The 72,089-nt window shown below is 46.3% G+C and overlaps 1 protein-coding gene across 1 annotated transcript; it reads left to right on the top strand.

The window, feature by feature from the left end:
• Nucleotides 1–36,661: 36,661 nt before the first annotated feature.
• Nucleotides 36,662–57,715, top strand: LOC115322157. Its single transcript, XM_040212086.3, has 8 exons — nt 36,662–36,776; nt 38,535–38,627; nt 38,727–38,789; nt 42,765–42,848; nt 50,484–50,570; nt 52,205–52,449; nt 54,466–54,625; nt 57,428–57,715. The coding sequence occupies exons 4-8, from the start codon at nt 42,839–42,841 to the stop codon at nt 57,457–57,459; spliced, it is 534 nt and encodes a 177-aa protein (XP_040068020.3). The 5' UTR covers nt 36,662–36,776; nt 38,535–38,627; nt 38,727–38,789; nt 42,765–42,838; the 3' UTR covers nt 57,460–57,715.
• Nucleotides 57,716–72,089: the final 14,374 nt, after the last annotated feature.

Below are 72,089 nucleotides of genomic sequence, written 5' to 3'. Positions count from 1 at the left end.
AAATCTTCCTTTGTTTTGTTTGTAGTAATGAAGGAACCGCAGGCCTCGGGTACGGGCCAATGGCCTTTTTGTGGTGTCGCAGCCCTTTAGGCTGAATAAAGATTATTATTATTATTTCAAACCAAAATAAAAGCATATTTAGCTACCTGACTGAGCTGTAAGCAGTGAGAGAGTGCAGGCGAGCTGGTAATTAATAGACATCTTGTAAACCCTGAGATGAGGAACGATAAAACGAGATTTTGTTGTGTTCGTCCGTTTTTTTATTGTTCCCCGTCTCGGGGTTTACAAAATGTCTCACTGAGCCCCTGAGAATGCGATTTAGGAAAGCTGGAGTGCAAAGACCACTGTGGAAACTTCACTGCCCAACTGCTAAGCTTCCTTGTTGTAACGCGAATGCTCTTCTGTGCGAGACACCAATCGAAAATTAGAGCTGACTGAGAAGGTGGGAGTAGAAAACAAAACTAGGGTCTTGTGATCACCAACTACATGTATTTTCAGCCTTTGTGCTTTGCATTCAGGTAGCGATTTTTTTCATAAAAAAATTAATTAACTTTGCACAGTACTCGTCTACAGTAACTTAGACTGCCCGAAGATTTGTTGTGGCAACGTGTAAAAAGTAGAAAACATATTTTGTTTGTTGTCCTGTGACAAATATGTGGGAGCATTTATCGAGAACTGGATACAGTGCTAACAGCGCATGCGAGGCCTTGCTTGTGGATGCTGGTCATAGACGAATATGAGAGACATCGACTATGACATAAATCCCATCTTACTTTAATATCGCACGAGCAAAATATCGCACTCGGAAGCTCATCCCAAAGCAAGGCGCCTACGCTCCTATCCGTCGCATTCTACGGTCTACAAAGCAAAGAAATCGTAAGCGTGCATACTTACAATCATGTGACTGCAGCAGAATCTATTTGCAGTCCATCACTGGACGTTACAGGAGTTTCTGACGAGCATGTTCGCTTCTGGACTGAATCATAAACTCTGTCAGCACCCCATATTAGTTAAAAGTTTCTGCTTTAACTGCTTGAACTGCACTGATTACTGGGGGCTGGGCCGGAGGGCATCTAACAGCACTTTAAATATTATTGTCAGGAGCTCACAGGGCCCTCTACTGGTGACCTCCTGTGGAGTAGTTCTTTAATAAAATTGATGCATTCAGAGTTTATATAAACACCCAGATCCATTTTTTAAGCTTGTTATTGACTGTTTCTAATACATAACATGCAGCACCATTTCAAGCTGAATAATCGAGTGGTACTAGTATGCAGCGTATCTCATTGCGGGTTATGATGTTCAACTGCTGTGCACTGGTAACAGCGGGTCCATTAACAGGTGCAATCAGATCCAGTAGTAATAACTAGTGATGTAACGAATCACCGGAGATTCGGATTCGGACAGAGTCGGAAATTTCCGAACTCCCTGCGACGAATATTCGGCAGATTCGGAGATTCGTCAGGTTCGTCGGCGATTCCAGACGGCAGCGGGAACCTTGTCGTAAACCTCGGGAACGCGGTCAGTTGTGTGTTTTTTAGGTATTACTGCGTATAATTAGATTTCGTTTTGTTTATTTCAACGTATAGTATGTACTGTACTGTCATTCTAAACCCTGGCACTCGCCCAGGTCGAGCTGAGCTGATCGGTGTGGTTGTCGTAGGCCCAACCAATGCATGGTCTGGGTTTCTATGCGGTTTCGTGGTGATCGGTATGATCGGTAAAATGTAGCGAATTGCTGTGCATAATGTGGCACAACGCACAATAAATATATTCCGGCAAGGAAATGATTCGTCTCCTTCTCTAGAGCTGCGTATGTCTGTACCTGTAAGGCGCGAGAGGGAGATGAGTGTTGCTCGTCACAACTTCGACCCGGCACCGGTGGCGAAGAAAAACTTCGCACTGTCGTTTCTCCGTTCTTGGCAGAAAGTTGTGTTCGTGAACTTTATTTGGTGAAAAAGAAACTCAACACAGGGGTGTCCAGCGCAACTTTATTGTTCAGAAACAAACATTAACTAAACCGGGTATCATTAACCAGAAAGGTACAAATGCAGTACAGGAGACCAATAGTTTAAGGAGTTCAAGATCGTTTCTCGTGTTCTGAAAACAATACCTCAGTGGACACACAATGAAGATAATCGAATTGAACATACTCACTTGGGCGGTGTGTGCCACCATGACCGTAATTATGGGCACGAAATGTGTCTGTACCGAACAGCCCGTATGGTATTGATTTCTTTTGGCGATGAAAACATGCGCTTGTATTTCCACGCGCACCAAGCATGCCTATTTTGGTCGTAATCCGGAACCGAAACCAATTTTCCCGTAATGTCTGGCTACCATTCTCGACAAACATCCAATAACATAAACAAAGCGGAAGATTTTATTTATTACTATGATATTGTATTAGAATATTTTTTGTGCACTTTCTAGAATTTAGTGAATTTAATACCAAAATAAGCTGAAACTCCCATCAACTGATCTGGCCAACCATGGCAACGCTCCGAATCTTTTCGAACTTTTCCAAATCGCTTGAGATTCGGCTACTATTCCAAATCTTTCCGAATCTTCGGATTCGGCTCCGAATCTCGATTGGGATAAATATTCGTCCCAACACTAGTAATAACCAAGTAAAAGGTTACTCGCAAGGCTGTCATTGTAGTTTCTGCTGAGTTGACGAGACAGAAAAAACTTTGAACTAATATAAAAAAAACAAAAAACGACGATGATTGAAAAGATGTCTTCTCCAAAATCGAGGTGAAGCCCGGAGCAGGATGCTTAGACAAGGGAATGTCGCACTGTTAGTTCTGCAAACGACACTGCATGTGTTCAAGCTCTATTACGAAGTTGCAGTGTTTGGACAGGTTGGATGGATAGTAATGGCTATATATCCTTTGTAACGGGCGGTAGCTTGCACCACCTAGCCTAAGTCTAAAAAGACGAACACATTATTCCTTCCAACCTTCTAAGCAAATTTTTGCCCCTTAGCTATCACCAGGAAGTATGGGATATCCCCAGGATCACCTTAGAGGGATCGGGTAAAATATAAAAACATCACACCTGCCTTTTTCCCCCAGCAAAGGAGTCACCAATTTTCCTCTGGAGAAACCTTGTTGGCGTTGCCCCAGCACCAGACCCACTGGGGGACAGGGCTGAGACTTTGGGCCGGAGCCACGCGGGAGGGAGTCCCAATTTGTCTCTATCCCACCTGACTCCGGCTGTGCTAGTTAGTTGTGCATCATCCAATATTCCCTAGATAATTTCCACCAGTCTTCTAATCGCCTCTTTGTGAGTGTAATCCTTTTCCTCCTCCGTCCTTCCATTGTCGCCAGCTGTGACAAAGTTGCCAACAGACTACTACCCTTTGGCATGAAGACATGCGAGTTCAGGCAAAAGTGCTGGACGATGATGAAGTCTTCGGGCAATAATAATTCCCAAAAGTAGAAAGAACTTTCTGCAGCGACGTATCTCGAGTGTTGGCAGATTCGACCTTGTTTAAAAGAAAGGACTTTGGAGCAACTGCAGGAAATGGCTCGCTAGTTGTCCGAAAAAACTATTTTTGAAAGCACTCAACTTGGAAATGAGAAAAACTTTTAACAGTAACTGTTTACTTCACACTGTGAGAAGTATATGAACCGAGTCGGTGTGGTTGAGAATGGCCCACATGATGAAGAAAAGGAAGTCTAACAGTCTTGATCAGAAAGAGGAGGCATGAGTTGTCCGGTGCCGTTACCAAAACAAAATGAAAACACCATTTCAACATCACAACTCCTATCACAAATGCAAATCATGCAATCACCGATAGGCCTCCTGCGCTGAAGCTTTGAACAAACTGTGGTGCCCTCATTTTGGGTAGTACAAGCTCATCTGATTGCACCTAGCATTACTTATGGAACGTTGGCTGAGCTTTTTTCTTTCTGTGTGGTGTTGAAAAACAGAAAAATACTTTGGGACGTCCGAAATCGGATAGATTCAACGTCGCAAGATAGTCGAAAGTGTCAGATTCATGCCACCACTGCTTGGGTACGGGTTTCGTATCTGGGTTGCGACGTTGCCCATCTGGCGTCACAACAGTTTTATTACTCTTTTTGTTTTCATTTATACTTTGGTACGCATAAAACGCGTGTCTTGGCTCACGCTTCAATCATCTTAGCTTTGACCCGTGCTTCAACGGCATTCAAACTTTTTTGTTTGTTCGTATTTTCCTCGTGACCTCGCATTTTGCAACAGAGCAGACACACTTTACGTGCCCAACAGTTGGAGACGGTCAAGTTTATTGTACTACACAAAGCAAATACTAATCAGGTCCCTTTTCGCAGTGTCCCCTGGGCAACGTAGGAAGCCTATACGTGCTTCCCTGACACCACAGGATGGCCGAGCAATGTAGCAATTTAACAATGCCCATGAAAAGACGCACAAAATTCCAGAGAAGGAAAGTTCAGCTCCCACACAGATCTACAAATATCCAGGCAAAATATATGACATGCAAAGGATTCCTGTGGGCCACTTGAATCACTTCAAAGGGGCTAACAGGAAGATAAGCATGCTGCAGTAGGAAGGGCTAAGGCAGTGTAACAGTAAGTGTAACAGTGGGAAGCATGAGGTTCGAGCATAATGTGTCCACGAAAACATGCAGAAGGAATGTTCGACTGCAGAACAGACCTACAAATATCAAAATAAAGGATATAGCATGCAAAGGATTTCTCGGGGCCACTTACTATCATTTCAAGGGGGCAGACGGGAAGATGAGTGTGCTGCAGCAGGCAGAAGAAGGAACAATTGGGCAGTGTTTGTTGCAGCCGGCAGTTACCACCGTGTGCCTGGTTGGACTCTAGGGGGCACATCAATCGCCTTTCCTATATAAAGCAGTGAGGTGCTGCTGGTCACTGACTTTTAGGTTGCAGGTCAAACCAACCCGCATGTTAAGTTTTATTAAACATGTTTTCTTAATCGCAACACCTCCACGATGACAAAGACAAACATAAGTAACCAACTTGGTGTTTTTTTCGTCAAGCAAGCGGCGACTTAGAAGCACCGCCATGCCGAAATTGGAAGCATTAGCGGGCAAGGACGGCGATGAATGGGAGGAACTTGTCGAGGCCCTAGAAAAACACCTCATCGCTCACGACGTATCGGCAGCCAAACAATGTGCGGTGTTCTTGAGCTCCTATGGAAGGCCAACTTACTCGCTGCTTCGGAGACTGCTGGCTCCAAAAGGCCAAGAGAAGCCCTGCTCGGCGAAAGTTTGCAGCAGCTCACAGGCCACTACTCCCCAAGACTGTTCTTGATTGTGCAGCGCTACCATTTCTACTGCCGGGCACAAAAAGACGAAGCGATGAAGGATTTAGTCATGCGGAAGCTGACTGCGGAAACTGACTGTGGAAGCCGGCTGACCCTTGTGCCTTCCAGACAAGAATTGTACAACAATCTTAGAGACCGACTTGTCCAAGGTCTTCGAGACTATGTAATGCGAAAGCATCCGCTTGAAGATCCAGAACTGATGTTGGACCGTGCTGTCAAGATCGTTGCCAGTATGGAGGCTGCTGCCGAGGGGGCAAGGCAGATGACTGGCCAGAAGTAGAAAAGAGCCATACACCAGGTATCAAAGTCCGACGTGACAGTCGGCGACTGTAATCGGTGCAGTGGGTGGCACCCCAAGTCGTCGTGCAGCTTCCGCAATTAGCGTTATTTCTCATGCCAGAATTCGGCAAGATGTCCACCTAAGCAAGGTAGGGATGGGAGTCCGAAAGACCCATCGCACAAGATAGAATGGGTCTTCCAAAACAGATCACACTAAGATTTTGCTGTCCACTGTGTTTCCACACGTTATTGCTATTCTCAGTAGCATGAATGGCCACAAAGATCTTGCTTACGCTTCAAAACAGATTACTGGCCCTGGGATTTTGACTCCATTGTACTTCCACACATTATTGCTATTCTTAGTAGCGTGAATGGCCACAAAGGTCTTGCTCATGCTTCAAAACAGATTACTGGCACTGGAATTTGAACTCCACTGTGCTAACACACTTTATTGTTGTTCTCAGAGTGGCCTCAGTCGTGAATTTGGCCACAGGCGCCCCCTTTATGCTTCGAAACAGAGCATTGGCACCAAGATTATGGTCTCCACTGTGCTAACACACGTTACTGTTATTCCCAGAGTGGCCTCAGTCATGAACTTGGCCACTTATGCTCTAAAGCAGAGCACTGGCAGTCCTGACACACATTCTTGTTATTGTCATTTTGCTGCCCTCTGTGCTTGCACACGTTGCAGCTATTCTCAGAGTTGCCTCAACCATGTGAATAGCTACAGAAGGCTGTTTATACTTCAAAACAGATCACTGGCAGTGAGAGGTCGCTGCCTACAGTGCTGGCACACGTTATTGCGCTTCTCAGCGTGACCTCGGTTGTGTGAACGGCAAGACATCCCATTTATGCTTCGAAACAGATCCCTGGCAGTGAAAGCTTGCTGCCAACAGTGCTGATACACGTTAATGTTATTATCAGAGTGGCCTCGGTCGTGTGAATGGCCACAGGTGCCCCGTTTATTATGCCCGTGTCCCACTAGAGAGACAGACAGAAACAAACGGCAGCGACAAGCCTCAAACCAGAGCCTTTGGCGATTTGAGAGGCTTTGTAGAATAAAGGATGCTATGCTTAAACACGAGTATCTTGCACGCGAGGGTATCTTTGGCAGACTTGCAATCGCTCGTGCTTGCTTCACGAGCACCGAACGACTAAACGCCTGCCAAAGGTACCATCGCGAGCATGCTCAATGGATTTGAGGCTTGTCGCTGTCTTTTGTTGCTGTCTGTCGCTCTAGTGGGACACGAGCATTATACTTCGAAACAGAGCACTGGCACTGGGATTATGTTCTCCACTGTGCTAACACACGTTACTGTTATTCCCAGAGTGGCCTCAGTCGTGAACTTGGCCACTTACTCTCTAAAGCAGAGCACTGGCAATGATCTGTTGTGGCATTTCCCTCAGCCAGAAAAGAGCTTGTTTGCAATCAAAATCTGATTGGTTGCATAGCGAAGATGTTTGGAGAGCTCGAAGCCACTATGGCATCTGATGTCTCTGCTATACATGGGCTGCTAACTTTTGTTTTGGCAAGCTTGATTTTTGATTCTGCTGATTCATGGCACAATGGAATATATGGATTAGCTTAGACATTATTGCAACAAAAAGAAAAGCTTGTTTGGTGGCTGGCATATCGAAAAGTCATGAACAATGCTATAAGGCAGGCGTGGCCAGGCTGACCCGGCCTAAGAGCCACAAACAAAACCACAAAACTTCCGAGAGCCGTAGGGGGGGGGGGGGCGGAAGTGGGAAGGGGAGGGGGGGGGGGCACAGCTACAAACTTTTATTTAGAGCAATAAACGAAACTTAAAGTACTTTCAATCTATCCCAGTCAAAAGCAGTCCAAAGTGTATGTTAGGTAGCAGTAGCACAAGACTACCAAACCGCAACCTGTCTTTCGATTTAAAACGCTTTCTATTTCTCTTTTTGGGGAAGTGCTCGTGTGACCGGGAGGGAGGGGGGGGGGGGTGGAGGAGTAGGGAAGGGAGCCGCAGGCCGCACTTTAACACACAAAGAGCTGCATGCGGCTCTTAGAGCCGCAGCTTGGCCACCCCTGCTATAGGGTAACGAGGCAGAGAAGCATGACAACATGAGACACGGGAGGTCAGTCGTGAACAAAAACGACAACCCGATTTTACAGCATATGAGTGGTCCTTAAAAGGACCGTTTTGTGTTCCGAGATGTTGCACGCTCTTTCTTTAACGTTGGCGTTACTCTTCGTGAAGGGGCTCAACACCAGACAGGTCACTCTCGGATGGGATGTCCTCTCCATCCAGCTGGATGACGAAGGGCTGGATATGAGCACTTGTGGCACCGCGTCGTCTGAACATTTTCTCAACGTCAATAACATGCATCACAGCATTATTGCAGTTGTCATTGGTGACCTTGCCAACTTCTTTGTTGAGGAGTGTCCCCACGTCGACAATCTCGAACGTCATGTTTCAGGTAGCAACGCCGTTCTTGATCTGGGCCCATATCACTTCAGTGGGATTGAACTCGCCGTGGTGAGGCGGAAGCCTGACCACACTGGAGTTAGTCGTCTCGGCAGCAGTGACCAAACAATACTTTAGGTATCGTGGCTTCACCAATGCCACAATGTCGACGAGCTGCTTCTTCAGCATCTTGGGGTCTTAAAACATTATTTTAGATGTTAGCCACTGTTGGATGTCGTCCTCGTGGGTACTCATCGTCGGCACCGATTCCAACCACGGGGAATAGTAGAAGCATTGGCCACGACCATAACACTTCCCGTCGGCAATTTGTCGAGGACACTGTCAAACAACTTCTCGAAGTGGGTGCCGTCCATTTCCTCATGGTAATCGTCGGTCTTTTGGCCATGGAACACGTCCAGACAGTTGTCGAGGAAGCCGTCCTCACGGCCAATGGCCGACAAAAAGGCGTTGGCGCATTCCCGATGGCTGCTTGAAGCCCGTTGAGAGACCACGAATGAAGTCGTTGTGAGACGAGGCCGCCGTCGTGTCTACCCACACCCTTGAGACAGCGTGTTTTGCGGTCACCCACGTCTCGTCCAGGTAGAAAATCTTCCGACCATCTTGTTGGTGACGTGTGATCTCATGCAGGTACCTCTGCTGCCAGGCGACGATGTCCTCTCGTTCAATGAGCTGCGAGTTTCGTTCCCTCTTGTCACGCTCGAATCCGATGACGCAGAGAAAAAGAAAGCGACGCACAGTCCAAGCCTTCGTTGAGAGGCGTTCAGTGCTCGCGCAGAATACGGTCTTTATCTTTCTGACTGTGGGGCCGTTGTTCCGTTGAAAAAAATGGTGAACGCACAATCTCAGCACACACAGCGTGAAGTCACCATACTTGAGTTTGCGCCGCCTCTTGCCTTCACTTGCTGGGCACTTCTGAGAGAGTGTCACAATTGTTCCTCGGTTGCTTTCACCTCCTTCCTAATCTCAAGGATAGTCTGTACAACACCGCCAAACAGTTTGCTGACTTCAAATGCAGGACTCTTCCACAGCCCATTGAGGCCGGCCTTGGGGGCAGTATCTGTCGCTCCTGAACAATGTGTTCATTATCAGCTGCTGTGCAACTCCATTGAGGACATCGCTGCTCTTACATTTCCTGTAGAGGCCCCTTGGTGTAGACGGCGAGGCTGCACCAGACTCTCTTGATGACGAAGAGGAATCGCATTCTGCTGTCACCACGTTGGAATTCATAACGGAAAACAAAGGCCACCTTCGGATTTGTCAAAACCCCAAACGCAGGGATTTTTTATCTCTTTAGTAACAAACAATTTTCGTTGCCTCTAAAGCCTTCTTTTTACTTCAGCCTTGCGGAGCGAGTCTAAAATACATCATTTGCCTTGGCTATGTGGAGGAAGCCGCCGGCCGCGACAAGGTCTGTAGCTAATAGTAGAACCTCGTTGATACGTTTTTCAGGGGACCGCATAAACAAAAAAAAGAAGTATTATACGGGACCCGATAACGCCGTTGGTGGGGCTACAAATGTGACGGGAAGCAACGCTCACACTGTGATTTACTCCAGAATGACTTTTGGGGGTTTGGAGAACTACCATGTTAGTTACCATATAGCTGGGCATTCTTTTTCGGAACCGTTGTTTATAACTAGCCGTCCACCTATACCGTATCTACCCGATTAAAGCGCGACCACGATCGCTACCTCGAGGGGCAACTTTTCATACTGCTCAGTGGGTAAAATAGGACCACTAATGTCGCGTGAGGCTAATAGAGAAATAAAACGGTACCTTTAGTTTGCTAGAAATCGTTTTTAGCACGAGATCTGACAACTGCACTGATTCACGTCGAGCAGCGACCAAGTTTTCTCAGCTCCTGCTCCACTCCCGAAGTCGAAACGGGTGTCGCACTGAGCCTGTCGCGTTGCCATCAGTTCCATCAAAACGTCCGACAGGAACGGAATTCGTTAAGATCCAATAATTAAAACACGCGCTAGAGACTGGCCCGTTAAAACTTTGAAATCTTTGAGCTGGTTTAACTATCATATCCTTTACGGACTCCGATCGTGCCATTGGCCATTGCTCGCTCAACTCGCACGCAAGCGGCAATGGATTCGAACGGATAGGGATTTGGAATCGACTAGATAGTTTGAAGAATCTAGCTGAGAGGCCGAGAGGCATAGAGAGGCATACGTTGCCAACAGAAGAGTGAAAATCCGCCGCGCGCAGCGCAGGAGCGCGGGTTTGGTAGCGCCGAGGGACAGGTTTTGGACGTAACAACCGGGAAATCAAACGTAACAGACGGAAAACTAATACATGTATCTCTATGGGAGTTAAACGGAACCGGCGCTCGTGAACAAAAGAGCCGGGAAAACGTATCAACGAGGTTCCACTTGCCTATCTATTGTAGCAGATGAAGTACGTTATCAGCTAACTATTTTCTTGACTACGAAGGAGTTTGAAGTGGGCGGCATCATGCTTGTGGGAGGAGCCTTTACTATCTTCTTGACTTGTAACCAACTATAGTCAACCCCGTCCAGGACGTCAAAATGAACGATATCACCACTGGTGCAGAAGAGGGGTTACAACGAATCCCATCTTGTAAGGCAGCATGACACACTGGACAGCATTCTCGAAAGCTGCAAGTGGCCACCCTTGCGTGGCGGACTGCACCGAATCAGCCCTTAGTGTTCCGACTGAGGATGACGGCACAGGCAACCGAAAAAAGTCTCTTGTGTGCTGCAGAGCGGCTGTTTCGCAGGTATCTGCAGTGACTTTAACAATCATCACTGGGGAGTCGTTCAAAAGAAAACAGTCTCCTTCTTTCGGCATGCGTCGAGCGGAGCACAACTCGCTAGTGGGAACAACATGCTCCGAAAGCCTCCTGCTGATCTGAGCAAGTGGATTGTTTGGAGACCTCACCATACCCTTAATCTTGCCGAGGTAACTTTCAAAACCAAATGCGCTGAACGCATCTAAGGGGCCATGAATAAGGCACTCTTCTGCCAAGTGGCTCACTGTATGGATGTTGTAGGACAGCTGCTCAGCTCCATAGACCCTCCCAAACTCTCGCACAAAGTACTGAAGAAGTTCATTTGGATAGCTATTGTAAAGAATATGCAAAGTTGGTGATATAAGAATTTTCATAGCCACATGAAGAACGAGGAAATGCTTGTAAAGCTCCTTCGGAAGGATTCCCTTAAGGACAACTGGCCCGACATAAAGGAGAAAAGCTCTGAATTCTGTGGCCTTCCATCGGTCCAGCTCCTCGACACCCCGAGGCTTCCGCTGGAAGTGCTGCGGAAAGTGTGGTGCACAGCTGCGAAGCCTACTGCTCAGCTCCTGCTTCTGAGCTCGTGTCAAACGTCCGCAACCACAAATCCAATTCCTCAGCATACGGCGCATGATGCCAAGGCAAACTAAATGCATGTAGTCCAAAGGAAAGAGGCTCACCATGTCTAAATTGAGGGAGGTAAATGGTGTTGTGCCGGTGTGGTGCGCCTGGTCGTCTTGCGATCGAAATGACCCGTCAGTCCGCAGTGGTGCATCCAGCTCGGGGAAGGTCACTCTTCGCTCTACGAAGAGGCCCTTTGTTGAGCACCGCTCACAACCGTTGTATCCGTTGTGCGACTTGATTCTTTTTACAAAGCTGCGTGCTGGAGCGTCGCACACCACAGCCGTCAGTCGCACGTCACTGTGTCTTCCCTTGTGAAAGAGACCATCCTGGATGAGCTCCTGCATCTCCAAGAGGAACGGTCCCAGAAATGCCTCAAGGTCGGGCGGCTTTCCACTGCCACAGAAGAGGCTCACGATGAATGGCGTCGAGTCAGCACTGTTCGTCACCCTGCAAAGGATGGGCCAAAAGCCCACACTCGAACTCTTGAAAAGAGGCAAGCCGTCGACGTTTGCTTGGAGGGTTATCTCTGACGGGGCAGCTTCTTGACTGAGTGCCTCGATGATGCCCTTCTTCAGTCCGAAGTGAACGAACGTGTTGTCCTGCTGGAGGAGTGCTCTCCGCTCGGTACCTAAAATCGTCCGCGCATCTTTCGGCACATCATGCCCTAGCTTCCGGAGTACGGCGGCGAAAGCGTTTACAGTACCGTGGGACAATCCACGCTGTCGTGCAACCGCCGCTAGCTCCTCGGTGGCCGAGGGCACAGGTTCCGGCAGGAACGCAGCCGCAACGCCGGCACCTGACGTACTTGGCACGCTTCCCGTGTGGTCGAAATGCTGCTCGCAATCGTCACCACTGTAGCTGTCGCTTTCCTCCGTGCTGCTGACGTCTGAAGCGGTGACATCGCTGATGCTCGCGACGCTACTGCTGGCGTCGGAGCTGGAAGATGTTCCACGGGAACAAGCAAAAACTGGGGGCTTCGAAACCGACTCAGGAGCGATCGAAGCGGAGACGATTTCTTCAACAATCTCTTCGTATTCTTTTCTGAGAGTTCGCGCTCTCTTCCACCTGGAAGCCATCGAAAAACTCGAAACGTGAAAGAAAGCTAAGCGTTCACGAAACGTTACTCCGATTAAATCGAGGATCTGAGTCGAGCACGACTCAAGGAAAGACTGACCAAAAAAAGCAAAATGTTTATTCTTATTTTCAGTGACCCACCAACAGCTTGACGCCTCCTTAGTGGTGCACTTATTCCTTCAGAAATACAACGCTAAATAGGATAAAAGCAAAACGTTAGGAAAGAGCAATAGCCTCAACACACTGTCGAAATTTACGCTTTTCATCAAATATATCAAGGCTAGCATTCGCACAAATCTGTTCTAAATGGTTATAAGTCAATTGTAGGCGTGTTATGGGTGCAGCATGATAAAAGTCTATAGGATAAAACAAAGTATGAAGTCTACAAGACTGACGAGGAACGTGCAAATAGATGTGGCCGAGTAGCTCTGGGGAGTCATTTATACCATTTACAATCTTATACAAGTATGTCAGTTCACGAATTGTTCTCCTGTTGTGCAACGAGTCTAACTTCACGAGTTCACAAATCCTCTCATAACTATAGAAATAATTCGGTTGAAAATAACGATCAAACAAAACACGAACAAACCTACGTTGAACACTCTCAATTAAACCTGAATTTGTCACTCCAATACAGTTCCAGACAACTGAGGCAATGTAGGCAGAGCGAGGCTCACGGGCTCACGAAAGAGCGTGTCGGACAGGAACCCCCTTGCCACTCTCGTCGCCAACCTCAAGTCCCCTTCCCCCTTTTTTTTTTTAAGCAAACATTCCTGTAGTTATTCTCCCTGTTTCTTCCTCACCCCCTCCTCTTTCTCTCATCCTCCTCTCCTTCCTTCTTTCCTCCTCTCGAATCCTCTTCTCACTCCTTGTTTTCCCCTCCTCCTCGAGCGTGGTACAATGCCAGATGAATCTTTACCCCGAGGCTCTAGCTGTTCCAAAAGTGACTCGATCATACCCCAGACTAATAGCCGCATAGATGACTAGCTTCTACCCCTGGCAGATGCCGAGCGCTTGGCCCAGTTGTACCCCGTGAGCGATCGGTAACGGTGGCATGCACTGAAGAACAAATCAAACGTAAAGCTCCCAGCGCCACTGCTTTCGGAGCCTCTGCCCTCAATTTTTAGTCATTTAGAAAGTGAAGACGCATAAGGGACGATACAGACAGGACCACCTTTCAACTTCAACAACATTTATTAGAAAGGGCAAAAAGAACTCAAACGCATAAACAAGACGGGCAACGAGTTCGCCCCAGACAGCCTGAGCTACTCCCCGGCTCCAACACTATCGCAAAGGGAGCCGACCACCCGAACAACAAAAACCCGAAGGTCAACAGACAAGGCGACTTCCAAAACGCTAAAACCTAATCTCCATTTCCTACTTCCAGGCAAACGGTTCACGGTTTTCTCCCCCCACCCCCTCCAAATTTACAAAGCCCCCCTCACACTAGCAAAAACTCTTTCATCCGATCACTGATAAACAAGGACGGCTGGCTCACACAATCCCCCCGCTCGCGAATGCACAAAGTGACCGACGTAGAGTTCGCGCTTTTCACTTTTTCGTGTTTCCTCCTCTCCTGCCCTCCTTTCATCCCTTTACTGCTTTCCGCCACCTGTTTGCCGCCTTCCTCCAAGGGGCCAACAAGGAGAATGGATTAGGAGACGCCTTCGTTAATCCGGCTTAACCCACCGAAGAGGGGGCCTGTGCTTGACTAAAAATTATTTCGCTAATCGAAAAAAAAAAGAAAAAAAAAGAAAAAACGCCGCGGGCAGCGATTGAATGTGCTTTGCCGGATGCGCAACGCTACGTACACCTTGAACAAGCTTGTATGCATTGGGCTAGCATTTTTCGAAGCACGGCAGGTTTAGTGTATATAATATTTATAAGAACGCCGTTGTCTTCACTGCTTGGCTTTCAAATTTTTAGCGCTGCAAACAATCGTAATCAAAATCTTTTTATGATTGAAGACCCCTCGTCGTGCGACGAACCCAAGATTATGCTTACGTGAAACATAATTCCGCGCAGGAGCGACTCAAATCACCGTAAACTTTTTTTTTTTTTTTTTTTTTTTTGCAACGCGGATTTTGTTTTACTGTTTAGCTGAGGTACCACTGGCAGTACACGAATCGCATACATAGAAGGTATATACCGTTCTATATTCCATCTGAAAAGTCATATAGCTGGTTGAGTGAATTCAATTCTATCGCATTAGTTGAGGCTCAATTTGTTGAATCGAACTTTAACAAAGCCACACGCACCCATTCTCCCTATTCCTGTTTACCCAGCCATAGTCGTTCCCTCACGATGCAATACGAGTACAAGTAACGGCAGTTTATGCAATGTTGACGTTACACAGCCGTGATCGTACGGTTTTTAAAAGCGCTATAGAACGAGCACAAGCGTCGCTACAATTTCCGTACACTGATTGATTTCTGTTTCCCCGCCGTGACGTCACACAAGAAAAGGGATTTTGTTCTGCCTGTGAAATTAGAAACACAGAAATCAAAATTTCAATCACGGCTATAAAACAAAGCGAAACAGATCTCTGCAGCCAATGCTCAACCGTTCGCGAGGTGACCAGGCAAAAGCATATTCGCGACTCCAGCAAAACGGATGCCACCAAGCGGGAAAACTGGGAACCAGCCGGACCAGGTCGCTCCGCGCCCCTCGGCCTCTCTGCTGGCTTTCGCGGACACGCGTTGTCGGCGCGGTGGCGAACAATGTAATTTGACGAAGGTGCGAATATAACTTAAGTTTGCCACAGTTTTCAATAGTGTGGTGAAGCCTCAGTAGATTGCTCCCTTCCATAACATTTGAAAGCTCGTTTACTCCGCAACACACGGTCGCGTGCTTTATATTTTTTGGATAGGGAGGAATCCCGAAAAAACGTTTTGATTTCTTGTCTGTCTTGAATCACAATCAAAGTGACGACTGCTTGGTAACTCACAAGTGTTTTCTTTATAAGGATGTAGAGCAGTAGACTGAGGACGACAGATCAGATGTTTCACCGGAGGGAACACAAATGTTGCAGTCAAGTGAAGGTTCGATAGCTGTTTTTCTCGAGTTTGGTTGTGTTCGATTAGCTTCAAGTTTGAGCCACCCACGCCGGTCGGTACGTTGGCTATTCATCTTGGATTCTTTTCATCGAAAAAGCCTTTGGACCACATTGAAGGAGTTAGACTGATTTAGCAATTACTTGATTCAGGAAAACCTGCTCTCTGATTAATGAGGAAAATTATCTGCTTTCATAAGGTTTGGGAGGCGTCTCGCAAACTTAGAAGCTATCACGGCATTATGATCTATCGCGCCTCCAATATTTATATCCCCGTCGAAGCCAGCAGCAATATACGTCTGCATTGCTCAGGTTGACCGGCCACAAAAAAATACTAATTTTCTCCGTTCAGGATTCGAAGTCAAGTTCAATGCAGTGAGGTTCTGCGTGAATCTCCGATGAAGACTCCCTTCAGTTTGTCTGCATTCGTCTCCGTGCTACCGCCTAGAACCATTTGTCTAAGTTTAAATAGTATCTCTCTGTCTGTCAAATATACTTTATTCAGCAGTTCACCTAATAGCTAGTCAACTAAGCTCATATTTCAACCCGAAGAATATACTAATATCGCTTTAGTTACGTAATACAATACATAACCCGCTCGTCAAAATGACTCCTCGATTGCTACTAAACCCTGAATTCGAATACGAGTATCAGCTGCTTAGTGGGGCGCCAACGGGTTAACATGCTTCTTGGCTCAAGAAGCGATTGCTTAATTTTCGTAATTTTCCAGCAGCCTGTGTTGTTGACCGAGCAGACGACTGGAAAACGCGGATACGCACAAAAGCTCGATTTCGGACAGATAAGTCGCATGGTCGAAGCATGCGAGTTAGCTGAAAATGACTCTCGGTGGAAGAATTCTGTAGTCATCGCCGCTTTCCTTAGATGATCAAAACTGATTAGAGTCTATTACCGTCTCTCCAGAGGCCATAGTTTCGGTTTATAACGAAATCTCCGAAGCGAAAGTTTGACATGAAAAGAACAAAAAGCACCGGGAAAGCAAAACCATGCTCTGCAAGTTTATGCGCACCGGCTACACTTAACCGTCTCAGTTCAAATACCTATAAAATTCGGATTAAACAAAAGAAAATCTGTTAAATTGAATGTGCCACCCGTTCAGGCGGCTCGGACGCGAGCCGACGCGACCTGGACCCAGCCGCCATGTTTGCTTGGTGGTGGCGTCCCCTATAGGTCGCTGGAGTCGCGAATATTACCTCCGTGACTTCACTCTCCGCACGCTGCCAGAAAGAGTCATACAAACTCCTTGGCGCTATTATCAACAGGATTGCGTTTGTAAGCCGGTTGTTTGACTCGGCTGGGATTCGTCTCTTCTGGCTTTCATAGCCATGTATGAAACCAGAAAGGTAGATACTTTTCTACATTGGGCGGGTTTGCCCGGGGCCTCCAGTCATTTACGGCCAAAATCACACTGGAGGCGCTTCAGCAATGTTCACTTTGGTCGACACGGCGTGCTCTCTAAAAATGCCTGTCGTCTACTTTCCCAAAGCATACTTGAAGAGCCAATCATAGAGGCCAACGGATAATGAGGTCGAGACTATGCTTAGACCTATAAAAAATTATAACAAAAATTTGGCCGCGTCATTCCCAGACTGTTTGCCGGACAAAATGGTCTGTGCGAATTGCAAGCTAGGGTTCGTAACAGTAATATAAGATACGTATACGGCAGAATTCCCCGCCATAAAAAAAAATATGATTTGGCTAAAGCAATGTAACGCAAAGTAGGTGCAAAGAGTGTTGCGAAAGGGAGTGTAAACCGAAAAAAAGGGAAAAAAAAGACAGAAAAAAGGAAAAATAAGAAAAAATATCTGTTCAGATTTTTCTGGTCACGTGACCAAACAAAAAAAAGGAAAAAAAACACGAGAAAAACAAACAACCTGCATGTTTCAAACATGTTGTGTTATTTTTGTTTGCGGCCAGAATTCACGTTCAAGAATGCTTTTAGAATTTTGGTGCAAAACAACTCGTTTTGCCCACCTAGTGCGCCAGTAGACCGCACTAGGTCGTCCAGCTAATCAAGCAGCACGCGACCACAACCGGGAAGGCCATTTTCAAATTCCCTGACGTGCCTGTCCTCGCATCCGAGGTCGCCGTTTGACAAGCTTATCTTTCCTCCACCTGGTTGCTGGAACACCCACGGCAGCTTTGTTCCGTCCCCCACTCCCTCTCGAGAGGATAGCTCACCCCGAGGCAAATCCCATTCCGTTGACCTCTTTTCATCCTTCGCCGGCCCTTTCCCTCCCTGTCCCCCAGCTTTGGGAGAGAAGGTTCTTCACTGCAGAACGTCCCGTTTGTACGGCGGCATTTAATTAGCCTTCTAAACAATTCTTTTTCGTCACACAGAACGGAAGTTTCATTTCAAAGAGGGGAACGAAAATTACAACAGGATTTGCCAACTCAGAACTCTGCGCCCTATTCTTTACACACCTTTTATGTTCCGTACGACGGTCATTTAAACGACGCCCCGTCTGACCAACATAACACAATCCGCAGTCGAAGGGGATCTTGTAGACCACCTCTGCGACACAGGACACTGAGGGATCTCTGTGTTTTTTCCCGCAATATCCCTCACGGCTGAAGGTAAACGGGGTGAGCTTGTCTAAACGAAAGTCCGTCTTAAAAACCACATGAACGTTAAATTTTGCACCCAAGGCTTTTAGGCTATGAGAAGAACCATGAAAATAAGGAATCGCAGCAGAGGTTCCACCTTGAACCCTCTCGGCGGTCACCGATGCGCGTACAAGCAGACTACGTGGACTAGAAACGATAAAATCTAAACTAGAACCCGCCGACAGTAAACGTTTCATTTGAACGCCGAAAGCGCTATCAACACAATGAAAACAAGATTTCTTCAGTGCACTGCCAATTAATGATCTCACCACCCCCCCTTTAACAAGTTTAGAATGAGCACTCCATCTAGAAAGAACCCTCCTCGCGGTTTCCTTCCCAATGGACCAGCAAAGCCCCTTTTTATTAAATAGTTGCAAGTCCAAAAACTGCAACTTGCCATCTTTCGCTGACTCAGAGGTGAATTTCAATTCCGGTGCACCAACCACCGAGACTTCACCCGTCACCAGAAGATTAGCCTGTATTACATACATACACACATCTCACAGCCTAAAAGCTCTTGCCTCAAAATACGACGCAAAAGTGCTTTTGACGAGCAAATCGAGACTCGGCGACATGTGTAGGGCTGCCAACAGAGAGGGACCCCCACAACCCGGCTGCACCAAAAAACACGCAAGCAGGTTCACCGCCTGCATGACGGAGAAAGTGTAAGCGATTCCCCCCTGCGGGGCCAGGTACATCGGATAAACGGGGCGATGTTTCAACGACTGACTCCGAGAACATCAAATAGACGCCAAAAAAGCTGCTTTGGATTCTCAGCACCCAATCGTAATTCACGGGAGAAAATGTCCCGGCTGCGCTCCTAATTTCGCTGGCACGACAGCCATGGGAGGCCACTGCGAGCGAGTCGGGAGAGAGCCCGCAAAACATAAGCATCCCTTCCATTTCGCTCCCAAGTAAGGAGATTATCTTTCTGAGGCCCACAATAGGAAGTCGAACGCTGAAAGACTAGGCAAGGCGACAAGGTCACCGGCAGAAGCGGCCTTTCCTTTCATTCCATTATCCCGCACCTTCGTTCGAGCCGTCCTTCCCTCCCCTCCCTTCCTTGTTTGGCAACCTCCTTACTCCCTCCGCTTCCCCTCCTTCCCCCAAGAATTTCTTTTCCCGTACTCCCACGGAGCGGGCGGGCTTTGAGCTTGAAGTAGACATGGAGGTCATCCGCACTGTTGTACGGAACGGCGTTCCTGGAACGCGTTCTTTTTACGAGGAACGAAGGAACGCCGCCGTTCCATTTTTCATCGCTGGAAGTGGAACGGGAACGCGTTACATTTTTACTGGAACGGAAAGAGTAACGGCGCTCCTTTTTTTCGGCCAGTGGGGTAATTTTTATTTTGTTTCGAACAGGGAAATTTGAAAGCACAAAAACAATATTTTTACGAAGTGCAGGATCTCGTTACCTTTTTGGCTACTAAACTTGTGGATTATTTTGTGTGGTCCTCGCTTGCTAACAGTTTCGGGTGCAGGAGAGCTGATGGACTTTGATTCTTTTTTGAGTGTCCGATACTGCGGTACAAAAAGCAAGGCTTTTAGTCGTAGGAAAGGCAAAGAAAGAGGGTTGTTTCAAGCTCAGCTACTTTCTTTGGTTCCACGAATCCTCATACACCCAGAAATCTAAGGTCGACTACAGCCACTTGTGAACTTCCGTAACGAGACCTACAGTTACAAGATCACAGACTGCCAGACATCGAACGCACTCTTGTATTCCGAACATTGGTCACTTAAACAATACAAAAAAAATATATATATACATATTTCTTTTCTTGTCCCCCCCCCCCCCCCCCCCCCACCTTCAAAATGAACAACAAAGCCAGCCTTACAAAGAAGCATTTTTAGTTTTCAAGACTGACCTTCCAAAAGCCCTACCCTCTTGTCTACTTGCTCGTCTTGCGGACAGCAACATCGAGAAGCAACTGTTGGTAAGTTCGAACAAGGGACTTTGCTCAATTAAAACGTGTGAGGTTGTTGTGAAACGCTCGTACAATGTTGGGTAAAAGTACATTCGGCTCGTCTGAATCGTCCACTACAAACATGAACATGGTTAAAAGCTGAGGTTTTTAACTTGAATATATCAAGAAATGAAACCCTGCTTCCGCTTGTTTTCTTCCCGTGGTGCCCTTCCATAACGAGATACAAACTCGTATGTTGACTACTAATGGAAAAGATTTAAAAAGAAAAAAAAACGCTGTTTGACTAAACTAAATATAGTAATTAGCAAAATACAAATGTAACGTATATGTAACGATACGCTCCATTTTTTAAACTGTAGCGGGAACGAGTTCCTTTTTCACATATGGAACTTGTAACGGGAACGCGTTCCAAAAATCAGAAAGGAACGAGGAACGAACTTTCGTTCCTTTTTTTTTTTTTGAGAAACAGGTACAACACTGGTTATCCGTTACAAGTAACGAGATTACTTGTAATACGTTACATGTTTTGTAATTTAGTAATTAATTATTTACTTTTTGGAAAATGTAATGTCTAAAGTAACTCCCTTTCTTCCTGAGTAACGAATTACTCACAATTACTCGTTACATTTTTACCATCGGCGGAAAAAAAAAGATGTGGTGGAAGAAGGGCGATGCAGTTTTATCCGCGCTTCTAACACGGTCACACTAGATGCGAGTTCGCGGCGGAGTGAGTGCTAGCCAGGGAAAGAAAAGGAATTCCTGGAAAACACGACAGCGCAGTGTTCCTAGCAAAACAGGGGGGGAGGGGAGTGCACTCTCCAGCGGCCGTGCTTTGACGCAGAGACGCAGTTTGGGTGTTTTATTGCCCAGTGCTTGCGACCACTTCGGGACAAACAAACGCGCGGGTTCTGACCTTCGCTGCACGTTCCAGGAGCAGAACGGACGTATTCCAGGAACTGTTAGCGATACCGGGGGACCAAAGCGCGTGTGCAGGTGTATGTGAGCGCATGCGTGTAGGCCAGTTGGGAGGAGGAAAGGACGGGCTCAAAGAAACTTCTTCGGGCATATGCGGTGACCAAGCCATGACACCGCCACCTCCAAGTGTCCCCATTTTATTTATTTTCTTCTTGGAGGATGAAACGCAGAGGATGTAACGAGAAAGGACCGAAGGCGGCAAGCCCAAGCGAGAAAGCCGCTTTGAAAAAGGACCTTGTGAGAAACTCGAAACAAGGACCGGATCAAATGATAACCAGCTGTCTGCGTTTTGTTTTTGTGCTTGATCGTTTATTGATGTTTCCGCCTAAGCGCGTCCACCCCGCAAACACACAAAGAACAGCGTGGTGCCTGGCCCCATGTTCACGCCTGAACGTTGTAAAAGATAAATATTCCAGTCTAACCGGCTATGCGCTTTGTGCCACGTGACTTCCCACCGGCGGGTTCGTGTAAACAGAAGATGAGTCGGTGTTCTGACACCGGCAGCCTATTGTAACAGCAAAATTGTCAGTTTAAACGGAGATCGGCCAAAAACCCTCGTCACTTTCGACGTCAAACAATGGGCAGGCAGGGGAGACTTACAAGCTGCATTCTTAAAAACGAGAATGTTGGAGGAAGTTCCAGTTGGGGCCGGGAGGGATTCTCGTAAGCGGACTGTGCATGCGGGAAGTTGGATGGAAACTTTGGGAAAAGGGAAACAAAGAATAAGCAGTGGCTGACACCTGACATGGACACTCGAGTTGACGCAAGAGCAGGCTGACAGGTCACTTGCGTGCGGGATTTCATCTTTCTGTCCAGCCTTGCACGCCGCCCAGGATGTCGTTTTTATGTGCAAATAACTATTATTATTAATATTATCTTTAAACATGTGAGAGACGTGGACGCGTGCTGATTACTGATTATGTTACTTCTTAACTCCATACTCAATTCAGCTGTGACTTTGTGCAATAATATGATTTGGTGAACAAGAAAAAATAAGTCATTCAGTCGGATAGCAGGGAACGCGACAGAACAGCACGCGACAAAACAGCATCAAAACAGCACGCGTCAAAACAGCACAGCGTCAAAACAGCACGGCGACGAAACAGCAGGCGTCAAAATAGCACGCAACAAAACAGCACAACGTCAAAACGGCACAGCGACAGAAGAGCACGTGCCAAAACAGCGCGGCGGCAAAACAGCACAGCGACAAAACAGCACGCAAGTAGCAACTTCGAGCGCGCTCTTCACCTCTCTCTGCGCAAATAATTTCGAACCTCCTTAACACATTCATATATTGTCGCTAGGTTATAAAGCAATTTATTGCCCATTTCATTGCTGAGTCGGTGTCCCGACTGGTGCTGCTGTGCTATTGCTAAAAACAAACGAAGTTAGCAGTATAGTTACTACTTAACTACGCTGATCACTGAAGAGATTGGGTAGTTAGAGGTGATATCTTCACGTCGATGTCGGGCGCATTGTCTAGTCTTTTTTTTTTTTTTTTTTTTTAGAATTAACGAAAGATGAAAACTTATTGGGAAAAAGAAATCCATAAGTTGAAGTTATGAACCGTCTGGTTTACGGCGGTCCGATGAGGTTCCGTAGTACTCGTCGTTTCGTAATTACCACCCAAGCGTAGAACGTCTCCCCAAAAAAGCAGGAGATGCGCCGATTACAGATGCCTTGATAGAACCGGGAAGGTAAGGTAACTTTAATGTCGAGCGAATACAAGGTGTACAATGGGCAACGATTCTGCGGGGTTCATTCGCCGTGAATAAAATGTCCCAGAAACACGTGGCTGCAGCTTGCAGGCGAGAAGTTGTTTTGAGTTAAATTCACAGATTATTTCCGACGAAGGCTTCGATCGAGTGGAAACCGGTGAAGCAAAACATGCCATAACATCAGTGTTGTTGCCGTACAGCGTGGGATAAGTACACCGTTGCCGCACACACTTTCTGTTTTATTTTTAACAACTAACAACAGCACACTGTCGTGCGATTGATTCATTTATTGTAGACGACATCACCTGCAAACTTGAGCGTCAATATTAGTAGAACTTCTCGAGAAATAGCCAGAATGCGCAACAGCGGGGGCTTCGGTACTGCCCAGGGAGCCTTCATGCGCGCATCGAGTATACTCCCCACTCCCAAGTTGCTCCCATGAGAACGGATTCGACAAATTGGCCGTCGACGAGATTACTCTCGAGGAATTGGCCTAGACCCTCCATTCTTTTACAGTGCTTACTGTGAAACATGCATTTTTTGACTCCATCGCTATATTTAGGGTTCAGCGTTTTCGGTAGAAACCAATAAAGCGAGTAAAAGTACGACAAAATCTTTTTTTAAAAATTCGGTTTTAACTGAAAAAGGTCAGTATTTTCGAGGGCGTTTGGAGGTGTGGGCGGGGGAATAAAACAATAAATTAAGGTAAGTTCTACATTTAGGGTGCTGTAGAATTTATTTTTAAATCACCATCATAATTTACCTCAGGAATTAACCCATTTACGAGTGATAAATTTAAATTCGAATAAAAGTACGACAAAATCTTTTTTTAAAAATTCGGTTTTAACTGAAAAAGGTCAGTATTTTCGAGGGCGTTTGGAGGTGTGAGTGGGGGAATGTGCTTCATTACTAACCGTATGACCACTCCCTTCTGCAGTTTTTAGCCTGTCTCCGAGATCGGTTCAACTTTCAAGAAAAGTTGAACTGACGCAATGGTCTTCTGGACGAAATTTGGGTTTTTCACCTGATAGGGATTTGTGTGTCGAATTCTTTGTTCAGAGAAAGGAGTTTAATCGTGAACTGAACAATAAAATTAAAGGGCATCCGTAAATGCCGCACATTTCTTTAACACTCCGCGTCCGTTGGTCGCGACGACCAACGGACGTTTATTTTTGTACGTGCTCTTCTCACGCGTCCCGACTACAATCAACAAGAAAAAAAGTAAAAAGTGCTTGAAATAAGCCACAACGAACAAGAACGCTGGATCTACCAACACCCGGGAAATGCTCCAACGGCCACAATTCCACTGACCCCGACCAAGCGAGCTCGGCAGATAAGCCTAGCAGGCACTCCGACCACGACCGGCTGGCGTGCTGAATGGAATATGCCCGCGCGACCCTTGTGAACCCTTCCCGTGTTATACTTTGATCGCTGACCTCAATTTTAGATTAAGAGGTCAATCTCTTTCTCTTGTCATCTCCTTGTTTTCCGAGGCAGCGGTGACCCTGGCCGGTGAAAAAGCGGTGAATCTCCGACAGACGCAGGAAAGGTAAAGCAGCCATCGCTTTGACTAGCAGACTTAAAGCAGACGACGTCCCGCCGACGCCGCTAAAGAGTGAGGAGTCTCGCCGCACGCGAAAGAAGGGAAAAAGTATATTAGGATGGAACTTGCGGACGCTCACTCTCGGTTCTTAGCAAACAAACCTCGGCGCCTCGGGACACCTCGCCAGTTAGTCCTTTGACTTCTCTCCTTGATGCGCGTCTGCTAGTTGTTAGACAAAAACAACGTACCGCTCGAGTTATTTCGTTTGCCCTCTCTGAAAGGCGAAGAAGTCAAGCTCGCTCGTAAAGACCTGCACTTCCGAAAGTCGCAGGAAAGGTAAGACAGACGCATACGACGTTGCAAAGGAGCAGACGACGCTAAGATAGGGGGTCGCGATCAGCTAATCAGGGCTCGGCGGTAGGTTGGGGACGGTCGTGTCTGTACCCGTGAATCGTACAGTACATCAAATACTGCGCGCAAAAATGAAATTAAAGCGCCCCCCCCCCCCCCCAACCTCCGGTCATGGAAAACTCAACCGCCTTGCCCTCCCCCGAAGATAATTCCTGGCTACGCCACTGCATGGCGACGTCCGCTAACGGAGTTTCCTAATAATAATGGAAATTACCAGAAACTGTAGCATAGGAAAAGGATAGTCTGAATAGCCGAGAGAATGAGGGTACGTTTTGTGGGACACCTCCTGCCCATTATAACCTTCTTGTTTCTGTCAGATGATCAACATCCGAGATTCTGACCCCATTGAGTCCCGATCTATTGTTCTTTATTTACTAAGGCGCCACCACTTTTACTTTGTGGCATATTGCCGCAACATTGGGCGCGTTAAGTCCGTGCTCCGGAGCGCGAGAGCAGCGAGAGTTTGGCGCTCCTTTCACTAAACGGTCAGGAGTGCCACCGGAGACTGACACTCGAGCGCGCTCTTCGTGCACCGAGAATTTTTCGGAGCGCGAGTGACTTCTTCGCGCTCCGTGACGTCACGTAAACAAACAAGATGGCTGCGCTGCTCTTGCGACCGTCGAGGCGAAAATGCGTAGGCGGACCGCTGCCCCTTTTCAGTTGATTAGTGCTTAATCCAGCGGATAAAAAGGATTTGATTTGAAAGCCAAGACAGAAATTAGTGTTCCGAAAAAGGTTTGTTCGTTCATCTCGCCTGAAAAAAAAAATTGATCTATCAAAAGGCACCGTGCCGATAGCACTGCGACAGAAAAGTTGTCAAGATGAGGAGATATTCGGACCGCTCTGTCTCTTTTATAATACTTAGTCCAGCGAATAAAGATACTTTGATTTGAAAGCCGAAACATCAGCGAGCGTCGATGAAAAGGTTTGTTCGTGCGTCTTGCCTAAAAACGAATTGTTCTATCGAACGAGCGTGCCGATAGCTCGGCGACATAAAAGTTATGAAAAGACAGTCAGACGGCTGCCCGCTGCCCTGCTTAGAATGCTTAGCCCGGCCCACGGCCCGGCCGCAGCGAATAAAGATACTTAGTTTGGAAAGCCAATGTTTGTTCATGCATACCGCCTAAAAACGAATTGACGTGCAATCGAACGACGGTGTGCCGGTATCGGCGTAACTTCCGCCTCGCTGCGAGGCGGAACCGACGGAACCAGGGAATCTCTGACAAATTTGAGGGTTTTCCTGCGTCGACAAGCGGGTGCAAGAATGTTGTCTTTAAAGGGATACTACAACAAAATTTCGGCGCTCATTTTTTGGTCTATATGTGTTCAAAAAAGCAACATCACATCGAACATACCAATATATTGCTAAAAAAGTCACGAAAAGAAATTTTAAAACAAATTAAACGATTAGCAAAGAGCACCTGGCGGATGTCGCTAACGCCTCGCTTGTAATGCCCGTCTAGGAACCTTGAAAGCTAGTGACGGAGGTTGTCTCGTCTCCGGCCACGACGAGATAAGATTGGCAGGAGGAACTCCCCTCTTCCCGGGAATGCCTTTTGTGTGTCGCAGAAGTCGCTATTGTCCCCCTACAAGATTATAGAAGATTAACCCGTCACTCAAAATTCGTACAAAAGCAGCCGCTTCGGTGGCTGGAACGACTAGCCCATCCTCTCGACGTCAGCCTCGCCGTAGCTTTGCTCGTCTTGAGACGACCTACGTCACGATAGCGTTGGATGTCACGTGGTCTCCGCTGGGCCTTCTCCGAGCGCTTGCCAGAGTGGGCCGTTTATAACGAAAAATACAGCCACCAGGCTCAAAATACAAACGTACGATTGTCATTTACGGACATTGTGGATCATATTCAACCTATTTTTGAGCACGACTGGAATATTTCAAATTTCGTTGAAGTATCCCTTTAATTTAAACCGGAACAGCATGCACGGTCAATAAATAGATCAACTGAGGCAACTTTCCACCACCGTGCTACACTGTAACCGTGCCTTCCACATTTGTGCACGAAGCGAGTCTTCAAACCTTTCAGGAATATTAAAACGTTCGTACAAACTTCATAACATTGCCGTCTCTTTTGCTTTAGACTCTGCCGCTCCACCCGGGCCTAATTATTTATCTTCGAAATATTTTCGGCTTCTGCCACCCATATCCACGGTTGGAAGGTGCTCGTGTGGGCCGTGGCCCGTCGATAGTTTCTGGCCGTGTTGCAAGATCTCATCTCTATGGTTCCAAACTTACTCAATCTAACTCTAGGGTAAAAGTGGTTATCAAAGACCTACCCCCGTCCAGCGTTTCTCTATTTTTGTTGTCACGTGACATAAAACGCCAGGGTAACTCGGATCCGTTCGAGTAGGTTTGGAACGCAGCCTCGGTGGGTCGCTCTCCTGTACGATATGCGCCGTTTAGTTGCTGCGCTCGGAGTATGAAACTCGGAGCGTCGGAGTAGGAGTAAAGGAGGGCCGACTTAACGCGCCCATTAGTTCGGACGGAGTACTCGGAGACATGTCGCAGGACCACCAACACCCGCAGATGGTCCCCATAAGAAGGGTGAGCCGAAGTCGGTGAAACAGACAAATTCCTTGCCGCCCCTACCACCGCAGGCGCCGGCCTCCTTCACCTCCCGGTTTCGTGCTGACACGTCCGCCGTCCATTCTCGGTCGTGGGCTAAACCAGGCAATTTTCTGCTACTTTCAAGCGTGGCCACGCTTTCTCTCTTTTTTTTTCTTTCTTTCTTTTTTGTCAGCGAGGAGTATTGAGAAAAATACTTCAAGATGGCGATTTCACCATGTCCACGGCAACGGGGTCCAATTTATTTAGTAAAAAGAAGTAACTGACGGCCTAAACAGTTAGTCATCCAATAAAAAAGTAACAGTGTTACAGTTACAAGTTACCAGCATTAAAGAGTGACACGTAACGGGTAAAAGTTACTGAAAATAAGTAACTAGTTACCGGTAACGCGTTACTAGTAACTAGTTACTGGCCAAGACTGGTTTGAGCCGACCAGACCCGAGCGACGGGAGCATCTACGACTGAGTCAAGAAAGATTGGGTATGCCATGGGTGTGGCGGGCTGCACTGTTCAAACGTGAGCTATTACTCTGCTGGCGCCGCTTACCAGTGGCGCAGCCAGGGTTCAAGGGTTAAAACACACCCCGAAATTTCATGGTTTTCCTCTTTCTCCCTTTCCGCTTTCCAATGTCAGTTCTTTTTTTCTTTTCCTTTTGTTAAGGATTTAAAAATCCCATGTGTTTCTCTTTCTGTTCGATAACTACGGCGAAGGGCCGGGCCCACAACATTCCCAAGCAAAACGAAGGTGACGACACTGTCCGTGGACAGCGTGAGAAATACGGCTCTCTGAAGAACTCTCGCCAAGCTTAGCCGTGTTAGTAAGCGAAGGTCTCGCAAGTGCCAATGGCTGGAAGTAGAAAATGGAGCTTAGGCTTTAGCGGTTTGGAGGTCGCCTTGTGTGTTGACCTTGGGGTTGTTGTTGTTCAAGTGGTCGGCTTCCTCTTCGGAAGTGTGGGAGGGGGGGGGGGGGTAGCTTATGCTGTCTGGAGCGAACTCGTGGATCGTCTTGTTTATGCCCGTTTGAGTTCGTTCTTTCCCTTTCTCCATGTGCTCGAAAGTCTATTTATTGGTGTGCTCATATCGATAAATTTCAGCTGCGTTTGAGATTTTGTTGTCTTCATCCATATTTTTTTTTATCATTCTCCATTTCAGGGTCCACAAGATGTTGATTAATTACCAGTTCGCCTGCACTCTATCACTGCTTACAATCGCATTTTTCTTTTCTTCCCTCCCGTCTTTTTTTCTTCTCCTTTTATCTGCACTCCTTTATTTTCAGTAATAAAACAACCAAAATATTAAAAAAAAGCGCGAGAGAAAAACGACAGCATATGTACCGTGGAAGCAACTTTGAAGTGCTCATAGTCACTTAGTTTCAAAGCGTACCAGTGATTTCCCTACACACCCCCTAGGGGGCTGTACACCCCCCTTGTTATTCTGAAGGCACCTCCTCAAAGGGCCTATGAAACGAATTTCGGGCTGGAGTAAATCAATTTATATTGGGATTTTACTAATAGCACATCGTTCAGTGGGCCAAAAGAAAAAAAAGTAGAAAGCTAAAAGCCTGACTTTCGGTACGAAAATTTTGAAAACACATCGAACTATTTTGTACCTCCTTCCCTTCGTAAGTTCTCTGCCTTTTCACTGTAATACATCCGCGGACCCCGCAGCGCGTCACCGGGCACCCGCAGCGCTTCATCGGGCCCAAACGCACGTCACACGGCACCGGACCTCACTCAATCCCTTCACCCCTAAGCTGACATTGTGGTGGAAGCTACGCGCTTGCCGAACCAATCAGCCACCTCCCTCTCATCACCTGACTTTATTCTCTGCGCGTCGTTATGCGCGAGAGACCGCGATCACGTGGAAAATGTGTGGCTGGCCCAACGAGGACGTAGCTTCCACCGGACTGTCAGCTTCGGGGTGAACCGGGTGGGGAAAGCAACTTTTGTCTGAATTTCGAGCGACGGGATGATCTTCTAGGGGGGCAATGGCTGTGTCCGGCTGCAGAAACGAGATTCCGTTGCAGAAACGAGACCCCCTTTTCCGTCTTCTTGAACTGTTTGGTAGAATGCGCGATTTATGAGTTGAGGAGGAAAGCGAAACTGGAAAAAGTTGGAAAAGCGTTTCATGACTCCTTTAATTCGCAACGACTCCTCTATTCTCAATGGCTCCCTCCCCTCCCCCTCCCCCCCCCCCCCCCCGCGCAAATTTCATTCCTGGGGAAACCCCTTAAGCGTACTTAGTTGACTTCCTTAATCGCTGCAGTGAGTAATGTTGATATTATTGCGTTCAGCACATGAGTCTAAAAGTTGCTTTACGTATATAGACTGTCAAAAATTAGTTCAATAGCCAAGCTGTCGCGTGACGCTTTTATCAAGAATGATAATTGACCTACACCTTCAAGTGTGCCATCAAGGCATCCAAAAGAGTCGGCACATTCACACCAGGCAAGCATCGTCCGCCCTAGGCGAGAGCGATGTTGTGGCCAACGACGCCGGTCTCTATGTCGCAAGCCTCAACTTCGAGCAAATGTGCAGCCTGTGCGGTGCATTCGTTTCGTTAAATAAACTGCCTGGGGAAGCGGATTTAGAAGGACCGCAACGCTTAGCGCGTCTCAGCGGTGCGGAGGCCTTGTATCCTAATGAGCCGCCTGCTAATGCTACAGCAGAGAGAGTGTATCCCGACCTGCTCACGAAGAGGGAAAGGAGGAACGGCGGAGTCCACATCACTTTTCTCCCGTTTCTCCTCTTGAACAGGTTGGCATACGCGCTCTCTTCCCAGTAGCTTGACTATACGGAGTATAGCGTCCTCTAGAGATTTCTTGCAGTATGCCACCCAAGCGGTTGCAGCCTGAAGAGTAAGTACCCAAAGTGATTTTTGTTTCATCCCATAGCGAAAGCGACAATTGAGAACGAGTATAGCATGTGCCTCATGTTTTGAAATATGTTTTTCATTACCATTTTGCATCGTAAGTGTGACCGGCGCCGATGCTACCAGCCCGAGCATGTTGTTTTGCACGACGCTGTCACTTCACCATTGTGCGTCAAGTTCATAGCAGTCAATTGCAAAGCGTTGCGCTCGTTTTTTGTTTACTCTTATTCGCTCGTAGTTCTGGTATGTGATGAGACGAAGATAGTGCTAGCACAGCGACTTGTGTCCGACGACACCGTAAAGTAATAATAAAAATAATGATAATGATAATAATAATAATATTATAAATAGCTTTATTTACCATGTATAAGCTAAAAACATCAACACGGCGTCAGTTCTGGATCGGTATCCATGCGCGCAAAGGCACAGAGACGCAGCAGTTCGGCGTGCCAAGAAGGCTTTGATCACGCCGCGGACCGGGGGAACTTGCTTTCGACGAGTTGTGTCTTTCACCTACTCCACTGCGCTTTCGTAGAAATTTCTGTGTTCTCAATGCCAAGTCTCACCGCTAGAGTTTTAGAAAAACTTCTTCGGCGAATGACGGCGAACGAGTAGTGTCTTCACGACGCAGCCGCAAGCCTCTGCAACGCTAGCGAGAATGCGATTTTGTTGCATGCAAGAGGGCCGCCCGGTGGCCGCACTCGCGCTCATAGTGCTCGCGCTGCAGCGCCTGCAGCAGAGTTGGTCGTGCCTGCAGCGACCAAGCGGGGAAGCACGATCCACCAAACATGTCCTCCGAGTTCCCGAAGTGAGCGAATGCGCGCGCGCTTCGGGATCTCGGGAGGAGATCAGTGATCGTCCATCTTGAAGTGCGGCGAATGGTCCCAACATGGGTCCCAACAAGAAACATCTCTCGGAGACGAATTTATCCTCCTTGCCAGCTCGTTTCCTCTGCTGTACTCTTTCCTTTCCTTTCTACTCCTCCTTTCGGTCTTCCAAGTTCTTCCCGCGCCTCGCTCGGCCGTTCGGCCTTGATGGTCGGCTCTTTGTGCTCCTGGCTGCTTGCTCCGTGGCGGTCGTGACGCAAAAGAACTTGTCGCTGGCAGCTGTCCTGGCTGTCGAGCTAAGCAGGCGGGTTTGCGGCAGCTCTTCCGAAGGCGTGCGAAGCTAAGTGTATTTGGTGTTTCCTTTGTAGATTTTGTTCTAGCGTGCATGAAATAGTTTGCATAGGTTTAGGAAACACTAGCATATGAACTTCGACTAGTTTAGGCCGCCGGGAGACCACTGGCAAGGCTAAAGTAAAGCTTCATTGTCATTTTTGGCAGTTTTCTTTTTCTTGTTGTGTTTAGACTGTTGTTCACTCCACTCGCGCCTTCCAGTGCCGTCCGAAAGTGTGAAGCACAAATCACGCTTATTCTGACATATGTTCCATCAGCCGCTCGCCGACAATAGACCGATCTCACCAGCCAGTTTGACTACGCCACCGCTGCCGCAATGCATCGGGGGAACTTTAGTCTTTCTGTGCGTGCGAGCACCTCGCTGGAGCTCTGTGCGTGCAGGCTGTGCAGGCCACGAACAGTCTCGTGCACTACCGATTGCCTCCTGTGAACTAAAGTTATGGCTGCCTCCCGCATGCGTCGAATGCTTGGTGAGATCGGTCTTTTCGTTTCAACATGAACCGCGAGCGAGACAAACAATACCAGGAGTGAGCAGCATGTTTTTTTTCCGGGAGGCACTCACTTGATCGAATGACGTTTTAGCGAACGCCCACGTTTCACCGAATGACACTTTAGCGAATAGTAGGACGCCGCGAAGCGGCGTTTTCGGGTGGGCCAAATGGGTTCACATTTTTGTAATGAGCCGCCGCAGACTGTCGCCGCTGGCGGAGCGGCGTAAAGCGCAGCGCGGCGGATGGATTAACGCGCGCCCCCGTTATTCGCTAAAACGTCGATTCGCTCAAATGTCGCTGTTCGCTAAAATGTCATTCGCTCATGTGATATGAACCACTGATGGGCACGTTAAAGGGACACTGACAAGGTATTTATGCTCGCCGAGGTTTTTAGTTGTGCGTGACATATGAGAGCTGAACTACCCAGAACAGAATTTGCGGCTCAAAATTCGGTTTCTTTCCGCCCGAAAACCGCCGATCAAGAACTGGCCGGTTCGAGTCTCGCTCACTCTCTTTTCCGCGGTCACGGGCCGTTTTCTAAGGTATCGAAGCAAACACCAAATTTAATCAAAGTCGTGGGTCACTGAAGGCACACACTCAGCATTAAAAATAGAAAAAATACTAAACCCCTTTTTTGTGGCTTCTAAAAAGCTGCAAATACGTTGATTGCAAAAAAAAAGTTCCACAGACAACCGGAAGCATTCTGTGCGTTCGTCGTTCGGCGATGGCAGCGGACGACCGGCGTGGGACCTCTATTTCAGAACTGTTGTTCGCGGTACCGGCGAATTCTGTCTACCTTTAAAAGAGAAATTCGGGACTGATCAAAAGAAGTGGTATTCATACCGTACGACACGCCCGACCACCAAGCCGATTTGCACGAAGACGTCGCCGAGCCGTCGCTCCCTTCTCGTGGCTGAAGACATCGCTCGCGCAAACGTCAAGCACGACGTGTCTACTTCGAGTTGAACATGCACGCGTACGATTTCTTTACTAGGTGTGAATGTCGCCAATACGTGGTGCTTCCCGACTTCGACCCGGGAGTGCTTTTGCTAGAGGAAAACCGGCAGCAAACTTTCGAACTTACAGTTTACCGATCATTACTAAGGAGAGAGATCTACAAGTAGGAGGTGCCCCGGTAGCTTAGTGGGAAAGACGTCCGCTTCATACTCGGTAGGAACGGGATCGATCCCCCGCGAAACTTTTTTTTTTTTTCAAACATTTTCCGATGTGTACATATCTTTTTTTTTTTTTTTTTTTTTTTTACAATTATCACTGAAGAAACAAACAAAAAAAATAACAAACAAATGTTGTGGACAACACTTTGCTGAGTTAAATGGTATGGAATTTCCTTTTTGACACTTGCGAACTCAATGTAATCACTTTCCACAAAATGCAAGGAGCATATAAATAAGGAAGCCTGGGCTTTCCGAGGTGCCCGTAAATGTTGAATTGCAGCCATCCATTGGTCCCGATCTCGTTGATCTTTCGGAAACTCTGTCACACAATGCCCCCTTTTTTTTTCGGACGCAGGACATGTGAGCCAGCTCTTCACGCAACATCTTGGGTGTATTCTTTTCGGAGCCGATCATGGAAATTCACCACGGGCACTCACTACTCATCTCCAACTCCTCAATGTACAAAACAACTCATCTTGGAGTACAGAACAGCGAGCGGAACAAACATAACTGCAAAACGATCGCACGGTGAACAGTTCCCGTACGCCGCATGTCGTGTCGTCTGCTACGGAGAGGAGAAAAAAAAAAAAAAAGAACGCACGGTTGGGTGTAGTTACGTGACTTCCGCCACTCACTCTCTTTTCTCAACTTCTCCGACCTCCGTCGGGTTTCGGTTTCGGTTTCGAGCAGTTGCGTCTTTTGGCTTTATTAAAAAAATACGCAGCTCTGTTGCAAAATATTAATTGGGTAGTCCTCTGACACATAATGAAGCGCCTGACAAAAAATGGAAAAACATTTTTTGGGGGTGTCAGTGTCCCTTTAAAGGGCCGCCCACACTAGCGAGAAAGCGCGCGTGGCACGCCGATCGCGGGAAGACGCGTCTCGCATCCTGAAGACCACACTAGATAGAGTTCTGCCGTGGCGGAAAATATGTTCGCAACACAGCCCCTCGCCTGCGTTCACGCCGCTTCGTGGCGACAGTATCGGCTGCTAATTACAGTTGACCAGTACACGCCGCTTCGCGGCGTCCAGCTGGCAACCCAAGTTAACCAGTACACGCCGATCGCGGCTGTCCCCGATCGCAGCTCCGGAAAGGGAAACCCATACCATTTAGTTCTGCAAAATTTCGTCGGCAAAAAAAAAAAAAAAAAAAAAAAAGAAAAAACGTAAATATTGTTAATGCCTTGAGAAAACGGAATGTTTGAAAAAGAAAAAAATAGGCCCACCGCGGATCGGTGGGCCTATTTCGCCTAGCAACTTGACGTCGCAACACCAGCAACACGGGCCGCCCGCGTTCACACGCAGCAACCGAATTGCTCCAACTTTTCATCATCATAATTAAATTTGATTTTTCTTTCACTATTTAGACGCCCAGCTACGCGCTAAAAACACGTTCTTATATCTTTCAACGGCGTTGAGAATACTAATTAATTTTTCTGAAACTGTTTATTTCCGAAAACGATCCATTTCAAACCAGAACTAAGTCTTTACCTGTCATCATCACCACCACAGAGGTGTCACGTGCAGTTAATTGTCCAAAGTTCGAAAACCATTGTACCGCCCCTTTAAGGATAGGAATCCTAGAATTTTTTTTTCATTTTAGATAAAAATGCATGCATCCAACTCTTCTGGAGATTTAAGAGACTAGCTAGATACATTTATTGAAAGAGTAATTATTTGCCACTTTAGGAGACTCGGGCATCTAAAAATATAACTAAATTAACAATTTAGGCAACCATGGTGCCGTAGAGATGCCGGCTCGATTTAAATATTCGTTTTTTCTAACACAAACCAACTTGGTACTGTAATGAATATCCAACCCCTTGTTTTCTTATTTTTTCTGCACGGAACATACAGTAATTTTTTAATTCAAACTTGCAATTTGCGTTAAAATAAGGCAAGAACATTTCTTTGACTTCCAGGCATAATATCTTGCACTAAATCAGGACTTCAGGTCAGAGTCCCACTTATGTGCGGACGCCTAAATTAATGAAATTCTTGCAGGATTCACATTGTTTCCATCACTCCCGTAACTGTCCATCAAACTGCGTCAGATTCCTGAATATTTAAAGGCTGGAGGATTTATCGTCACATGTGCCTGAGCCTTAATCCCTTTAAAAAAGGAAGGCTTTGTATCTCTTTGTCAGCTAAAGCGGACATCCGCACCAAAGCCATGTTGTATTAACGTGAACGCTCACAAGCGACTGATTCTTTTTTTTCTTGGCTCACTGGAGCTGTCAGACAGCAAAACAAACAAACAAACTATTAAAGGTAAATAGAGCAACTGGTGTGGTTTTGCCATTTACCAGGGAGCGTGCTAAAACAAGCGCTGAAACTGATTTGCGAGTCACAATTGTGGTCAGGCTTTATCGTCCATTAGGAGTAACATGAGTGATGCTCATTATTAGTAGTAATATTACCATATTTTCTGGGCTATAGTCTGTGGACTATACATGTTTAAAAATTGGAATTTTAGGCTGTGCAGACTATCTACGCCTGCGGACTATACAGGAATTTTGTTTGTCTAGATTGTTCATTATACGAGACGTAACGGATTTTGTGAATTAAAAAATATGTATAATGATTTATGTATAATACAAGCTTCTTTGTGAGCTAAGAAAGCAGACATTTGTCAAGGTGTGCTGTGCATGAGAATATTTTTATGTCGACTAAGCACCGGTACGGACTATGCACGGCGTGGAGACTATGCAAAAAAATTTATTTTTGACCTTAAACTTGCCTTTGCAGACTAACACCGGGTGCAGATTATAGCCTGGAAAATATGGTATTTAACGTTCTTAAAGTAAAACGTGCGCTCACTTACATCAACTATTGGATGTTTGTGTGTTCGTGGGCATACAGTTTTTGTGACAGTCTTGAACAAACACCATCTGAGGAACCCATAAACAAACTAAAAAATTGATGCAGCTTTGTTAATTCGACCAAACGTGATGAAAGCCGGCACCTTTAGAGGGACATTGTTAGTGAAAACAATTAGGAAATCATACGGTGATGAAATGGTTGTAATACACTGTACACACATCGAGGACGACGTCAAGAACAGTGTCTAGGACAATTTCAAATACAATGTGAAAAACGACTGATGTCTAGGACGACCTCTAGGACGACAATGAGGAGGATGTCAAGGACGTCAGGTCATGTCAGCTTCAGCTACCGGCGCTTATGAGCTTACACGACCTTGGCTTAAGCGAACGAAGCTTGCGCAACCAGCGCTTACAGGGTAACGCGACCGGAGCTTCCGCATCACTACAGCCGCGGTGTTACGTGCCTTGATAACGCGTCCTTTAGCGTGGTTTGGGCTCTCTCTCTCTTTCTCTTTTCCTCCCCCCCTTCCTTAAACTTGAGCACTTCTAAATTTTGGAGGGCTATGAGCTCAATTGCTGGTGATGTGAGAACTATCGAGGGGCACTAGTCATGATCCCAGGCACTGTACTCTTGAAACCATAACAGAGTTGCTGTATACAATAACTTTCTTAATGAATAGGCTACAAGTATTTTTCTAACATAAAGTTTTGTTGCAGTGGAGGGGCGTGCTTTTTTGTCGTGATGTTCCCCCACTTCGAGGACAGTCTGGCGGTTGTCCCGAGGTGCTGGATGCTTGAGGGAAAGCTAGCCTGTTGTTGGCCAAAAGGCCGGCATCATAATTTTAAAAGACTCGTACGCAAAGGAGTGGAGCCGGATGAAAACTGGTACATCCATGGAGTTGTGGTGCTAAAGGAGTGCTGTAAGTAATTTTGTAATTTTTTTCTTTTGAAGTACATTGGCTTATGCTGCCTCTAGACACTTGTGAATATGTGAATGCAGTGATCCCCTGTTACTATGACCAGCTTCATGTTTGCAAGAAGTCTTCATGATAGAGTGAGCGAGGGTTGTCAACATGAGTCAAGCGTGCAAGCATCTTATTGCAAATATGAATTGGTGAAGGGTGACCAAGTTACCCGACATATACATTGAATGCCGTAAAAGAGAACTATGTGGTTGGTTTTATTGGGCACAAAAAGTAAAGACTCAATTAAGTATTGTCCAAGGTTGTTATGTTGTGCAGACAGCCGACTTGCATGTGTTGCTCTTTATGTAATTTTACCAAGTATGTATGTTTATATACATAAATGTCTATACATACATACAAGTATGTATATATATCCATTGGCAATTAGAAGGCATCACATACATATGGGTATGGCCCTGCAGACTTATGTAATGACCTAACTCGCAGAGTTAAATAAAATATACTAATACCAAGTAACTGGACTTAACCATGTATATGAACAATATAATTACAAGGAAAATTGCTTTTTAACAAAGCCAAATATCTTGTGCATTTGCACTTCCATGCATTAATATTTTGCAATTAGGTTAAAACCAACTAAAATAAATCGGAAGCATAATGCGATTGTGCGAACCTGCAGCACATGTGTCGCTCACCTTTCGGCTGCAATAAACCAAACCTGACTCAGCTCGACTCGTTCATCGGTATCCGAAACTGCATTTTAAACGGTTCGGGATGTTTAGATTTTCACAGGAGTGCTGCCATGCCTTTCAATATTAAAATGTATTGTCACTGACAGGACAAACAAAAGGGAGGTCCTTCAGTACGGGGTCCCAGATCCAGTGACAGTCGCCTCCCTTCGATAACTCTTTCGCATCTTGTGAGCTTTCAGCGTTTTCGTGCAGCCAATGCGCAATGGAAGGCGATAAACACATGCCGGAGCTTGTTTTGTGATTTACTATCAAACATATTACTGAACTTGGACAAAAGTTCCAGCTGGCTATATGGAGACATACCAGTATCATCTCGCCTGGAGTATATGTGGCGAAGATTTTCAACTTGTAGGTACAATGCTAGGTCTGAGCTGTTGCTGCTTTTAGCATGTCTCTAAGTTACATTTCAAAATTTTACAAGTTGGGTACCTGGATCAGTTTTTTTTTAGTTATATGCTAACTCCTTATCCATTTTTTTTATTTTTCGCAATTCATAAGCTATTCTTTTTTTTATTTATTGTATGTGGTGGAGAAAGGTGCGGTACAAGCCACACGTGTCTCCACCACAAATCGCTATGTTTAAAAATGTGTAAAAAAAAATGTGTTGCCATATTTTGGCAGCGCTGCACACTAAGCTCTCGACATGCCTGGGTAGTCCAAAACAGCCAAGGGGCGAGCGAGAGTTTGCGGTAAAGCTATATTCATCCTATACGGTTCGGAGACAGCTCTAGGTGGACAAGCTAAGCTTGTCCTAAATGATTAAGGGGTTAAATACCTGACGTTGGTAAAACTTTTTAATCTGTCCTTTTGTTGGGCATGCTGACCTTTATTGATTTAGGACAGAAACCGCCAAGAATTTCTGATCCAATTTGTTTTTCATCAAATGTCTGACAGTAATCTTATATAAGCCATGTATTGCTTTATTTTGAAGGTAAAAGTCATCATAAAGGGCTATGTGGAAAAAAAAGACTGGCGTTAATATTTTCTTTTTTCATGAAAGCAACATATGACAAGGCCCTGAGGGTACTGAAAAGGGCAGAAGAAGACGAGGCACTGGACACCACGGATGGTGGAGTGGAGCGTGGATCACCAGGTAATATGGCTCACATTGGTAATAACAATTAAAATGGCAAGAGCACTAGAGTGGTGAACCCCAGTCATGTCACCTAATTTCCAATGTCAATTTTCGTAGGTGACCGTCACTTCCACAGGCGGCCACTTTCCACCCAACAGGCGACGTCGCTGCCTGCACCACGTAAATAATTTTACAAATTGCTTGAATAATTAAATACATAAATGATTTTACAAATGCTAGCACTGCCAGTGTGTGCCAAAAAAAAATTATGTGAACCGTCTGTGCACCCAGCCATCTTCACTCAAGAATGCTAAGAAAATGAAAAAAAGAAGCATTTTGTTTGTTCAAAGAATGGACAGTGTACTGTATAATAACTGCTTTAAACATCTAATACATGCATGATAAACACTTTCATGTGTTAAGCTTCTTACACTCAAAAAATCTTAATTTTTAATAAAAAAAAACATATTACTGAGCAGACGACATATGGTACGCAGCAAACACTGTTGTGTTTTGCTGCACTGAAGGTTTCTAAAAAAATGTGCAAGACGACTGTTCACATGAATAGCTACAATTAATACAGCACACTTTTTTCTTGAGGTATTATTGTTCTACAAACTAGTTATGAAAGATAAATCATTTAAATTTTCTGTCGAAGCCCACTTTCTTTAGACGATGAAGCAGCACAGATCTCCAGGTTTCGGTGCTCCCTTTCTCATGTCATGAAAGGGCATGCACCGATTTACGAAATGACTCATTAGTGCAGCACATTATTTTCTTTGTTCCGCAGCATAATGTGTTCCTTGTATCATGAATACTCATCTGAGGGTTACTGAACAAGATGGCTAAAATTCCTAGGGTGTCTTATTATTTCGGTGTTCTTGTTACCAATCACTCAAAGTCCCGCTCATGCTTGTCATTCTTAGATTAATCATTATAGTTGGGTATTACGTCGGGGAACATTAACAGGTCCCTCGGGGCCTTACAATCTGTTCACGTCCAGGGCCTGCATAACTTTAACAAAACATAGACTTGGTAGAAGAGGAAGAAGAGGTCGAAGCTCTCACTGTTCCATTCCATTTAGTCACCCCCTGAAGAAGGAGTCAAGTAGACCTCGAAACTGTGGCAACTGTTAGTTTCTGAGCTTTTGGTTTGAGATTTTTTTTTTTATTATTTTTTTAAACCAGACAGATTTCTGTCAAAGATGTTTACTTTCACTCCTTTTGTGATGTTACGCCCTGGCAAGGAGGGCCTTCAGTGGCCTGCGTGCCCCAAATAAAAAAAGTAATTTAGATATTCGAGATCTTGGAGGTCAAATGAAAATTATATAAGTGGGTTTTCTCAAATACAAAACCGCCTCAGCTTCCCTTTAATGTATTTACCAGGTGTTACCACGTGTGTTGTCTTGCCATACATGCAGCCGACATACGCTTCCATCATTCGGATCTTAGTGCAATATTTGGTGGCACTTTAAGGCTTAAGTGGCCGAATTGACATGCTTTGCAAAAACTAACCTTTTTTTAGAGGTACCTGACTCGTCTAACATCTTTTGGAACTTTCAGTAACCAGTCCCAAAGTCTAGAACCCTATAGCCTTCATGTTTTCTGAATTACAGGGCATAGTTCAATGTTGCAATCATTGCCCTCGCGCAATGATTTTGCTGAGAGTAAAGCAAAGGTGTCAACCCTATGTATCAACAAGGGTGGTGCAGAAACTATTACCATAGTGTTACCTTAAAAACTTCTGTTGGTGGCACAGTCTTATCAGTGTTTCCTTGGAGGTCGCCGTTTCCAGTCGTTGCTGTGCAGGTTTGAATGTGTTAAATTAATTTGTGACTGAGATGCGAGAAACAATGGCTGCTTCACTTATGATTTGCATGAGTGGGATAGGTCCATTGTTTTTGTGGTCTGTGGGTGTGCTTAGTGTCAAGTATTTTGTCACAAAGAAGTGTGTTTGAAATGATTCAGAAGTTCAAGGACAACCATGCAAGTGTCAGCTATAATGAAGCAGCCAGATACCTGTCCGTGTCCATGACTAATGACGACTTTAAGGCTCGCGCTGCGGAAACCAGGATCCTGGGTTCAATCCCCACTGCTGCCCGTTTCGATCTGGATGAGCATCGTACCGGCGTGCGGTCGTGTATCACTACTGCGTGGTGCACGTTAAAGACCCCAGGCTAGCGGTTCTACTGCACTGGCTAAATGTCTTATCTACAGCTGGGAGGTTCGTCGCACATTGAGGCAGACTAAGTTCTAGACTGTATAAACATACACACAACCCAATTTTCAATGACATTAAGCATATGCGTGAACTGATTTTGTTGAATAGATGATAGTGGATGATGACAAATAATTTGCAAATCAGTCAAAGCTTCAGCTATTTAATACTACATGACAGGCTTGGGTCTGGAGAATTGTTTGATTAAGGTAAGTTCTACATTTAGGGTGCTGTAGAGTTTATTTTTAAATCACTATCATAACTTACCTCAGGAATTAACCTATTTACGAGTGATAAATTTAAATTCAAGAACACTTTAGGCTGCCAGGGAAAATGCTAGCATGACTTAAGAACTGCTGAAAATCCCACTGCCCACAAAGCGGCAACTTCTTGCTCTAGTCAACTGAGTGAAACGTTCAGAAAACCTGGAAATTGGCAGCACTGCACATGGGCTGATATACCTTAATATATATGTATGATTAGCTTTCCCCCATTTGTTTGGTGCACTTCTTGAGTGAGTTGACATTAACGATAACCTACTAAGTTGCAATTTTGTGATGCATACTATCCTTTATCATCTACAGCTTACAAACAAATTTTTGATATTCCCAATGAAAATAAAAAGATGCGAGCGAGGGACTATTGTCGTTAAAATTTCTGTCATTTGTACGAGTTCAATTTTAAACCACTACTTTCAGCTCCTGGTCTTGCCTGTGGAGTATTTGGCCCAAGAAGTAAGATATTTGCTAGTTTAAACAGTATGAATTACTATGCGAAGCTTTCAATTGTGATTATTTTGTTACGGTATATTTACAATCCCAATGGCCTGTAGATGGCGGGGTGGTAGTTCTAAGACAACGGGAGAGATGGGGTTAGATATTGCAGGATTTTCCATGCACCTGCTCGCTGATGCAGGTCAGCATGCTTAAAGTAATTTATTCGGCTACAAACGCAAAGCGGTCAGAGCAGGAGCATATCGCAGGTGACGGAGTTGTTGATATATATTAGGAAAACAAGCAGGTTAATTTTTAAAAGTTGCAGAGACCTCACAGAACTTTTGAAGCTTTGTGGAGGACGAGCGCATTTAAAAAGACTGACCCTGTCGTTGTGTGTGGGAAGAAAATGTGAGGGTGATCAAGATATCGTTGTGTTCGCATCGTGCCTGGCCACCAGTATTCTAAAGTTGAGCTCCGCATAGTGACTGTTAAGCTGTGGACAAGCCGCGTTCACAGTTAGTACTTATGTCTTTGTGTCAGAGGCTCACAACTCACTGCATATTAGTTTTAATTCATGGGAATACTTGATCAACCTCCGCCATAGTCACTAATGGTCTATGTTGGCATTGTCCTGTCTTTTGCAACCTTGCAGTTTTTGAGGTTTCTGCTAGCTGATTATGGCTTAATAGGAGTTTAGGATTGCATTCAAATTTACAAGTAACTAAACTCTGAAAACATTATGGCACAAAAGCATAAATTTTCTACCCACATCTTATCAGAAGTTATAAGAAAATATTGTTGCCAATCAGATGTATTTATGTTTTGTTTCATTAGTGAACATTAGAGCTTTCAATATTTAAACTAAAGCAATTGGTCACTGCTACGACATTCCAACCAACACGAGGCTGGCAAAATTTTCCTAGAAGTTATGTGAGAAAGCACCAAATAAAGAGGAGTCGCATGCACTCAGGCCTTCAACGCCACTTGTGTAGTGGAAATGTCAATGAAATCACAAACTTGGACGATACCAGATTGTGGTAGTCCTTGTTCTTTTAAGAGTAAACTGCAAAAAAGGCCACTGTTGTGCATTAACAAATGTTCTGTCAGAGAAAACTATAAGAATGAGCAGCTGTGTCATGTTCATATTAATTTTATTGCTCAGTGTACATTCCTTATTGTGTATATTTTAGCAGGTAACAATGTATATTTTCCTGCAATTCAGCTTCATCGCCAGTTGCCACTGACGCCGCAAGGTCAAGCTTGGTTTTTGACCACCAACTGCCTGCAACGGCTTCTATGATCACAGGTTGTTTAGCTGATTCTGAAGTTCCAAATTGATTGCTAATACTGGACTCATACAAGCAAGCAAATAATGCAAAGTTCTTTTGATGAAGGAGTAGGCTAGGTGTTATTGTGATAGATATATACAAAATGTTTTTTATTAGGACCAGGATTTTAAAAAAAAGAAAGAACTTGCAGGTTTTCTTTAGTCCTGGGGGCAAGTAGTTGCCTATTGACCTTTCCAGCGGCAGTCTCGAACGAAGCGATTTCCAGCGCGCGTCCCTGGTTTTGAGATTGTACATCAGTGTTGCCCGACTGCGCTGAGCTGTGGGTTTTCTCGTCAATAAGCTGTGGAAGCCTGCGTAGGAGCAATTTTGAACGCTGGTGGCAGAAAAATCGCCTCGCTTTATTTATTTTTTTTTTTTGGTGTGCTATGGCGAAGAGAATTTCTCGAAGTTTTTAAGAGAGCATTGAACTATTTTTGGGAACAGAAACAAACAAATGAAAGCTATTTTCGGTGAGTCCGTGCGCGATAGAGCAAATGCTACTGGAATGTTTGTTTCATTTTATGCGTATATTTTTACGGCACCATACACTTAGCCGTGTCAAACTACAAAGATCTTAACTGCCTAACATATTTGACCACACCAGAGGATAACCGAACTGCATGGATATTGCCCGCTCACTATATGAAATTCAACGAATCTCATCAATCGAACAACATATATTGTGCGTACCCCACGGTGCCGAGTTATCCGAACAGGATTTGAGAAAGGTCTCAAGTAACACAGCATATCCAATATACAGTGTCGACTACAGTCACTTCACGACGATCGGACGGAATCCGGCTTGTCTTGGGGTTGGGGTACGTTTTGAAGAGTGATGTTTTTTTACACAGCACTAAAGCAAATGAACGAACATGTCTATTCCTTCCACACACCTAGGTCCCGACCCTATCAGCTATTTTTCGCGAAGACCCGGAACATAGCCGGTATGGGGAAAAGAACACGACCGAATCGATTGGTGCTGGGGCTCCGACTGCCCGCACGTTTTTAATTTGCGCGTGACCCGCTTCACGGAGCTCGTGACGCGAGCTCCGTGCTCCGGCCATTGTTGCGGGCTCCTACAGGGCTCCCCCCCTGGTAGCATGGATCGTAGGAGAAGAAAAACTAATAGATCCCATGCTGGCAAAAACAAAAACAAAGGAAGAAAAATAATGAGTAGATTCGGTTCTGACATTAAAGCACAAGAAAAGCTATATGGAGCTATGTGGCCCATGAGACGCGCTTTCTTGTGGGAGGGGTCGTGTTCGCTCGCAGAGACAGTAGGTGTTCTGTGGATAGAGACTGGTCCTTAAATTCTTGAAATGCAGGCTTGAGTCTGTCCATCGCTATGGTTTCTGTATGTCCGTTGACGTCTAGAATCATGGTTTTCTCGGTGCGTTTGAGCACCTTGAAAGGTCCATCATAGGGCGGAGTCAGACTTTTCTTGCTGCCTTCTTTGCGAATGAAAACATGCGTGCATGTTTGGATCTCCTGGCTGACGAAAACTTTCTGAGAATCAGGATATCGAGGTAGTGTCGGTTGAAGCTCTCGGATGAGCTCTCGCAGGCTGTCCAAGTACGTTTGGGATGGGACCGTTTGGGAATTTTTGTTGCTGTTGAAAAATTCACCAGGAAGTCTAAGTGTCGAGCCATAGACGAGTTCCGCTGCGGTGCATCCGAGGTCTAGTTTGAGCGCGGATCGAACGCCGAGGAGGACGAATGGTAGGTGATCGACCCAGTTGAGTCGCCCGTCTCGTGCCGTAATTGCTGCCTTGAGTTGTCGGTGCAGTCTTTCTACCATGCCGTTAGCCGAGGGGTGGTAGGCGGTAGTATGCACATGGTGAACTCCTAGGAGCTGGGCTAGAGCGGCAAAAAGCGAGGACTGGAACTGCCGTCCCCGGTCCGTAGTGACGGTGGATGGACAGCCAAAGCGGGCGATCCAAACCTCAACAAACGTCCTGGCGACAGTCTCGGCAGTGATGTCGGGTAGAGGTATAGCTTCGGGCCACCTGGTATAGCGGTCCACGCAAGTCAAGATGTAAGTAAATCCCCGGCATGGAGGCAGTGGACCCACAATGTCAAGATGCACATGATCGAACCGTGCAGAAGGAGAGCGGAACGGTACCAATGGAGTAACCGTGTGCCGGCTCACCTTAGAGCGCTGACATTGCAGACATGTTCGTGCCCAGCCACGTACATCCGCGTTGATGGTAGGCCAGATGTAGCGAGCTGTTATCAGGCGCTGTGTGGCTCGGATGCCTGGGTGACTGATGTTGTGGAGGTGGTCGAAAACTTTCCGACGAAGAGCTAGCGGAACAAGAGGTCGAGGACTGCTGGTAGACATGTCGCAGAGGATGGTACCGTTAGAATGAGGGAGAGGAATTTCCCTGAGTACCAAGGACTTCAGCATGTCGGGATGGGCAAGCAACTCCGGATCATCTCGTTGTGCGGCAGCAATGCTCTCAAAATCGACAGCTCCACGACTTGCCGAGACAGCGTCGACACGGGAGAGCGCGTCCGCCGCTGAGTTGTCTTTGCCTTTTACGTGGCGGAGATCAACCGTGAACTCGGAAATGAAAGCAAGTTGTCGTATCTCTCGGGAGCAGTAGGCGGTGTGGTTGCCATGGAAAGCATACGTTAGAGGCTTGTGGTCCGTCAGGATGTGAAACTCGTGACCTTCAAGAATATACCTGAAATGTTTGACAGCCAGGTACACTGCAAGAAGTTCACGTCCGAACGTGCTGTAACGTGTTTCGGCAGGCTTCAGTTTCTGGGAAAAAAATACAAGTGTTCGCCACTCGCCGTCAAGCATCTGTTGCAGGACAGCGCCGGCAGCAGTGCTGGAGGCGTCAGTCATGAGACGGGTGGGGGCTCCAGGTTGCGGATAGAAAAGCAGGGCTGCATTGGCCAAGGCTTCTTTAACGCTGGAAAAAGCAGACGCAGCTTCTGCGTTCCATGGAACTGCTGATGATGGCCCTTTCTTGGTTCTAAGAAGATCCGTCATGGGCTGAATCATTTCAGCACAGTGCGGAATGAATCTTCGATGGAAATTGATCAAGCCCAGAAACTCGCGAAGCTTGCGAAGTGACGTGGGTTGGGGAAACTCGCGGATTGCCCGGACTTTGTCTGCGAGTGGTAAGATGCCCCTTGACGTAACGCGATGGCCCAGAAAGTCCAGCGCATCAACGCCGAAAACGCACTTCTTCGCGTTGATGACGAGACCGTACTCCTGCAGCCGGTCGAACAACAGTCGCAGGTGTTGCTCGTGTTCTTCCGGAGAGGTGCTGGCCACGAGGATATCGTCAACGTACGCGAAAATGAAGTGAAGTCCTCTGGTCACTTCGTTGATAAGGCGTTGGAACGTCTGAGCGGAGTTTCGCAGGCCAAAGGGCATTCTTACGTATTCGAAAAGTCCGAACGGAGTAGTGATGGCAGTCTTGGCCACGTCCGCTGGCTCTACGGGAATCTGGTGGTAAGCCTTTATCAGGTCTACCTTGCTGTATATGTTGGTACCAGCAAGCCCAGCGGAGAAATCGTGAATGTTCGGCAAAGGGTACCGATCAGGTACCGTGCGTGCATTCAAAGCTCGATAATCTCCGCATGGTCTCCAGTCATTCGGGTCCTTTTTCGGGACCATATGTAGTGGCGACGCCCAGTTGCTGGAAGACGGGCGGACGAATCCGAGCTCCAGCATATGTTCGAACTCTCGACGCGCGATGTTTAGTCGCTCGCCAAATAGGCGGCGAGGACGCGCGGAGATGGGCGGGCCACTGGTGATGATGTGATGTGTCACACCGTGCTTGGTTGGTACCTCCGCATTGCAGGGCCGGGTTATGGCAGGGTATTCTGTGAGGAGGGCTTCATACCTCGACGTCGTCGCCAGGGGACGCATCGGGGAAGCGTTGAATGACGACAGGATACCCTGGATGGTCAAGGATGTGGTGGCATCGGTGAGGCTTCGGCCACGGATGTTGACGGCAAGGCCAAAGTTTGCCAGGAAGTCCGCTCCCAGTATGGCTTGACGGAGATCCGCGACAATGAAGACCCACCGGAAAAGTCGCCTTAGCCCTATGTCGATGGTTAGGGATCTCTGGCCAAAAGTGGCAATTGCCGAGCTGTTGACGGCTCGTAGGGGCGCGGTATGTTGCACTTGCTGACGGTCCAGTCGTGACGCAGGCAAGACGCTCACCTCGGCCCCGGTGTCCACTAAGAAGCGGTGACCAGAGATTTGGTCAACAACGTAGAAAAGGCGGCTTGTGTGTTGGCCATCGTCACTCGCCGCTGCTAGTGCCGGGCCTCGGGGTTTTCCGACCAGGAGCATGGTTGATGGCAGTGTGTGGCCCGTTCCGCGTAACGCCGGTGGTACCAGCACAGGGCTCTGCTGCTTGACCGCGAGGCTCGTCGCGAGGCTGAACGGGCGTGAGGGGAGCCGCGCCTGGATCGTCGAGGTCTTTCGTCTGACGCCTTCATGGCGGCCACAGCGCAGGAAAGCTCTGCTATGCTTGCCTTGATCTCGGCGACTGTTGCTTGCCAGGGCTGGGGCTCGTGAGGATCGTGAGATGCCACAGCAGCAATAGAAGGGGCTGAATATTCAGCAGTCCGATCCGCCAGCGTGGCAAGACGATCTAGCGGCATGTCGTCAGCAGCTGCAAGAACCATGCGCATTCCTTGCGGAAGTTTTTGAAGAAAGAGCTCCCGCAGTATACGGTCTTGGGAATCGGTGGCTTGGGGACCCAGCAACTGTCGCATTTGGTGGAGAAGTTGCGATGGGCGGCGATCTCCTAGCTCCTGGGCTGTCAGAAGTTGCTGGATTCGTGACCGCTCCGATGCCGTTGTTCGTTCGAGCAGAATGCTTTTCAAGTGATCATATGCGTCCTCACGCGGTGGCTCCGTTAGCACGTCATCGATTTCGTCGGCCACGCTTGGCGGCAGAGAGGCAACGACGTGGTAGAATCGTGAGAGCTGGGTAGTGATGCGGCGAAGATGAAACTGCGCCTCGACTTGGGTGAACCAAACTCGCGGGTTCTTCGGCCAAAAAGGGGGAAGGCGCAAGTTGACCGCTGCGAGGTTGGCGTCAGAGGACTGAAGTGGCGCGCCGTCGCCAGTGTGAGCGTTGCCTTGATCCATGTTGGTTGAGGCTGCTAGAGAAGGCGACGGGGAGCCTTCAGATTCCGGGTCACCATTTATGGGGAAAAGAACACGACCGAATCGATTGGTGCTGGGGCTCCGACTGCCCGCACGTTTTTAATTTGCGCGTGACCCGCTTCACGGAGCTCGTGACGCGAGCTCCGTGCTCCGGCCATTGTTGCGGGCTCCTACAGCCGGAAAGGCTTTTCGGAGATTATCTCAACAGAAATAGTCCTCGAAGAACGTCGAACGGCCCGCGTCGCGGGCTGCATGACGTTCGCTCTCTTCGTTCGTTTCCTGCGAAGGTCGAGCAGGCTACGAGCTCTGGTATTCCCTGGTTCTCACAGTGGAAGATTACAAAAACACGCAAGCATCCTGAACAGGCAAATAGAGTAAACACTTTCAAGGAAAGCCGGCGAACTTCAAACACGCAATGCAGGTGGGGAGTCGCGCTAACCGGGTTTCCACAGCTCAGGCGGGTGGCAGAAATTTTTGGCTGATAGGGGTCGCTTGAGTCGCAAAATGGCGGCGGCCAGCTAGTTGTCTTTGCAAAGGTCTATAGCAGCAACTAGAAAAGAGGCTCAATTGATTCATTAGTTACCTAAGTAGCTAAGATTTAATTTTCTATCTAAATCTTAACCAACTTTTTGGGACAAAATGTAATTGGAGAATCTATGCTCGACCTCATTATGTAGCTGTGACATGAAATTTTGATTAAATAATTAGTGGGTACTACGCGGCAAGAAATGTCATCTTAGTACATGGATTCAAACAAAAACTGAGCCAGCAGAACATGCCCATGACGTCGATCCCTGTGCTTTGTGCCATCATCACACTGCCTTTCGTCGCCTGCGGCATGAACTTTTGGGTTGTGGAGCCAGTACAGAGCGAAGAAATCACCATCACCATTGCTCTTTGCCTGCTCAGTTTCAGTTACGAGGTGTGTACAAGGATTGACATTTCACATCATGGTTGGTTAAGACCAGAGTTACGCAAACTTGTAGACCCGCGACCTCTAAAATAACGCCGTCCGATTACCTACCCTACCCTACCCCCCCCCCCCCCCCCCCCCCGTCCCCTTCCCCGCTTTAGAGCAGTATCAAAGCAATCAACGGCTCAGCTTTCTGAGGCCTCCCCCCCAGACGTCACCTCTCAACCCCGGCTTTTTGTACCGCTGGGTTAAACTAGAATGAAGTTGAGTGTCAATGTCCAACTTCGTTATGACGGAAGATATTATTTAAACTTCAAAAAGTTTGCAGAAACCTTTTAGTCAGCTAGCTAATTATTCCGTTTCATCTCTTTTCTAGTTGTCCCCATAGCTCCAGCCAAGCCCTGTAAACGTTGCAGCCCACCAGCAGGAAATTTCTAAAAATCTAGTTTATCAAAGTAATAAAAATATATCTTTGCTAATCAGAAGTATTCATGTTTTGTTTCATCAGTGAACATTAGAGCATTTAATAATTAAACTATAGCAATCAGTCACTGCTACGTGATTCCCACCAACACGAGGCTGGCAAGAATTTTGAAGAAGTGCTGTAAGATAGTATGGAATAAAGAGAAGTCAAATGCACTCAGTCCTTAAAACAACTTGCTTGGTGGGAATGTTATGAGAAGCACCAATTTGGACAATAACAGATTGGGTTTGTCCTTGTTATTTGAGGAGCAAACTGAAAAAAGTGCCACTGTCATGCATCAGCAAATGTTCTGTTAGGGCAGGGGTTCTCAAACTGGGTTCTGGGGAACACTGGTTTCACGAGCTGGTCTCATGGGTTCAGCGAACACCCAAATTGCCATCCCCCCCCTCCCCCCAATCCCCCCTCCCCCGCTGCAGGCTGCACGGCAGGACCATGCAAAGCGCCTTCATCTCACTTTGTACTGACATCGCAATTGATATGGTGGGGATATATGGGAAGCAACACAAGCAGAATTGCCTACAATTGTGCATCTGTTGCTTCTCGGTCGGCAAATATAGAGGAGGGGGGGAGCAGTGTTCCGTGGCAGTTTTTGAGGCTTCCTGGGGTTCCGTGAGACCAAAAAGTTTGAGAACCCCTGTGTGAGGGAAACGTTTGAAAAGAGGCCAATTTGTTTGATTTGCACACCAGTAGCAAAGTATAAACTAACGCGGAAAGCACCCACTTCGTTCAAGCACCCACTATTAACACTTTCCAAACTTGGAAATTCTGCAGTTTGTACGTTCAGCGCCCGATTTGACCATTGACAAGCGCCATTGTCTAGATTAACCCAGTTTTCAGTGAAAGTGAGGTGGGCACTCCACTGGTATCTTATGGTAGCTGTGTTTGGAGATTCGTGTTTGTCCTCCTTGTTCTTCTTCTCCGGGGATTATTAGTGTTATTCTTGTCCACCTGGCTTGCTCCTTTACATTAATTGCATTATCACCTTTGTCATGTTCATATTAACTGTATTGCTCATTGTACATTCCTTATCCTGTATAATATACCAGGTAACAATATATATTTGTCTGCATTTCAGCTCCACCTACCAATGATGCGGGAAGGCCGGCAAGCTGCGCTTCAGACTGCCAACCACACCCTCCAGCAACAGTTCCTGCACTCACAGGTTGTTTAGCCAATTCTGAACTTCCAAATTAGTTCCTAATGCTGCAATCATACAAGCAGGCGAATAATGCTCATTTATTATGTTAAAGAAGTCCAGGTGTTTTGGTGTCATGACATTTACAGAATCGGTTCTATAGCAGAACCAGAATTGTTTTTAAACAAGAAATCTGATGTACAGTGTAGACCGCATATAACGTATGTCGCGGGAGTCGCGAAAATCTGCACTATAAGCGGTACCGCGCTATAACCAAAACATCAATTTTTCAGGCCAAAATACATGCCATCAGACAACTTACCTTTGTAACACAATTTATTTTATGTTAGATGAAAAATAAAGCTTAGTTTGAGGAAAGTCTTTATTTCACAATACTTCTCTCTCAAGTGTGTCACACATTTTGAAAGAAATGAGCGACTTTCGCCTGGCACAGCCTTTTAACGGCGTCGCGGGTTGCGGACGGACGTTGCTAACGTCAGAATTGCTAACCCTAATCACTTTTCTACGGCGATGAAAACACGTGAAAATTCGCATCCTTTATACGGAATGCGCCAGTAATACCTTCAACTTGAGCACAGGCACGAAATGCTCCAAATAAGAAATCCGGGCGATGTTTGAAAACACAAATGCTTAGAAAGGACCACTGTAGTCGAAGTAACAAACACGACAACACGGGCGTTTCTGCCGTTTTGAGAGTGCCGCCACAACATCGCCGCACGAGTAGGTGGACCTTCCCTTCTAGTACGTGCTACGTTATCATAGCGACACACAACGAAAATTCACTGTCAAGGATAGCGCTTTTACGCGGAACGATGAGCGACGATCACAACCGACGCCATGTTTGCGGATAGAAGCAGCCGGCCCGTGACCGGCATGCAATGCGCGCGAACACTTCTCCTCGACCTGCGATTGGTCTGTCGTTGCGGTTGTTTCCAATGCAGCGGAGGGACGCACGCACGTTTACGACACGTCCATGCCTCCCTCAGTCGCTATGGCAACTGAGGCCTCCCTCTTCGCTTCTTCCCGCTTCTTCGAGCAACCTCCTTGCCCCGCCGAGTGCAGCTCGTGGCTAGCGCCGTTATCTAGTGTCGCGCAGAGAAGCGTGCGGTCAGCAGGCTGTTCCAGAAACTGCACTATAACCGGTATTTCCCTTCGCGCGCCTGCATTTTAGGCGGTATGTAATTACGTGGAGTTCTATGGGAGGCGAACCGGTGGTTTAAAAAAAGCCACGTTATACCCGGTCCTGCACTATAAGCGGTTACGTTGTAAGTGGTCTATACTGTATTCATTTTCACCCAAGAGCAATAGTAAGAAAAGTTGGGCTTCTTATATTATGTAGTGGTGTCATGAAGTTTCTGTTGTCCTTTCCCTCCTGCCAAGTAAAGTCCTCTGCAACCCATGGATGTGCTTATTAATGTCGTGGATGGCCTTTTCCACAAGAAAATTGTTGCACTTCTACGAAGTTTTTCAGCATGCATATACTTTGTATCTGAGCCGTAGATGCCTAGTTCAATTATGGCTTTGGCTGTATGTAACCTGAACTATCCAGTTCCTGTCTTATTTACTCCGACGCTCGAGAAGCACAATGCAGTGTCATTCCTTCCTTGTACATTTTTAAATATTTCTCTTTTTTGTATCAGGCTTTGAGTCACAGGTACTAAAGCTGCTCTTGGAGCAGCGCCAGCAGCTCCGTGAGCTGTCGCAACAGAACACAGCCCTCAAGGAAAGCCAGGAGGAGCTGTGCCTGCGGCTGGCCCAGCTGGAGGGCCAACTTCCGAGGAGGACTGAGCCAGCTGGAGAGGCAATTCAGCTGCCTCTGTTCTCCCTGGAGGATTTCCAGGCCGCGGAGGAGGTCCTCCAAGATGGTGCCTCAAGAAAAGCTTTGGTATGGTGCATGGGATCTGTTGTGTCGTGCAGTAAGACATGAAATTTTAACTTGCTCCGTGATGCTTGTTGTGTGCACCAGCGTGAACATTCCTTTTCAAGTTATTCTTTTAGTGGAGGTATTGTATGCTTTATAGTGTATGCCTGTGCATTCCTAAACCACACAAAACATGAAAAATGTTGATTGTGGTATAAAACTCCTCTACTTCCACCCTTTCCCAGATTAAGGGAGTCTGTCAAACCATGGCAAATGATATGGCAAAAGGGGACTAACAACCATGTTTCCCCTATTTCCACAAAGTATTTCTGAGAAGAGCAAATAGTTTCTGCGCACTGCATAATGAACTACATTCTAGAGTTTCCAGACTATCCAGCATAATGCTGGCAGTTGGAATAAGATAAAATTAGCTTGGAAGATTGTATGTTAGCAGTTTCAAGAGTATAACACATTATAAAATGTCAAAGTGAGAAGGTGGAGGCCGCTGGAGTTCATGGGTGCATGGAGATGCACCCATGAACTCCAGCGGCGAGGCCGTTGTCTGCGCTCGCGCGACGAGGCACGCACAACTGCATGCCTGTCGTAGTTGTCCTCACGTGCATGCGAAGATGATTGCATGACAGAGGCACCAGCCGAGACACTTGCAATCCATTGTTTTACGTTTGCTTACTTTTGACAAAAATCTGTCTCGTCGGGAACCAGTAAAACGCAGGCAAACGGTTTTTCGGAATTGCTCGGCATTGCCTACAGCACTGTACACTTGTGGGATGTCTCAGCAGTAAGAACACAAGCAGAGAGTTCTGTCTCAAAACGTCACATCACAACACAACATAACACAAAATGGCCTTCGTTTCTACATCACCTAAAACAAATAATTTTATTTTTCTAAGAATATCTTCTCCAAAAGCCACTTTTGCTGCTACGAAACACTATCTTCGCTGTTCCAGAAGCCACTTTTGGTGCTCCAAAACACTGCTTGGGTTGCTCCAAAGGCCACATTTGCTGCTCTAAAACACTGTTTTGGCTGCTCCAAAAGGTGCTCCAAAATGGCTTAGGCCAATCACATCACTGGCTCACATAGAATGTGAGTGTTCATAAAACACCTTTAGTGTACTAGCTCAGGATAATTAACGTGCTCAAATTCAGTGTGAAAAACAAAACATAATCTATCTGTATACCGTAATCACTCAAATGTAACGCAACCATGATTGTAACGCAAAGGATGACTTCACAGCGCAAAAAAAATAAAAGAACACAAATGTAACGCCAGTAAAGTGAGGGGAAAAAAGTGATTTATTTGTTGCACATAGTGGCCAACACCTGCCAGTTTCTAAAAATAAAATGACTTTGCTCACTCATCCCTTTTGCCATTGGTAATCAAGTGTTCCCCCTGAGACAATGAGGTCCGCGGAAGCCTTTTTGGCTGGGCTCACACTTGAAGAGCGCTTCATGCTGGAGCCTGCACCCACAGATAGTCGATTTTGTCACATCCAGCCGCCGAGCCGCGGGAGAGTTTCCGATTTCCTCAGCCATCAAAATTTCACTTTTTTTAAAGTGAATATCGTACTGAGCTCGTCGCGTTGCCATTTCCTCGGGTCCAGTTGCGGAAGCACGAAGCAGCAGCCCGCGAAACACGGGCACATGGGTAAGGTAACCCTAACATGGGCGCAACGAGTCGCAAACAAGAATAGACTTGGATTGGCGGTTGCCAGCGTGTATATGTTGCCAGCACAAGAGTGAAAGATTGCGAGATTTTTCGTAGCTATTTTAAAGAGCCTGTGCTGCGACACCGCCAAGGCAAATTTTGAAGCATTTCGATTATAACGCGAACCCCCAAATTAGGTGAGGGAAATTTTGAAAAAAAACTTGCGTTACATTCGAGTGAATACGGTATTTGTCTAGGACTCTGTTAGCAAGATTTTACATTACGCTACTGCTATACTGTGCACGTGAAGCTCCCTAAACTGATATAGAAAATATAGCACTCATGACTAATTTTGTGTTTTGTTCGTATTGCAGAGAGCTCGGTTTGTTCTAATGGGTGGAACAAGTGTGAAGGATGCGGTTCGCTGCATCATGGAGCGAACCCTGAAAAAAGAAGTTCAGGCGCATTTTACTTTCGTGGGGCGGCAGGGGAAGCAGCCATTTAAAGGAACGAAGCTGTTTTCCGTCATCAAGGGTATGACTTCTGTCATTTACAGCTTTATTTATTGAACATGGATATCTAGTAATTTTTTAAATACCCAATGAACTTGATGTTTTGACACAAAGCAAACATTTAGAAGAAGCTTCTACTTGAAAACATGCAGAGTGTGCCCCATTTTTTCATGTAAAAAATGCTTTTATTTTGCACCATACTTTGGTCTCGGGGATGTATTTGGATGATGATGATGGTTTGGGCTTTTATGGCGCAAGAGCAACTTAGGCCATATTGTGCCAAGGATGTATTTGGATCTGTAATTGCTTAATCTTTAGCTTCAGCTTGAGTACTCAAGGTCCGTAGGCATAGAGTTGGATATTTTGTTTATTTCTTTGCTGATCTTGTATTTTTTTATTTACAAACAACACTGATCCTATCTGCGGGGTCGTGGCAAGGCGAAGTATTACAAGTCAAAGCATCAAAATATGAGTTACCCATTTAGAGCACAAAATGGAAACAAATGCACTTTCAGAATAGTGGTTAATACTGTCATAAGAAATTCCATTGAATTTTATAATCGTTTGAGGAAAAACTAAGAACTAAGGTCTGCAGAAGTTATTGTAAAAATTATGTATCTAAATCTGTTGCTCACAGTGCTTTGTGTATTTCTTTCTTGAGTGTGTTTCCGTTGTGTCTGATAATATAACCATAAAGTATGCTGGTAATGTTACGTTGTACACCATGTTCTGCGTAACTATTTTATGTTCACTTATGTTGCTCACCCCTATTACGGTCCCCATTGTAAGGACTAATAGTATTGTCAAATAAAATAAATATTAAGAATTAAAAAAATCAATTAGTAGAGTAAAATGGTAAGTTATCTTAATTGCTTGGCATAACAAATAAAAAAAGTTACAGTATCAACAGTGTTACTTTTTATACTTCTTATTAATTGATCAAAATTGGTAAAAGAACAAGGAGTGGGTTGGTAAAGGTAGGAAAGCATGTCTCTCTATGGGCTTTGTGGGGATTCCTGTGGTCTCCTTTCCTTGATGGCTGTGATACTGGCCGCAGGTTGGAACGCTCGGCCTCCTTCGCCGTGAGCCCTGGCCTGCTCGTGAAGCGGAAGGTCCTTGGTCTTGGTGGACGCTCCTCTCACTCTCCCGGGTGGACCTCTTCCTGGCCCCACGCTCGAATGCGGCTCAGGAAAGACAAGCAAGGTTTGGCCTCCTTTTTTCCGCTTTCGGAAACGGGGACTTGCCCAGTGATCGCAAAAGAAATAGGACATGTCTCAGCTCCTTCTTTGATGCTTCTTAGATCTTGGTTCTCTAGAACCCCGCGTATGGCAGGTAAGGACCTTTTCTTATTTTGCCGGCGTGGAAAGCATTCCAGGTGGGGACATAGTAGTTCGTATAGGAGAGTGTTTTCATAAATTCTCTTGGACACTGTCCTTACTCTGGTACGAGGGTCTTCTTTTCCGCTATATTCGAGAGAGTGAGACAAGGTTGTCAATCATAGGCACCGACGGCAGAAATAACTTATCAAACCGACCCAATGTAACGTGGCCTTAAATGTTGTCTACGTTGCCGCAGAGGTGTGGGACTGCGCTACTAGGTTGACATCTCCATTCAGATCGCCACCACTGTTAAGATAACCCTTTGGTTATCTCGAGCAGAAGTACCGATAGAGTAACCAAAGGGCCGTTTCAACAGCGGCGGCAATCTCGAAGGAGACACCAAGCTTAGTAGCACGGTCCCACATCATTGCTGAGGATTGGTTCAATAAATTTCTTCTGTCTGTGCTAATGATCGACTCTTTGTTTGATTGTCGAATATAGCGGACACACAAACCAGAGTAAGGACGGAGTCCAAGAGTATTTGTTAGAATACTCTCCTGTACAAACTACTATGTTCCCACCCAAAATGCCCCTTCCCCCCTTGCCTGCAATGTAAGAAAAGGTCCTTACCTGAGATGCAGGGTTCCGGAGAGCCAACATTGGGAAGCATCTGAGAAGTCACCGACATATCCTTCTATTTCGCGGTCACCGGACGAGTCACCTTCGTGAAAGTGGGAAAAGAGGAGGCAAAACCTCCTTGCCTGTCAGCAGTGATTTGCATCTGAGCGGGGGAAAGGAAAGGGGAACCACCGGGAGAGAGTGAGGGGAGGGCCCTCCAAGACAGGGGACCCTCTGTTTCACGAAGGAGTTGGGAGGTCATGGTGAAGAAGGTCGAGCATTCCGACCCGCGGCTATTATCAGAGCCATCGGGGAAGAGAGATCACAGGAATACCCACAGCTTTTACTCCATATCATCTTTGTTCATGTACATTTTTTTATGATACAAATGCAAGCCCTTTGGTAAGCTCAGAAACAAATCTAATATTTTATGTGTTAAAATGCACTCAATAGCTTTTGTTTATAGATGGCTAATTTTGTGTTTAACTAAAAATTGTGTAAAAAAATGGGTAAAAATGCACAATTAATTTTTTTACTAGCACAAACATTTATGAGGCATTCATATAGCAAAGCAAATTGCAGTGCACAAAAGCAAGCAAAAGCATTCCAGTACAGTGTGTATGAGCATCTTTTGTTTTGCTGTAATCCTCGTGATTGCACATCCTTGGACGAAGCGTGTCTATAATTGTCTGAATATAGCTGTCACAGATAGAAAATAATAGCACAAACATATTTTGTACGAAACCATCTTCCAGTTATTCAAGCACATTATTACATCATTTCGTCAGATAACATACAGCAAATTTTGGTAATGGGATGGCGTAATGGTGGAGACAACAATTTTAGTCTAACTTGTGTATTACTGTGTTTTGTATTTGGTGTTCTAGCTGCTGTCCAAAAAAAAAACGAAGGCGGCTGACACGGAGGTAGAGGCGGCCACCCGGGTCTACCTCTACGGTGTGAAGGACCGGGAGGGCGGGCGGCGTTCCCGCTTTTTGGAAGCTGTAGATGCTGCAGCTTCGAGGAGGATTGCAGCATTGAGCGAGGCTCCAGCTTCGAACAACGCTGTAGCCTCGGGCGAAGCTGCAGCCTCGTTCGATGTTGTGGACCTCTTCGAGGTTGCCGCATCCGGTGGCTGGAGCGACGAAGATTTCTAAGAATAAAACCCGTGACCAGTCTTGCGTTTTTGCCCTTTTTTAGCACCACTGGTGGAGGTGTTTTTATTTCAATGGGTTTGTAACTAGTGGTGATGTATCGTTTAATGCAGGAATAAAAGCTATACTCCTTCTAACTTTACAATGATCTGCAGTGGATGCTGTGAGCTATCCCAGGCAGACCAGCATGGTGAAGTTATTGCATGATTATGCCCCCCTCCCCCCCCCCATGTCAATGCAGTCCATCAACTTCACATTATTGTAAGGTAAAACAGTCTATATGTAATAACAATCCAATTGATGCAGCCAAAATTGTTAAATTGTCATAAATTGGTAGTTTTAAGTAATTTTCAGAGATGCCAACTTTACCAACTTTGGCTTGGGTCTAGTATTCCAAAAATCATATTTTGGTATGGTGTGTGGGTGCTATTTCAGGTTTATGTGGCAGAAGTCTGGCATTTTCAGCCATCTTGCCTTGGCTCATCCATGTCACTTTTTTATGCACTCCAGTGGCTAAACAGAGAAAAACAAAACTTTGGCATGCCTCTGGGCTTTCTGTGGCATTTTTGGCACATGTTAGACAATCCAGTGGGGAGCCAGAGAAAAGCTAGCTCTTATGCTCCTGAACCCCCAAATTAGGATTGACTGGCAGCTTTGGCTCAGGTATGGCTCTTTTAGCACTCCTGGGGCAAACCGTAGAAATGCCAAACTTTGGCATGCCTCTGGGCTTGCTTTGGCACTTTATGGCGGACCAGAGAGAAGCCTACTTTTTGTCCCCGAATTCCCAAATTGGGATTTACTATGGCTCAAGTATGGCACCAACTTTGGTGTTCTTCTGCCGGACCAGCAATGCTAAACTTTGATATGCCCCGAATTCCCAAATTAAAATTTACTATGGCAATTGTGGATAAAGTATGGCACCAACTTTTGCGCTCCTCTGCCGGACCAGAGCAATGCCAAACTTTTGTATGCCCCGAATTCCCAAATTAGAATTTACTATGGCAGTTATGGCTGAAGTATGGCACCAACTTTTGCGCTCCTTTGGCGAACCAGAGCGACAACGAACTTTGGCATGTCCGAAATACCCAAATTGGGCGTTGCTCTGGCACTTCTGGCCTAAGTATAGCACTACTTCGGCACTCCTGTGGCGAACCAGAGAAACGCCAAACTTTGGCGTGTCTGAAATACCCAAATTAGGAGTTGCTCTGGCAGCTATGGCTCAAGTATTGGGGAGGAGATCGAATGGTGGCGCTGGCTAGCGGCCGCCGTCGCAACTATTTTGCGGGAATAACAATTCCGCCGCTAGTATTCGTTCAGCCATGGAGGACGAAGACTTGAGGCTCGTGAAAGGTATGTGGAATAGTTATCTGCTCGAAAAGCATCTGCAAGGGGGGTAGCATAGTCCCTGCTTGTCTCGCCTTGCTTTAAATGTCGCCGCTATCTCGTTCGAAGCAAAAACCAACCCAAGTCTAGCCGCTCGCGATTGGCCGCGTCGCTCCGGCTGCGCGTGCCAGGTCGTGCGTGATTGACGCGGTGTGGCGATGTTTGTGCGCTTCCTAGGTTGGAGAAACCGTACTCACGGAACTCGCGCATTGCTTTTCAGTGTCCTTGTCACTTGCAACAACAATCAGCCATATCGGCGAGAGCAAGAGATGCCTCGTTGAAGGCGAAGACGTATCGAAGTCCGATCATGTGATAGCGTGCAGCGTCGCCCCGGAGCCGACGGCTGACAGCGTCCGCATCGTCGGATACGTCCTCCAGTCCTGCGCTCTGCACAGGGATCCGCATACAGTGCATCTCACTCTGAACAAAGGGGAGATTGTCTCTCTGTGCTGCACGTGCCCTGCAGGGCAAGAATGCACGTTTCCACTGCGTTTTTTTTTTTTTTTTTAACGGGAGGGGTTAGGCGATGTACCACGTTTTATTAGACGACATCAGTTCCTTCATCGTTCTCTTAATCTGCAAGGTAGTTTTGTTATGAAATGTTGCACTGCCTAGGCATTCCGTAGTTAAGAACTGATTTAAGTGAGGAAATCTACGAGGTGTTGTAGAAGTGGTGTAGAATGCAAGAGATATAACGGATGTGTGTTTGTGCTGCCCCCAGAAAGTCAAGCGAATGCAAGCACTGCACTGCTGTCCTGCTGAAAACCAACAGGATGCAAGAGCTTCCAGTTGTCAAGCACAGACTTGCCGCAGGCTTGGGGCCAGCATGCGAAGGATGTCGTCAAGACCAAGTATGCAGTGAGGTCTCTCATGGAGATCCCCTTCTGCCCAAAGGTGAGTGCTGTGCACAGCGAATATGTGCATATTTTTTTTGAAGTCCCGCTATCTTGAAATGGCAGTGCAGATTTATAACATCTGTACTCTGCATGTAGGTAGATATAATGCTTGTTTAAAAATAATGGTAGCCTTCAATAGTGGATGCATGCTTTTATAACAAGTGCATTGCTGGTCGGATTGACAGCGCATGATCGCCGTGCAGAGTTCAGTTACGTTTAGCTCGGGGCCAGAATGCGCCCAGCCAGCTGGCGACAGCCTGGGCTGGCACTTGGAAAGTACGCCTGAATCTAGAACTTGGCTGCCATGTTAAGGAATATGCAAACAGCTGGAGCTAGCTGCTGAAGTTCCTGGAAAATGCTCGAGTAGCTGGAGACAAGTCGCTCACAACAAAAGGGACCTCCAACCATACTAAAGGCAGAAAAATGGCCCTGCAGATCGCTTCCCGATACTCCATTGTCTACCTTTATTGCAAGCCTGTCTCGGACAACATCAGGGCTAGACAAAAGCAACAATGCCAGTCCGACTCCGAATAATGAACCAGGCAGCTACCCTGACCGTTATTCCAGCCAGGGTGGTTGTGTCCAAGCCGCATTTAAGTTGAGGGTAGAATGTGGGGTGCGGTTGCTCAGAGACGCCTCTAGGTACCCTAACCAAACAAAGACCCCTTTGGACACCATTTACTTTTCTCCAGAAATACTGGTGAGCACCTTCCGTTGTCTTGGAAGCCGGTGCCCAGTTCTGGTATGGGCCTCTCTCCAAGAGCCTTGTCCTGGCTGCTGGTCTCTCAGTGTTCCATACAGACAAATCACAGATAGCCAGGCGCATTAGGGTATTAGTGAATAGTCTGTTTTAAATATTTTCGTGCCAATTATGTTTAGACTGGTTTAAATTTTTGTGCTGAGCTTCAACTGCGGTGAACGTAGCCAAACATAGCAAAAAAGTTTCTTGAAACGTGCATTGCTTGGAAACAAATTGTTCGGCGTAATGAAATTTACTAAACCAAGCAAACAGGATCCCTTCCTGATGAAAGATGCCAGCTTGGCGTGGCCAATTGGTGGTAGAAAAGTGGCTGGCCAATTGGCTACATGTTTACCCTTAAACTGTGGCCGCAAGCGGCTGTCGTCTGCTAGCCACTGCGCCCTGCGCCTCTACAGTGTATTCCGCTGCTGAGTGGCAGTCATGGCGACAAAGCGCTGCCATTGTTTTTTTTGTTTTTAAAAGAGATTTCCTACATCTCTGACCAATCACAATCTTTGATGCCATCAGCTATATGAGTTTAACATTAACCTAGATAAGGGGTGTTTGTGGCTCGTGGAAATTAAAACATGATGCTCTATCCAAGACTTGGTGAATTACTAATTGTTCTCTGGATCTCAAGAGTCACGAAGGCCTTCCGCACATCTGTCCTGTACTATTCACAAAAGGAAGAGAACACGAAAAGGTAAATCTCGTTTTTTTTGCAAAAACTTTTCTCCCAATCTCTTGTTTAAACATACCTAAACTCATTACAAGGTGCAGTCATGCCTTTTTCTATGGCGAAACTAGTAAAGTGCAATGCCGTAACAAGTGAAGGTTATCCCAGTTGTGATCTTGTGACTCTAGGCACTGTTCCACAATGGGGCTAAGGTAGGCCAGAGCCGTATATGTAGAGAGTTTGGTCAATGGGAGGCGCAGGCAGAGCCAGGGCGTGCGGCAGACTCGGAAAGAGGGCTTGCCATGCTCTCTTCACCAACCAGAAGCCGAAAAGAATCCCCTAGCGGTGATAGCGAGAAACAGTTCTGATCGAAAGTCTGTGTTCGTATATGGTTTTAATAAGTGCGTAAGAGTGAAGTGTAGTAACTCTTGGTGGTTGAAAATAGGCTCACGTGTTATTTTGATCATGATTATCGAGAACGATGTAAGAAACGAATGCGCCGCTCAACTCTGTTTTGCGCGGACAGTGTGTGACCGCTCAAACGGCAGATTCTCGGCCCTTGGCGTTTGACGTACGGATAATGTCGATCGTTCCGCTACTTGCACTCTTCCACCATCATTTTTGATGAGCGTGATTGGTACATCACGTGTACCATATTTTCAGCCATCCAGAGTTATTTCAATGCAGTTATCAGGTTTGTTCCCGCGACCACCTCCAGGGTATTATTTCCGGCTTTTGGTTGGTCACATTCGAATTTCTGAAGACGCCCTGGAACACGCCCAGCCCGCTTTCGGCCAATGGCGCCTCCTCATTGGTCTCCTATACTTCCCAACAAATGGCCAAACTCTCTACATATACGGCTCTGAGGTAGGCTAATGCCCACCAGTATACTATTATAACTCCTGTGCCATAAGTTACGTCCCCTATTTCAGAGACAAGTGGAGCCAGCACTTCAGCAGCTGTGCCTCGACCCCGAAGCCTGCTTGAAGCGCTTCAGGACCTGCCTGAGGAGGAGACCGAAAACCTGCTGGAGCAACTCAAGCGCATAATGACACGAGAGGCTATTGCGGAAGTTGAGCGCATGACAATAACACAGGCCTCATCATCTGATTGGATGCTGTGCAGGAGGGGTATGGCCACTGCATCCATATGCCGTGGGTTCTTTACCCGCGCTGTCACTAAAGGCTCAACCACGGCCGCACAACTTGAGAGGTCTCCTTGACAAAGTGTTGCAAATCAGCACATTTCAGTCAGCGTCAATGAAGAGGGGACAGCAGAAGGAGGGAACTGCGAAAGAGAAATACCTATCAAAGCTGGTGAAGGAAGGACATTGTCCTAGGATTGAGAACGGAGGGCTGATAATATGGGGCCAAATGCCCATTATGGAGAGTTCGCCCGATGGGATCGTGGTGTTTGAGTGTGAATGTTGTCAGGGAAAGCGGGTGCTTCTGGAAGTCGAATGCCCAGAGGTCGTCTAGAATTCGTTCTGTAAAAAAACTAGAGAGCCCCAGTCCGACTACTACATGCAGATGCATGTTTGCATGGGTATCACTGCACTCACAAGTTGCGACTTTTTTGCTTATGTCTCAGAAACAGACTACAAGCTAGTTGAAGTGAAGTATGATCATGCTCACTTCGAGGAATGTGTGCATGCTGTACGGTCAATATATGTGGACTATCTTTTCGCTGAGCTAAGGGGGGCATTTAACTAGCTTCCTTTTTTGTTTTTATCCAAGGTGTGCTGCAGTACTGTGCGCTATGGAAGCCGTGCAAAGCGACTACTGTGCAGCCCTCTTGGGCAAATCAGGCATAGAAACAATGAGGCACAATTGAAATGAACTTCTTTATTTCTCATTTTTTAGCACACGCTTAGCATGGATATAGCTTCGCATCATAACTGACACGCCGTCATCAAGACTACCCATGCACCCATCAAGACAAGGCGCACTGATGTCAAGTGTATTTGTCGTGAGCCGATTCATAATAACTAGAGGCTTATTTTTTTAACTATTTACTCATTTATTTAGCATATGTGCAATCTAGTTGAGATACTGCCCCATCATTTTCATCTCTTGATGACAGCGCGCAAATGACGTAAGGCCAAGCAAAAGCCTCCTGCAATATTCACTGCTGACAACCGTGCCCAATATTGCAGCTACATGATATATTAGTTCCAAAGCGAGCAGTGCTCGCTCACAAAGGCACCGCCATGTTTCCCTGCTGCCCTTAATCTTCCAGTCACGTGACCTAAAATTTCCCCTCGTAAGGAAATGCGATTAAATTTTTACTGCGGTTAAAGTTAACCGGCTTTTAGAAAAATTTCATAAGCCTCGCACAAAACTGGTCTGAAGTTGCACTGATCCCATCCAGCATACCGAGTTTTCTGTTACACATTTTATAGACCAGCACCTTTTCCGCACAAAGCCTTCATCACATTGCGAGCACTTTTCCCGATGTTTGAACCCGCATAAATAATGATACAAGCCGCTAATACGCATATTTACTCTATTTACATGTGGCTTCCTTGCCAGCTACACAAACTTATCTTCTGCAAAAATTGGCAGTGAAAGGTTTACGATACCTGCAAGGAGCTGAATTACATCGTCAAACAGGAAGCAGGTGCTTAGGAAAATGATGCTGCAGAATCTTGAACACTTTTAGTCGTTGAATGGCACGTTCCACCTGGACACGTGCAAGTGCGATATCTTGGTTCCCGAGTGCGTCATGTTCAGTCATCTGTTGCTTGTTCCTCAGAAATGGAGGCTGCACAAGCTCGACAAGAGCCTCGTCGCAAAGCTTGTCAATAAGGAAGCCCTTGTCGACCATTACCTGCTCGTACGGTGAGCACCTCTCCAGAACTCGATTCCTTTGTGATAAAAGAATGCGAAGTCCGTCCCCCAAAAGCACGGCTCACGAACGTAAACATGCCAGTTGGTGCGTACCCAATCAGCACTTTTAGGGTGTAGGTTTTCTTATAATGACTGTACATCAGTATCCTGGATGCAAGGTCAAGTGATCGCTGGATGGGGATCTCAGTGCAGTCCAGAATAACTTTCGTGCGAGGAAAATTTTAAAGTAAACTGTGAGGTTGTTCTCAATAGACTGGTCGCAGGGAACATACAGGGCTGACCCTAAAACCTTACTCAGGACACAAAGGGACATCTTCACGTTCTCAGACGCCGTTGTTCTATGTATCCTGAAAAGGAACGCTAGGAAACTGATAATGACATCATGATAGAGCTTCATCAATGTGATGAGCACAATGTCACCTGAAGAAAGCAGGAAGCTCCTCGAAGAAAGCTTTGCTCGCACACTATCGAACTCTGTTACAATGTTTCTGATTAGTTGTAGAGATCCAACCCCAGTTAGTGAGGCAAGATCGCTGTCACTTTTAGCTTTCGCCAAGCGAACGTGGGGCCCTAGCTTCGCCTGCAACATGCGGTCTACTTGAACGCAGGCATCCTGGGCAGGCAATTCCTTTTGGATGTTCGAAAGGGAGTCGTGGGGCCCTACAAAAAAAAAAAAAAAGAATGTAACAGAAATTTAAATTTTCAGCATTTCCTTACAGTGTGTGTGCAGTCATGACCCACATGGATGTGAACGTCGGATCACCAACCACTCCGTACTGGCAGTGCCATGGAGCAGTGGCCATAGTGCCCTGCAGCTCAGTTCCAGAAGCGTCAAAAGGCGAACAAGCTACCATGGCCATCGCTTCATGATGCTGCAGGTGCGGAGTGATTGATGGTCTTATGTTCACCTTCATATGTACCATGACTGCAGCGAGGCTACACAAAATACAGCCGTGTCATATGGTGCCTGTAAGCAGCTTTTTGCGGCCCACAGTGCAACCAAAGTATTTGCCACTATCCTGGAAACTGTAGAATTTCTTTTTTGGAAAGCTGAAACTATCCCATGCTTCCCGTCCTCCTCTACCCCATCCGATTCCCCACATCGTCCCCGATCCGATAACTGCTCGGAGTACACTGACAGCCCTCAGATGCTCAGGAATTTTCCACGCGCCCTCGCATCTCACCATCACCTTGATGCCTTCAGTCCTAATTATCAGCCCTCCCTGTTCACCTCAGGAGAGGCTCGCCCCTCCCCCCCGGACGCCGCTGATGCGGTACCATGGTGCTAGGCCCCCATGGCCGATATTCACCAAGCTTCTCCAGACGCCTAACACTTATTTTTTCACCTGGCTCTCGAGTAAGGGGCTCTTTATTTTAATAAAGATTTGTCCTCCTGCCCAAGTGTGAATCTTTCTGCTTGACCAACACTGCTTTTTCATCGAGTTCCGCCAAAATGTTATGACCCTAAAGGTGAAAACGGCAGAACACGCACAAAATGAATTCAACAGCATAGGTGGCAACTATACCAAAGCATAACTTCCATAAATGTTTCCAGTAATGGAAGACTGCTGGGTTAAGTGTTCAAATGCGCAAGGAGCATACTTCGAAGGAAATTTAAGAGTTGGACACCGCAAGTATAACCAATCTTTTTTTCAGGCAGTCGCTGGAAATGAAATGTTTTGTAATGCCGAAATCACAATAAATTGGCATGCGGTGGTCACAAAACTTGCATTGTATTTCACTGTCACTGCAGTGACTGCTGGTCTCCGCGCAGTGCTCGTCACAGGTGAGAGTGGCCTCGCTGTCCCCATCACAGGAAACGGTCTCATCGCTCTCACCTAGTGTAATTTGCAAGGAATAGTTACAAAACTACTACACTATCTAAAACAAGGAATGTACCAGATAAAAATGCAGGTTGTTATTCTCAGATTCAACCCATTCAAATGGGCAAGGTGGCATTTAGCCTAGCTTTCCAACACTTCTGTATTACACAAGAACAGCCTCTGACATGCAAACAGACAGTAACTTCGCAAGCCCTCATTGAGTGTGAGGAGGTGACCTAGTAATAAACTCACAGTCTTGTTGCACATTCTCGAAAGCAGTCATGAGGTGCTGTGTTGATGCTGCAGCACCAGGAGGCAAGCAGCTCGTGTCGGATGCTGCCCTGTTACCTGTGGAAGTTTCACCAAAACATCAACCAAAATAATCATTACATTATGTTTTCCTTGAAATGCCAAAATACAGAACACGACGGCGAGCGTTATAATGTAGAATGTTGATAATTAGACTGCATATTGGCATTAAACATACAAGTTGTCTTTTTCAGTTAAATTTATCGGTTATTCGAAGGTTCACAATGAAATATCAATGCGTTCTGCACGATGAGGCCTTAGTCATACGCTCATTTGCAAAGCTAGCCTGGAATAAAATAGAGATGAAATGATAGCAGTACCTCTCGGTGGCTTCCGAAGCCTCACGACCCTGTCGTGTGATCCCTTCGGAAGGTTCTCCGACGGAACGGCGTTTTCAAGAACCTCCTCTTGGGCCCTGTTAAGGCTCTGTTATACTCCGACGTAACGCGCGCGCAGGCGAACGCCGGCCGAAGTCGGCTACGTCACGTCAGTCACGCCGCGCGCGTCAAAAATTCGCCCTCTTTATACTCCGGCGGTCCTGGCGACTCCCGCGGCTGTGCGTCGGTGGGCCACCGGCGTGGCGCATGCGCAGAATCTGACTACGAGGGCACGTTTCCTGTGAGAGTGCGCCACTTCCGGTTCCTTTTCATTTCGAATAGCAGACGAGAATTATCGCGCTTCTTGAGCGCCAAGTTCGAGCGATGGCGTGGACGTACCTTGCTCGACGAAAACTCGCGCTTGCACTGTTGGTGCACCACCTGAGCCGCAAGCGTAGGCGGTCAATGTACATACGGTACATCTTTGACAAGCGCACGGTCTACGGTATTCAAGCTTCTTCGCGTCGTAGGCACACGGGTGAGGACGAGTTCCCTCGATGAGCTTCTCGACCGACCGAGTCCGATTCTTCAAACATGACTCCACACGGAGTGGTGCTCCTGTCGTCTGCTATTGCTCGAATTCGCCGCGCTTCCCGCGCGAGGGCTGCCGGGAGCCAGCGCGTGATGTATCCTGGTCCGGCGTCGCCGGCGCGGCCGGCGCGGAATACCGCATGCTCCATTTTGGCGTCGAAGCAGTCAGGCTGCGTCGAACGCCGCCGGTCGCGTCAGCTACGCCACGACGCCGGAGTATAGAGCGTCGGGTTTTCGCCGACGTGACGTCGCTGTGACGCGCTCGCACGCGCGCACGCGTTACGTCGGAGTATAACAGAGCCTTTATGAAAGTGGTTGTGCCGGCAGCCGGGCACAACACTCGGGAAAAGAACTGCCGAGAGTTTCGAAGGGCAATAAGTATTGTAAAAAAAAAATAAAAAAATATCGCCAAACGTTTAAAAAAAAAGAAAAAAGTTTGGTTTTTTGGGGATTTGAATCCGCGAACCAACGCATATGACGCGGACAACTTTCCACTGAGCTACTCACGCACCTTCAAATGCACGCTTTGACTATTCCTTTTATACGAAACCCAATGGCAACAACTATCGGCAGTTTTGTTGTTTTTCACCCGGTTAGTTCTACCGGCTGCCGGAAGAATATCCACTACCTATGAAATACAATGCACGGTTTGAACGGATGTCGATGGAAGCGTGATTTACGCGCGTACATACCTCGTCCAGTAGCGTAGTTTGCTTGGAAGGCATCGCGTGAGAATTAGTGGCGACCACACACCACGTCGTGCGCAGTCAACTTCTTCTCTACTCTTAACCTTTCCACTGCAATTTCAGTTTCTTTTTCGGCAGGAAAGCTTTGAAAGCTAACTCCAGACTTTAAAGCATGCGCTGAGCACTCCGGTACGCAACCCAAGCGTGTACCATATTCTAACAAACCCGCAGGGAACGCGGAAACAACACGGCAGCCAACGGCAGCACACTGGAACATCGGAGATGTGTTTGTTTTGGTGAACGCAGGGCCCCCTATAGTTCGATCTCCTCGCCAATTGACTACTTTGGCACTCTTGTGGCGGATCAGAGAAAAGCCAAACATTGGCATGTCCAAAATACCTAAATTAGGCGTTGATCTGGCAGTTATGGCTCAAGTATCGCACTACTTCGGCACTTCTGTGGCAGACCAGAGAAAAGTCAAACTTTGGCCCGTCCCAAATACCGAAATTAGGCGTTGCTCTGGCAGTTATGGCTGAAGTATGGCACCAAATTTGGCGCTCCTCTGGCGGACCAGAGAAACGCCAAACCTTGGCATGCCCCGAATTCCCAGATTAGGATTTACTATGGCAGATATGGCTGAAGTATGGCACCAGCTTTGGCACTCCTCTGGCGTACCAGAGAAGAGCCAAACTTTGGCATGCCCTAGGATCGCCCAACTTAGGCTATAGTTAGGCACCGTACTTTGGCACTGAAGAGTGCCATGGTGCAAAAACCTAACTGATCCAAAGTTGGGCCCTTATGATTGCCAGACCTTTGCCCAAGTTGGGCATTCCTCTGGCGTGCTACCTGGGGCAAACTTTGGCCCGTCCCAAATACCGAAATTAGGCGTTACCTGGCAGTTATGGCTGAAGTATGGCACCAAATTTGGCGCTGCTCTGGCAGTTATGGCTGAAGTATGGCACCAAATTTGGCGCTCCTCTGGCGGACCAGAGAAACGCCAAACCTTGGCATGCCCCGAATTGCAAGATTAGGATTTACTATGGCAGATATGGCTGAAGTATGGCACCAGCTTTGGCACTCCTCTGGCGTACCAGAGAAGAGCAAAACTTTGGCATGCCCTAGGATCGCCCAACTTTGGCAATAGTTCGGCACCGTACTTTGGCACTGATGAGTGCCATGGTGCAAAAACCTAACTGAGCCAAAGTTGGGCCCTTATGATTGCCAGACCTTTGCCCAAGTTGGGCATTCCTCTGGCGTGCTACCTGGGATGTCTGAGTGCCCGAGGTGCAATGTGGGGAATTTAAATTTGTCATCCCAAAAGTGTCCTAAAACAACCGTCTCAGTAAACAAAGCATGCCATAATGGAAGATTAATATGATCATTTTTTCTTGTTCTGTTTCGGTATCAGTGCCGTATGTAATACTTCTAAACATTCCAGCCAAAATGTTGTGAATTTTCTTTGGCCATAACGTAGAACAGCAACCATAAATGGTTATTCCATAGCGAAGAACACGGTATGCCAAAGCATTAATGACCATCTTTTTAATATATTGTGGAACAAGTGATCTCATATTATAAAGTCGACAGGAAACACGTCTAAGCTTTTTACATACAGTTCCCATGTGCGTATTCCATGAAAGGTCACTATCGAATTCAATGCCTAGATATTTCACATGGTCCACATAACCCACTGAAGTGCATTTACACGAGGGACAAATTTATGAATATAAAAATAGTGGCGTATCTGGGATAACAACTTTTAACGGATTCTGGAAACACACCAGACGTGTCTTTGTGTTGTTAATTTTTAAGTAATTTTGCTGAAACCATTCAATCAAATGTGCGGTTTCACGTTGGAGAATAAAAATTGATTTTTGGTATTCTATATGGCGTGACAGGAGTACAGTACCGTCAGCATACTGATATAGTTTGCAGCTAACTATTGAGTCTGACATATCATTGACAAAGACATTAAAAAGTAACGGAGACAAGATAGATCCTTGTGGAACTCCGGATTTCAAGGCGGGCTTTGAACTTCTTTTGGGACCTATGTGAACTTGTTGAGATCGTCCAGTTAAATAATCTTTTAGTAGCTCCAGAAATGGACCTCGAAACCAATATGATAAAGCTTTTGGAATAGAATGCTGTGGTTAACACTGTTGAATGCCTTTGAAACATCCACAAAAAGGGCACATACGACCTCATTTCGTTTCAAGAAAGTGACTCATTACTTGGAATAAATGCTTCTCTTAAATTTGACTTAAACAAGACAAAATCGAGATGGGACGATAATTTTCCACCTTACGATGATATCCTCCTTTGTGAAAAGGCTTAACTTTTGCATTTTTCAGGTTATTAGGGAGTTTTCTTTGTGCAATGAAACCATTTAACATATGCAGAAGGACATGTCTAATTGCATCAAAATTGCGGAAGAGGTCATTTGCTCTGATATTATCAACTCCAGGAGATTTTTTAGGTTTAAAACTGAGCAGCAGACTTTCCAGATCATATTCTGATAACTCAGGAAGGAAAGCTGACGCCATGTTCGAATCCCTCGAGGGAATTGAATAGGCAACATCATTCTACAGAACGCCGGAAAACTGTGAAAACGTTGCGTTAAATTTGTCAACAACTGAGCATGTAATTGGGCCAAATGCGTTTTCAAGCTCCTGATCTACTGAATTTGAAGGCTTCTTTCCACTGAGTTGGTTGAGTAGAGACAAAGTTTTTCCTGCATTTGATCTTGCACGATAAAATTCATTTTGAAAGTGTCTACTTTTGGTTGCCCGGAGGAGCGCATTTGCACGATTACGTGCGCAACGATATTCTCTTTTCAGTTGTGCATTTTGAGGAGAACGCCTGCATTTTCTCCACAGAGTATCCTTATCTTGAATGGCTCGTAGAATATCTGCATTCAACCAAACATAGTCCTCACGGCGTTGTCAAATTTTAAGAACTTTTTGAAATCTTTAATAAAAGAATTCCAACTTAAATGAAAATTATAGTAGACTTTGTCGTAGTTACGTTCCGTAACAAATCTTGCCACTGGTAAGCCGAAACCAGTTTGTCAATTTTTTTATCTACAATCTCGACCTGCTTTATTTTAGGACTTGCTTGTTTGATTGTCGCCTCACAAATTACTTGACACGCTGCGAAATAATGATCCGCCAGTTTTTGCAGTATTACTGCTGACGTAATAATACAAGATGACGCAGACAAATGAATATGTTCTATGCATGATGATACTAATTTACCTGTCATGTATTCTTCCCGTGCTGGCGAGTTATTGACGTTCACAAATCCTACGTTAGATAGGACATTGAGATATTCCCAGACAATTGAACTTGATGTTTTCGAAGAATCGATATTAAAATGCCCTACAAGGCAAATATTTTCTATTTATGAGAGTCCCTCTAGTACTGTTTTTAGCTCGTTCACGAAAAGAGTTGGATTTCTGGAAGTGGGCCTGTAAAACGCCAACAGAGACCAGGAGGAGTTTTTGTTACTCAGGTTCAGAGAAAGCGACTCTGAATGAGCAAAATAAATATCGGTAACTTTACTTAGCCACACTTCCCTAACTAGTATTCCTATTCCACCACCCCTGGCGCCTTGTCGCTTTCAGAAAGAAAAAAGTATCACACAGATTATCATCGACGTTAATTTCAGTTAAAACCAAGACATCAAAGTCTGTGCAACTATTTTTAACGAGTGCTGAGAACTGATCCCAGTATTTTCTTAGACTTCTGATATTTACACGCAATAAGGTAATCGTCTCACCAGAATGAGGACATAGCACTTCACGAAAAGATGACAAGTCGGGACATTTAAAAAACCGTTCTTCCATGACTCTAGACCATCTTGTCAATGTCCCTTACGCTATTGACGCGAATGAGCGGAGATCCTTCAACCTTCTTTGCGAAAATCTTTGCGTTTTTTACCCACACGAACTGATAATGCTTCTCCTTGCCTCTAGATCTAGCCTTCCAAAAAAGTTCCTTGTTAATGCGAGTGAGGTTTTCGTTAAAGCATAGAATAGGGAAGCCGGGCAGAGATCTCAGTTTGCCCCGCGATGCCATCCAGGTCTCTTTGTTGGTGATGGGAGTAAACCTTACAATCACTGGAGGAT

Source organism: Ixodes scapularis, unplaced genomic scaffold (assembly GCF_016920785.2).
Source record: "Ixodes scapularis isolate PalLabHiFi unplaced genomic scaffold, ASM1692078v2 PGA_scaffold24__2_contigs__length_7659602, whole genome shotgun sequence".
Classification (NCBI taxonomy): domain Eukaryota; kingdom Metazoa; phylum Arthropoda; class Arachnida; order Ixodida; family Ixodidae; genus Ixodes; species Ixodes scapularis.
The sequence above is the reverse complement of the archived record's forward strand: the minus strand, read 5'-3'. Positions and strand labels throughout refer to the sequence as shown.

Bases quoted from the DNA above. Each gene is read 5' to 3' on its own strand.
- LOC115322157 (XM_040212086.3), top strand. The intron at 50,571-52,204 runs GTTGTTTAGCCA...TTTTTGTATCAG, and splicing joins AACAGTTCCTGCACTCACAG to GCTTTGAGTCACAGGTACTA. The intron at 54,626-57,427 runs GTATGACTTCTG...TTGGTGTTCTAG, and splicing joins GCTGTTTTCCGTCATCAAGG to CTGCTGTCCAAAAAAAAAAC.